The sequence below is a fragment of the Capsicum annuum genome, chromosome 5 (genome assembly GCF_002878395.1).
Source record: "Capsicum annuum cultivar UCD-10X-F1 chromosome 5, UCD10Xv1.1, whole genome shotgun sequence".
Taxonomy (NCBI): domain Eukaryota; kingdom Viridiplantae; phylum Streptophyta; class Magnoliopsida; order Solanales; family Solanaceae; genus Capsicum; species Capsicum annuum.
In genome coordinates, this window is record NC_061115.1 from 45,548,442 (window position 1) to 45,620,530 (window position 72,089).

The 72,089-nt window shown below is 35.4% G+C and overlaps 1 protein-coding gene across 1 annotated transcript; it reads right to left on the reverse strand.

The window, feature by feature from the left end:
• Positions 1–5,598: 5,598 nt before the first annotated feature.
• Positions 5,599–39,032, reverse strand: LOC107870693 (derlin-1). Its single transcript, XM_016717298.2, has 7 exons — positions 38,431–39,032; positions 20,717–20,852; positions 7,340–7,413; positions 7,072–7,165; positions 6,745–6,873; positions 6,489–6,649; positions 5,599–6,150 (listed from the first exon to the last, which is right to left on the reverse strand). The coding sequence occupies exons 1-7, from the start codon at positions 38,445–38,447 to the stop codon at positions 5,925–5,927; spliced, it is 837 nt and encodes a 278-aa protein (XP_016572784.1). The 5' UTR covers positions 38,448–39,032; the 3' UTR covers positions 5,599–5,924.
• Between the last annotated feature and the right edge of the window lie 33,057 nt (positions 39,033–72,089).

A 72,089-nucleotide genomic window follows, 5' to 3' on the forward strand; every position in this document is an offset into this window, starting at 1 on the left:
TAGAGAATTCCCTTTGAGGCAATATTGACGAACCATGGTAATTAACTATGGTTATATTGATATTAGAAGTAATGAATATGAACCAATTGATTAGATTGTGGTTATCCTATATCATGATTTAGCTCAGTCGACGGATGATGCCTATGAGTACCCATTATTTTTATACTCATACTACACTTCTGTACCTTTTTGGTGCAGATCAGAGTACTAGTTGTTGCCCTTGATCCTTGATCGTGCTGTATCGAGATTTTTGGAGATAGAGTAAGCTCTTGGAGTTCTAGTCTCCCATTTCCTTATACCTTTCTATATTCAGTCTTTTGTATTTTAGACAGATGTATTGGCTACTTTAGATACTTGGGTTATATTTTTATTATTAGATTCTCTTGTACTGCATCTACTAGGTCGTGGGATGGTATCTTTTATTGGTTGTTTTTATCTATCTAGAACACTTTGCTTATTTATAAGTGTTGTTTATTATTTGCCTATGTTGGCCGATTCCTACCGAATTTACCTATTGTATTAGCTCCAGATTTTAGTTTGGCTTACCTACTAGCGGAATTTAGTAGGTGCCACCATGACTCATATATCAAATCATGACAGGTAGATCCCATGATCATAGGGTAGTCCATATAACTCAATTCTATAAATTTTCAATTACGTTTTATGAGGGACTTTGCAGTCTTTTCGCACTCTTTTAACATCAAAACAACACTGTTTAAGCCACCCCAAGGCTGATTATGAAGATTAAAGCTACCATAAGTCCCTCATTACTCAGAAATCATTTGACACTTAGTCAAAAGTAATAAAAAGAGGTGATTTTCCTCCTCTCTAGAGCAACTAGGGTTCTCCAATCTCAGGTTCATATTTCAAAGATTTCTTCAAGATTCTCATCTCTATGTATGTAGGATTTAATCAATGGATTTTCTTCCACCCACTAAATCCCAAAGTTAACTCAAATCATCAATTTAATTCCTTCTTCGGAGCCTAGGGTTCATGAATATTGTAGATTCCTTGATAATTTAGTTCCTTGCTATCAATGAGATATAAACTCATGTTTACCATGAATTTTAGTCTCATTGCATGCCTATAATTGCAATTCCTCATTATATTATGAAATCCATGATTCTTGGACTTGAGTTATAAAATTCCTTACTTTATTCAGTTTATGAAAATTGTCATAATAGTTACATTCTTCTAATATGGTGGATTATGAACACCCGATGACCTAGGATTTCATTCATGTATTTATGAATATTCGATACTTTGATTTTCATAATTTGAATACTTTTCGATAAAGTACCTATTTTCAGTCTTCAAAATATTTGTATTATTGACATTCTAGTTATCAGTTATTGTTCAGCTGGAAATAGTACTTAGCACCGAGCGGACGCAAGGATGAAGGCTCACCTGTTAGTTAGACTGAGACCTTTTGTAGAAGTCGCTAAATCCCAGAACTACGATGCCACCATAGGTTCTAAAGGGACATCCGTCAGATAAGGATTGACACCTTAGTCCTTTTGGACATCATTTTAGTGGATCCACGTCAGCCAGTATTCATATCCTTGGTAAGGTACTGAACACCCATCCAGCTAGAGTTACAGGTTGAACTATGATTAGCTCAAATTGAGGTATGTCGGTTATTGGTAGCTCACACAGATATATGTATAACCTTGTATCCAGATGTATGTATGACCTTGTATACCATTTGTTCAGCTTGTTGTACCACTACATGTTTATTACTTGGTCATTGTATCAATTTGCATATCTCAGATTCATGTTCAGTTTACCATGTTACCTCCATCATTTTTTAGTTTATATACATATCTCACATGCTCAGTGCATCCAAAGTACTGACAGCATACTTCTTGCACTATGTTGTCTTGTAATATAGGTTCTGACATTCAGCATCCCACTCGAGGCAAGTACAACTCCGCATCATATCAGCAACAATGTTTGGTGAGTCCTCATCATTCGAGGGCTAGTTATCGGCATTTTTTTTCAATATTATTTAGTTTCAGATAGTTAGAGTTAGTTAGGAGCTTTTCCCAACAACTCATTATATTTAGAGGATTTCAGAAAATCAGATAGATTATGTTTTCAATTTTATGGATTTTACTCAGATATTGTCACTTGATCTTATTGCCAAACTTATTAGTCAGATTCTTAACTTCCACATCCGTGATTTTCAATTTATTTTTGTATTTATAATGTCATTCCAGGCCATGGATTAGCTTGGGGTGACTTGTGACTCTAGGCACCGCGGGGTAGTCTCGGATCATGACAAGAATGTGCGCTAAGGAAGAAGAATCCGCTTATGGACAGATTAGACATTAGAATGGAAACATTCCTAGATAATCCTTCTTGGCTCAAATATAAAAAGATACATAAATGTATTTGAATTATTTCAACTATCCCCATTCAAAGTATGTAGTTAGAAGGATATCATCGTAGACGGATAGAGGTTTGAAAGATCATGACCGTAATATCAACCTTGTAAGTTAGCAAAATGGTAGATCTCTTAATTACGCTTATCAAATGTATAAAGATACGATGGAATCACGGAAGCTCCATAATCCTACGTCTTAATATCTCTGTGAACAACTCTTGTAAATTACTCTTTTTACTTTCTTGCTTAAGTAGAATTACTAATAAAAACAAAGACCTTGAAATTAGACAACACTTGTTTTAATAATTTTAGTAAAATTAATTGCAAGTCTGTCAGCAACAAGTTCTTGTGGGGTCGATAAACCTAATTGATTGTAATCACTTATTAGTTTAACGACTTGCATGCATATTCAAAAACAGATAGACATCTTGAACTTTTTCAGTGATTCACTCTGCTTTTCAGTAATTATCCTTGGAATATGTTGCAATAAGTCAGTTTTCAGGAAAGCAGTCTTCAGTAAACTATTTTTGAAAGTAGTTGATTGCCTCTGTGGCCATTCTATTTTTATCTTCTATCAATTCTGAATTTCATTCTTTGGAATATGTTACCATAAGTCTTTTTGCTCCACTTAGCCAACCGCATCTTCAACTTTTAACTTTCTGATGAAACATAAACATTGGATTTCCAGCAAAATCGTTACCCAGTGTGCCCTCACCAGCTCCATAAACCCCTCGTGTTTGGTCCAAACATTGAAGAATCTGATTGGACTTATGATTTCTTGTATGATCTGTGCTGCTCAGTACTTCCAGGGGAGAATGATTTGGTCCCTTTTTTATAAGATGCTTAACACTTACATTAGGGAACTCTTCTGGTAGTTTCTAATTGCTCAAAACCATAGTATTTTAAAGGAAAAAGTCATCATTTCCATCCTAAACTATATCTAAAAAATCAAACACACCTAAACTACTTAAAAGTGAATTTTTTTACCCCTAAATCTGATGTGGATAAAAATAATTATTTAAGTAAAAAAATGCGTCGAAATAAAAAATTTAACGCAAAAAAAATAAAAATAAAAACATTCCCCTCCAGAGCCCCCAGTGAGTATGTGCTTCCTCTTAACGAAAATTTAAGAATACCTCTCATTTGTCCTCCCATTCCACCGTGAGTATGTGCTTCCTCTGTAAGAAAACCAAAAAAACTCACTCTGTGATACAATTGGCAAATTCTTCTGTTTCTTGATTAAAAAAATTGGGAGTCCTCCAAGTTTCTCTTCCTAAGATAATATAGCATCAAAATCTCATCCACTCAACCAAGTATTGGAGTGTTTATCAACTTTGTGACGCATCCATTCATTGTTCTTTTCTAGTGCTAGCAGTGCAAGTAGCATAGACTACTGTGAAAATAATTTCTTCATTCCGATCTTGGTGCTGACTCAAGACTCTGAGATGATGTGTATTGTCTACTTCAATACTAACTGAAAGTTCTTGCCTTGAAAAATGCTAAATCTTCCTAAAGCAATTTGCCATAGAAGTATGACAACCCAGAATTCTTCTATAATTGTCAATGTTCGATGAATCTTGAACAGGCTCCATCAAACCAATTAGCCAATATGGTATCACTTATTAAGATAAGTCAACCTCTCAAAATCTTGCTGAGAGTCGACTGATTAGATATTCTGAATTATGATTTGTTTTGGCGGAAGAAAGCTTTTTTGATGAAGTTCCAAGAGGAATCACGATCTTCTTATTTTATTTACCCCCGTCTTTGAATTACTGCCTTTGATCATTCTAATTTTCCTAATGATAGACCTGCATCCTTTTCTACCAGTTCCGTTGATTATGGACTCCTCTTCTACCAGTTCTGTTGATTATGGACTCCTCTCTTCAAAAAACGAAACATCACCTTACTATAATTAAAAATAATATCTCCTTAATATTCCTTTTTACCAGTAATAAAATTATTTTAAGTTCCTTTTTACCAGTAATAAAATTATTTTAAGTTACACAACTATCTAAGATTTGTTTTAAATCTTCATTTCTCTTAAAAATTGTGCCAAAAGATACCACATAAAATGAAATGGAGGGAGTATTTCTTTCATGTTTATTTCTTCTTCAAATCATTTCCCAAAATCTAATATTAAACATGAATTAGTGGTAGTGTGATAACATAGTCTTGTCAATCACTGTCTTCTTAATCACGTCATGACATTCAAACAAGTAAAAATAAACCGAGGAACAAGGGAGTATTCACAATTTCTTAAAGGATTAATTCCACAGATCCAATATAAAGTTTTTCTCTTAAATCTCCGAGTTACTGGAACACCTTCCCTGTAACTTAACTATACCTATGACGCAATTTATGAGCTTTTGCTTGAAACAGGCCCCATAAAGTATCTCACAGTAATCATTTGAATATCCAACAGAAATAATTATGTAACTATGCAACCAGTGCACTCCCACTAGGTGGAATCTGGGGAGGGTTAATTATGTAACTATGCAACCAGTGCACTCCCACTAGGTGGAATCTGGGGAGGGTAGGGCGAACGTTAGACCTTATCCCTAGCTCGAAAAAGTAAACAGGTTATTTCTAAGAGATCCTTGGCTCAAGTAACTCAAAATAAAGCAATGTTAAAAAAAACATCGACGAAAAGTAGACATAACACATAATAATGAAATCATAACATAGCATTCAGGAAAAGGTTCAGTAATAACATCAAAATAATGTGATAATCGAAGCAAAGGGCAATAGGTACTAACAGAAATAGAAAGGCAAGAAACTACGAGATTAGTGCTAATGCTACTGAAATGCGCGGAAACAACACTCGACTACCTACAAACCTTCTAACCTAATCCTCGAACTCTAAAACCGACAAATTATGTAGCTATGCAAAATGAAATATTTGTCACAACCTGATGGACCCAGACACAAACCAGATGATGGTAGATGACCTGGCTGGAAATTAGTTAGAGATGGCATTCAACTCCTTAAGTTTGAACTGTAAATTCTCAAAATGAATCAAATGACAAAAACAGTTTTCTTTTAAGCAAGCAGTCGAGAAATACTACTGACGTTCATACCATAGCAACAGCATCAATCCATTTTGGGTGGTAGAAGTAAGGAATATATATGACAAAGCAACATATGACGACTCCAACAGATGCTAAAGTACCAGACCTGCATCTACTGTCAGTTTTCCAGGGAAGATTAGCAAATATTCAAAAGAAAAAAATTTCACCTATCGACGCTTCCCCACTGGTTGACATAATCTGTTTTCAGTTAACCTTCTGTAAAATCTTCTACCAGGAAAATTTATAAAGAAATGAATCTACATAATCAGTTTTACTTAAGGAAGGGGGTGTGATTGCTGATGGTTATGCATCCATATGCATTTCAACATATGCCCTCGGCAGAATTACACCTCAACATTATATTTAAAAATAGATCTAAAAAACTCCCTTGCCTTGCGTTATCAAGATAATGTGAATAAAAATTCACTGTCGACTTCAAGCTACTGGTTGGCAGTAAAAAATGTAGCAATTCACCCACCAAGGCGATATGATCTCCCTCTAAATGCTACACCAGAACCGTTATCAGGTTGCACATGGTTAGTTGTTGCTACACCAGAACCCCTATCAGGTTGTGCAGGATAAGCTGTTGCTCCACCAACCCGATAAGACCTCCCTCTGAAAGCTGCACCAAGATTATCAGGTTGTGCAGGAGGAGCAGTTGGTGCACCAATCCTCCAACGCATAACCAGTTTATGTCTAGCAATAACCAGTTAACGAAATTTGAAGAGAAGAAAAAATTCATTTCTTAAATGCAGAAAATATGAGCAGTTTCTTCGTCTCCTCTTTTTGTTTAGGTTTTGTCAGGTGGAAATCAGAAAGAAAATCTAAATTAGCCAGACAAAACCCAGCAGCAAAAGAAAAAATTGATTGTCTAAGAAGCCTTTTTTTTTTTAATATGATGGTCTAAGCAGAACTCAACTGCAATGACATCTCTGGTGTCGCTCCATGAAAAGATATAAACATGGGTTATATTTCAAATAGCAGTTAAAAGAAGATCTAGATGACCACTGGTCAAATTGCAATAAAAAGGATACACCCAAATAGGTGTCTTCAGAAAATTCTTCCCGGTAGCAAGTGGATGCAACACGGTTAAAAAGTAATAGAGATGTCCAGCAACGATCCCCAAAAGATCTGGCATAATTGGTGAACCAAAAATAACATCTAAACCCAGCATGGCCCATGGTAAGTAAAATGCCTGCAAGTTGGATAAAAAGAAGCTTTTCACCAATGGACAATAAGATCAAGAACATGAGAACCGGAGAGACTTGAAATATCCAAGTGTAATCATACCTTTAGGGTCACAAGACCATAAATGTTGATATTAGCACTTGGGAATTCTCTACTCCAGACATACAGAAGCATGAAAACCAGTGATATACCCAAGAATGGGGAACGGAAGAAGGAGATTGCAGATAAAGCCTACAGTGAAACAACATATTGAAAAATGAAAGATTTGTTTGTGTATCAAAGGAATCAAAAATCATTTTCATTGTAAGATAAACAGTAGAACTGTTAAGAGGATAGCAAGGGAGAAATGTATGTGGTCACAGCTAAAATGGACACTAATAGGAGCTCATGTCTTCGGTAATTTACTCTCTAATTGTTCTTCATACATACCAACAATGTCAAAGCTCCAAATATCATCATCCACAGAAAATCTGCTGTTCGTCTTTGAAAAGGTCCACTCTCCAGTTGCACTCCATATCTCGCTCTACAACATCAAGCAGCAACAACCATAATTATTTCTTTAAAAAGGTTTAAAAAAAAAAAAATCCTCTTACATTTCATACCTAATTGCACGCTTTAACGCCACTATCGAAAATGATTTGTATTAGAGAAACAAGACTTTAAAAGACTCTACCACTCAAAAGTTGTGGAGACTTACATCATTAAGAGGCGAATCCCAAAATTAATTGAGAACTTTCCAAGAAAGAAGAAATTTGTAATCAATCTCCATACCTGAAGAATGTAGCATCTTGTAATTATTTAAGAGAATAAAACTTAAAAACAGAATTACGTGTATCACTGGTACTCGAACAAAAAACTTTTCAGGCACCACGATCTAGGCACGTAGCAGAGTCTCCATACCAGAAGCAAATGCAGCATCCTGTTATTATTTAAGAAAATAAAATCTAAAAAGGGTATTACATTTGCATGTGCTGCAAAATGCTCATTTTCTGGGCTCAACATCATTTAATTTGATGCAAATTAACAAAAAACATTACTTACTATCATCTTTTGTGGAAGAACAGGCATGTAGCACAATCCGAGAATTGTTAAGAGTAAAAATTAATTATCAAGCAATACTGGAAATTTCAATTATTCAATGATATGACTCATTTTTGAAGGTTGGTTGATCTGGTTGTAGGTTGATGCTTCCTGTATATGGTCTGAAATTTACTTGGAAACTTACGTTGGCCTCTTGGAGGTGTTTCATATCTCATATCAGATATGCTCTAGTTCGAGTTCAGAGGTTAGTAATTGCTTTCTGATTGTTGGTAAAAAATAAACATTTGAAGTCTGATGAGTATTTTAGATAATATCTTCCATTTGACATCCATCTTAGCACCTTTACTTTTAGTTTTTAAAACTTATTGTTCACTAATGTCTTCAGCATTATATCCCGTGTACGTAAAACCTTGCGTGGGTCTTCTGATGACATTGGGTGGTTGCAACAAGCTCCTGAAATGGCTCCTGTTGTTGATGGTTCAGCTAGATTTAGAGAACTACTACAAGATATTAGGTAAAATGTTGGATGTTACTTGTCATTTCGGAAATAGAAACAAAGTCAGATACTACCTTTGGAAAATGCAGTCTCCCAAAATAAAGAGCACATATCTTGTCAGTGGTGGGTACTTGGTCCTTTTTCCATTTTTTATCAATTGAGATAGGTGCTGAATAATTTGAATATTAAACCATACCAACTGCACACAATTAAACCATCAACAAAGGGTTCTGTGTTCAGCTGATGAGATTATTTCCTAGGTGTTTCCGTGTTCTATGGTGCTGAGCTGGTTGGTTGTTAATCTGGAGCTTAATTTTGAGCTTAGAACCCCGGGACTGATGACTTATATTGCTCGGAGTGTCTGGATTCTTCTACCATTTTTTGCTACTCTGTGTAGTAATGAAAGAAGTTATCTGTAACTTCTTAAAGTGATAATCATGACATTAACTTTGTTCCAATTATACTCCTGCCAATTTGAATGAGATCAACCAAACAATGTTATGTGCTTGTCATTTTGCTGATTCTCTATGTTATAGATTGACTGTCATTTTGATATACGGTATGTTTTAGCAATACAAATTATTACCTTTTTACTTTACGTTTAGGAACAAAACTTATGTGATTACGATTTCTTGCAAATATGACTAGTCATGAAATACCTTTCTTGTTTGCTGTCTCAACTTAAAAAAAAAACAAAACAAAAGGCCTTAACACTGAGTGGTATTATTCTATATTTTTTTATCTTTTGCCTTCACTTTGGATTTTTTAGTAACTAGATATAAAGTATGGTCTTGAGCCGGGGGTCTATCGGAAACAGCCTCTCTACTCCTTCGGGGGTAGTGGTATGGACTGCGTACATTTTACCCTCCCCAGACCCCACTATGTGGGAATATACTGGGTTTGTTGTTGTTGTTGTTGTTGTTGTCAATGATATGACACTATAATCAAAAATATAATCAGGCTTTTTCCTGAAAACAAAAATATTTAGTACCTCTTTTCCTTATTTTTTCCTTCAAAAACTACATTCTCGTGGTTCTCTTTTTCAACATCAGCTCTTCATCAAACTGAATGTTAAAATGATAGTTTGGTAGCCATTATCTTTACATTTATTTTTAACAAATGAAAGATCCAAAAGAAGTGGATCTTTTGATATATATATATATATATATATATATATATTGATAAGTTGAGATAAAATATTTAATAATAAACCAGTACCAAAGAGGTACTGAAAAGGTTATATAAGTCTGGACTCCATCAAAACCTACACATAAACAAAATCAAGAGGCCCCGTAAAGCGAGATATAATAATAACAGTATTGTCCCTATGCCGAACAAAATAAGTTCTGCAAGCATCTTATTTTACAAAGCAATTTTACTCCTTTCTTCCTTCAAAGCATCTTTTGTTTCCCTTATGCCATATTGTCCATATGATGATGCTTAGAGGGATTAATCTCCAAATGTTCTTAAGCTTTCTTTCCACACTATGTCCTTGCCAACAGTTGAGTAATTTTTAAAGCTCTGTGGCATCACCCAATAAACACCAGAGATGTGTAGAATTAACACCCAAATAAGCATGATTGATTACAGTGCAACAAGTGACTAACAGTTTCTTCAGAGCATTCACATAAAGTGGACATGTTGCATAAGCTAAAAACCCTCCTCTGTAAATTATCCTGAGTCAGACAACTACCATAGGCAGCAATCCACCCAAAACATGCCACCTTAGCTTGGAACCTTAGTTTTCCAAAGCATTTTTCTAGGGCCAACGGATCACAAACTATGAGTCTGCCGTTGTAGCCATTCATCTGCGTTATTGCAATTCATATATGTGCATCCTACTTTACTTCTTCAATCTTTACAATCTGCATTTTCTGTAGAAAGGAAGCTGCTTTATCCAACTCCCACTCATTAAAATCCTTCTGAACTGGAAGTTCCATCCTCCATTAAAAAAAAAACGATCACAAAGCTCACACTCTTGATCCAGAACCACGCTGTAAATGGTAGGAAATTGGTTCTTCAACAACCCATCATCAAACCATCTGTCAAACCACAATCCAATCTTTTTTTCCATTCCCCACCTTTAATTTAGAAAATTCTTAAACCCACAGGTGTACTATTTGCTTCCACATAGCCATCACATTGGGAGAGACAGGCTTAGGATCCCAAAAACCACTTATAGAGGAGATACTATTGCGCATTTTCGGGTCCCTTACTCCAAGCCCTTCTTCTGTTTTTACTTCTTCTCACTTTTTGTCATTCACCGAGGGGAGTTTCCTGCTGTCACCATTACCATCCCAAATGAAGTTCCTCCTCAGCTTGTTGATATGCTAGTCCACCTTTGCTAGGATTGGTAATAATGACATTGAGTAAGTGCGTGTTTGGATGGGCTTATAGCTTTTGGCTTGTAAGTCAAAAGTCATAATTTAGGATTCTAACTTATGTCTTTTGGCTTATTTCGCCTTTTTAGCTTAAATTTAAGTGCTTAAAAGCACTTTTTTAGTTTACCCAAACACTTAAAAAGTGATTAAAAGCTATTTTGGCTTAAAAGCACTTAAAATAAGTCAATCCAAACAGGCCTTAAGTCGTATCTCATCCACAACATTAGCCAATATTAATCTTCCACCAAAAGAGAGGTGCAACTTCCACAGATATTTTTAACTCACTCTCATCTATAACACCTTCTTTGTAGAACACCAATGTCATGTCCTTTGGCACATAAAGCCAATCCCAAGTAGAAAAAAACTCTCAAGGTACAACCAAACTTTCAGCAAACTCCTCTATGAGATTGTCACATTAACAAAGAAGATGCAACTCTCATTCCCCTTTAAAGTCCAGAGACTGCTTCAAAGGCTAGCACGATAATTCTCATGTGTAAATAGTTGCCTTGTATCAGGTTCACATAACACCAAAGTGTAATCTGCATAGAGTATGTGCTTGATTTGCAGAACATTTCCATCTTCTTCTTCAATCCTAAAACCTCGTCCAACCATTCCAAAAGGCTTTTGGCAAAATCTCGCTAAACACTTCCATAATTAGAACAAACCGATAAAGAAACAACGGGTATCCTTGCCTAAGAGCCCTTTGAGATTAGAAAAATCCCTCAAGATTCCGATTGACCAAAAGTGAAAAACTAACAATTGAACCGATATAGAGGATTCACCTACCCACCCAACTTTTTCCAGATTGAGGTCCAGGTCTTGTAACTGTACTTTAACGTACAAAGTTACATTTGCTACAACTCTCCATGACCATCTACACTAGAAAATTGTGAATGTCGATCACACCAGATACTATAAATTTTATGGTTATTTAGTATTCAAAATCTCTTTAAACAATCCAAATTGAAGTTCCAAGTTTAAGACACTTCAAATTTCAAGCGTCTGACATGTGTCATCAAAGTTAATGCAAGAACATGCCCTCCTCCTTCAATGGACTGATTTTTGCTGGCTCATACGGTGAAACAATTTGTCCTTGGACAAGGAAATAGTGAAGTAGAGGTAGTTAGAGTCAATTTTGTTTGCTAATAGGATAAAGTGGCAGAAACAGAAAGACATCATGTTACAGCAACAGCAAATTGAAGTTAGCTGCAATTAGCAACAGAATTATCTTTCAAGAAACATTAACTGAACCATTTAATATTGCCATGAACTAATTTAACTGAGGGGAAGCCGAAGGAGTCGTGGTTAATTCCAAACATGAGCAAAAGCATGCATGATGGCATGAGTGATAATGGGAAAACAGTGATAGGTCCCATGTAATAAAACAACAACAACAAACCCAGTATAATCCCACTGGTGGGGTCTTGGGGGGTAAGTACGTCTGCATACTTACCCCTACCTTGTGATGGTAGGGAGGTTGTTTCTAATAGACCGTCGGCTCAAGAAGAGATGAAAAAGAAGCAATAATAACAATCAGTAACAGCAGCAAGATAATTAGATAAACAAAGCGAAAGAAATAATCAGCTAATACTAAATATGATACGGGCACGATCATGAAGATGGGCGTATGTAAGCATGCATGGAATCAAGCCGAGGGAGTGTACAAGTTGAAGTGTGAAGAGGGATTTGGACACAACAAAGCTGCCCCTACATACACTCCAAGGGCACCTCTTTTGCTCCCTTCATTAAGGGCTTTTTGGACCTTTCACTCTATTTTGTAATAAGTCTATAAATAGACTAGTATTAGGTCTTTATTTCTTTAGTTGTTGAATGATATTGTATGACTAAACTTGGAACACCTTTCTTCTCTCTATGGAGAGTGTAACACCTTAGTTGTAGGGCTTGGAAAAGCCACAAAACCAAAATGAGGGTGATACTAGTGTGGAATCACTAGTGTTGCAAACTTTGCTAGAAACGTGGGTGCTTGAGCGGTGGAATCCATCTTGTGTCTTCGTAAGAGAGCAGTGATTGTGTGTGTAGGTGTTAAGGGTCCTTAGATTTGATATATCTTAGGGTTTATACATCCATTTGTTATTCTATCTATCCATTTTATCAATTGAAATCGTTTGCTTTTGTGTTTGTGTCCATGTAGTCGTGTTGTGTTCTTTTTGTTCTTGTGGCGTGTTGTGGGCTGTTTTGAGTCATTGTGGGATGTTTTGTATCATTTGGTATCAGAGATTGTGGTTGATTTTGTTCCAACAAAATCAATCTTGAGCTAGCTCACTTGAAAAAAAAATCAAAAAAAAAAGAGAGTAAAAGTTGTTCTTGTGTTCTTGGCCGAAAGTTGTGTTCTTGTTGTTGTCTTGGATAAGACTTGTGTTTTGAGTCTAGATCTAGGAGAATTTCGTGAGTCTTGAGTGTCTTTAGTGTTGGTTTCTTCTTCCCTAACACTAATACAGTAAAGATCCAAGTTAAACTCCTTTTTGTGTTGTGTTTGTACGGATTCAAAGGGTTGGTCGTGTGTTGGTTTGTTGTTGTTATGAATCCGAGATTTGGAGGTGTGTTGTTGGTTAGTTGTTGTTGTGAATCCGAGATTTGGAGGTGTTGATTGTCTTTGTTGTTATGGATTTGTGTTTGAATGAGGTGTTATTGTTATCGGGAGGTTCAACTTGAACCTTGGTCTTAAAATCTTGTTGAAGGTTCTTGATGTTCTTGGCCAATCTTCAGAACCTTCCATAAGTAGTGTTTGATCTTAAGACCAAGTGGAAAAGTGTAGTCTTTCTTTTTTGTCTTGAAACAAGTTCCAAAACTATACCAAAGTAGTAAGGGACAAAAGACCTTTCAAAAAAACTAGCTACCAAAAAGGAGTAAGGGAGCTTTTCAAGACTAGCCAAAAGAGGAAAGAGCCAACCACCCTTCAAAAAGGTGTTTTGCCCAAAAGGTGCAAAGAAAGTCTACCTATTTTGAATGTGAAAAAGGCTCCAAACTTGTGACTTCCCCTCCAAAACCGAAATTACTCTTCCACAAATTGAAAGTTGGACAAAATTCCAAGTTGGAAAAACAATAATTTTCAAGATCCGCAACTAACCCAAGGCTGCCACGTCACTATCAAGGACTGCCACGTCACCCCTTTTGTACAACTAACTTGTTTGTGTTTTGTAGGTAACTTCTTGGCTACAATGGATAACAATGCTCTTAGTGCTATCTTGGCCGGATTGAAACTCTTTCCCGTGGAATAACTAGAATAAATGCGGGTTTTGATAAATTAAACTCGAATATGGCATCAATGATGGGTGATATGTCAACTATGAGTGAGAGGTTGGATCGTATGGAGAGTCGAAGGAACTCTCGTGCTTCTACTCCCGAAACTTTACATCCAACACAATCAATCCTCCAAGACCATCACAAAATCCATAAGCCAAGTTTCCAATTACCCTTAAAACCGCAACCTAAGTAGGCCACCTCCCCCGGAAATTGATCAAGTCCAACAAGAAGGACTTGGAAGCCAAATGCCTCCACTAAAACCGAACTCTTCCATCCAAGCTCCAAAATCGAACTCTCCCGTCCAAGCTCCACAACCGAAGCTCCACTTCACTAAATCAATCCTCTCAACCGAAGCTCCACTTCCCCAAAGCCGAGACATCCATGTAGAGGTATATGGTAAAGAGGGACATGAAGAATATGGAGTCTTTGATGATACATATATGATGGAAGACGAATTGAGAGGAAAATGTAGGGATCAACAAAGAACCTGCCACCAAGTAAGGATATGGGAATCATGGCAGATGAGATTGAGGGAAAATCTCAAGAAGGAGAGGAAGTCGAGGTGCAAAATGAAGATGGTGGTGGTATGGTGATGCATGTGACGTGCCTAAATGAAAGAGAAGATGCCGTGAATTTGAGGTTAAATTCCTCTCAAGATGGAGAGGATGATACGGGCACGATCATGAAGATGGGCGTACGTGAGCATACATGGAATCAAGCCGAGGGAGCGTACAAGTTAAAGTGTGAAGAGGGCTTTGGACACAACAAAGCCGCCCCTACATACACTCCAAGGGCTCCTCTTTTGCTCCCTTCATTAAGGGTTTTGTGGACCTTTCACTCTATGTTGTAATAAATCTATAATTAGACTAGTATTACGTCTTTATTTCTTTAGTTGTTGAATGATATTGTAAGACTAAACTTGGAACACCTTTCTCTATGGAGAGTAAAACCTAAGTTGTAGGGCTTGGAAAAGACACAAAACCAAAATGAGGGTGATACTAGTGTGGAATCACTAGTGTTGCAAACTTTGCTAGAAACGTGGGTGCTTGAGCGGTGGAATCCATCTTGTGTCTTCGTAAGAGAGCGGTGATTATGTGTGTAGGTGTTAAGGGTCCTTAGATTTGATATATCTTAGGGTTCTTAGGGTTTATACATCCATTTGTCATTCTATCTATCCATTTTATCAATTGAAATCATTTGCTTTTGTGTTTGTGTTCATGTAGTCGTGTTGTGTTCTTCTTGTTCTTGTGTCGTGTTGTGGGCTGTTTTGAGTCATTGTGGGATGTTTTGTATCATTTGGTATCAAAGCTTGTGGTTGATTTTGTTCCAACAAAATCAATCTTAGGCTAGCTCACTTGAAAAAAAATCAAAAAAAAAAAAAAAAGTAAAAGTTGTTCTTATGTTCTTAGCCGAAAGTTGCGTTCTTGTTGTTGTCTTGGCTAAGACTTGTGTTTTGAGCCTAGATCTAGGAGAATTTCGTGAGTCTTGAGTGTCTTTAGCGTTGGTTTCTTCTTCCCTAACACTGATAGAGTCAAGATCCAAGTTGAACTCCTTCTTGTGTTGTGTTTGTGCGGATTCAAACGGCTGGTCGTGTGTTGGTTTGTTGTTGTTGTAAATCCGAGATTTGGAGGTTAGTTGTTGTTGTGAATCCGAGATTTGGAGGTGCTGACTAGCTTTGTTGTTGTGGATTTGTGTTTGAATGAGGTGTTATTGTTGTTGGGAGGTTCAACTTGAACCTTGGTCTTCAAATCTTGTTGAAGGTTCTTGATGTTCTTGGCCAATATTCATGTTTTGTGACAAGAAGAACCTTCAATAAGTAGTGTTTGATCTTAAGACCAAGTGGAAAAGTGTAGTCTTTCTTGTTTGTCTTGAAACAAGTTCCAAAACTATACCAAAGTAGTAAAGGACAAAAGACCTTTCAAAAAAACTAGCTACCAAAAAGGAGCAAGGGGGCTTTTCAAGACTAGCCAAAAGAGGAAAGAGCCAACCGCCCTTCAAAAAGGTGTTTTGCCCAAAAGGTGCAAAGAAAGTCTACCTATTTTGAATGTGAAAAAGGCTCCAAACTTGTTTCTTCCCCTCCACAACCGAAATTACTCTTCCACAAATTGAAAGTTGGACAAAATTCCAAGTTGGAAAAACTATAATTTTCAAGATCTGCAACCAACCCAAGGCTGCCACGTCACTATCAAGGACTACCACGTCACCCCTTTTTGTACAACTAACTTGTTTGTGTTTTGCAGGTAACTTCTTGGCTACAATGGATAACAATGCTCTTAGTGTTATCTTGGTCGAATTGAAACTCTTTCCCGTGGACTAGCTAGAATAAATGCGGGTTTTGATAGATTAAACTCGAATATGGCATCAATGAAGGGTGATATGTCAACTATGAGTGAGAGGTTGGATCATATGGAGAGTCGAAGGAACTCTCGTGCTTCTACTCCCGAAACTTTACATCCAACAATCAATCCTCCAAGATCATCACAAAATGCCATAAGCCAAGTTTCCAATTACCCTCAAAACCGCGACCTAAGTAGGCCACCTCCCCCGCAAATTGATCAAGTCCAACAAAAAGACTTGGAAGCCAAATGCCTCTACTAAAACCGAACTCTTCCATCCAAGCTCCAAAACCGAACTCTCCCGTCCAAGCTCCACAACCGAAGCTCCACTTCACTAAATCAATCCTCTCAAACGAAGCTCCACTTCCCCCAAGCCGAGACATTCATGTAGAGGTATATGGTAAAGAGGAACATGAAGAATATGGAGTCTTTGATGATGCTTATATGATGGAAGACGAATTGAGAGGAAGATGTAGGGATCAACAAGGAACCCGCCACCAAGTAAGGATATGGGAATTATGGCGAATGAGATTGAGGGCAAATCTCAAGAAGGAGAGGAAGTCGAGGTGCAAAATGAAGATGGTGGTGGTATTGTGATGCATGTGACGTGCCTAATTGAAAGAGAAGATGCCGTGAATTTGAGGTTAAATTCCTCTCAAGATGGAGAGAATGATACGGACACGATCATGAAGATGGGCGTACATGAGCTTGCATAGAATCAAGCCGAGGGAGTGTACAAGTTGAAGTGTGAAGAGGGCTTTGGACACAACAAAGCCGCCCCTACATACACTCTAAGGGCGCCTTTTTTGCTGGGCGTACATGAGCTTGCATAGAATCAAGCCGAGGGAGTGTACAAGTTGAAGTGTGAAGAGGGCTTTGGACACAACAAAGCCGCCCCTACATACACTCTAAGGGCGTCTCTTTTCCTCCCTTCATTGAGGGTTTTTTGAACCTTTCACTCTATGTTGTAATAAGTCTATAAATAGACTAGTATTAGGTCTTTATTTCTTTAGTTGTTGAATGATATTGTAAGACTAAACTTGGAACACCTTTCTTCTCTCTATGGAGAGTGTAACACCTTAGTTGTAGGGCTTGGAAAAGCCACAAAACCAAAATGAGGATGATACTAGTGTGGAATCACTAGTGTTGTAAACTATGCTAGAAACGTGGGTGCTTAAGCGGTGGAATCCCTTTTGTGTCTTCGTAAGAGAGTGGTGATTGTGTGTAGGTGTTAAGGGTCCTTAGATTTGATATATCTTAGGGTTCTTAGGGTTTATACATCCATTTGCATTCCATACATCCATTTGTCATTCTATCTATCTATTTTATCTATGGAAATCGTTTGCTTTTGTGTTTGTGTTCTTGTAGCCGTGTTGTGTTGTTCTTCTTGTTCTTGTGTTCTTTGTGGACTGTTTTGAGTCATTGTGGGTTGTCTTGGCTTGGAAAAGACACAAAACCAAAATGAGGGTGATACTAGTATGGTATCACTAGTGTAGCAAACTTCGCTAGAAACGTGGGTGCTTGAGAAGTGGAATCCCTCTTGTGTCTTCGTAAGAGAGTGGTGATTGTGTGTGTAGGTGCTAAGGGTCCTTAGATTTGATATATCTTAGGGTTCTTAGGGTTTATACATCCATTTGTCATTCTATCTATCCATTTTATCTATTGAAATTGTTTGCTTTTGTGTTTGTGTTCTTGTAGCCGTGTTGTGTTCTTCTTGTTCTTGTGTTGTTTGTAGACTGTTTTGAGTCATTGTGGGCTACCTTGTATCAAAATATTTATGAATAAGCAAAAGAAATACATCCAGCAACCTACTTACCCACTACCCTAATACTTGATCTCCATACCCTCCCATCAAGAGTTCATATCCACAGTAAGTTAAAGTTGCAACATGTCTTGCCTAATCACCTCACTCAAATACTTCTTTGGTCTACCTCTGTCTCTCCTTAAGCCCACCATGGCCAACATCTCACACCTCCTCTGTAAGAATTTCATGCATATCTTTGCACATGCCCAAACCACCTCACCTTTCCTCCCGCATCTTATCCACCACGAAGACCACTCCCTCTTTATCTCGAATATCCTCATTTCTAATCTTGTCTCTCCTGGTATCCATCTCGGCATCCCTATTTCTACTACTTTCATCTACAAGACATGACTATTCTTGATCGGCCAACACTCCACCCCGTACAACACAATTGGTCTAACTATCATTTGCAGAATTTACCTTCACTTGATGGCACATTTCTATCACATAAAACACCAGAAACGAGTCTCCATTTCATCCATCCCGCTCCAATATGATCTGTGACGTCATCATCAATCTCTCCATTACCTTGGATTACTGGCCCAGATACTTGAAACCTCCTCTCTTGAGGATGACTTGTAATCAAGCCTCACGCCCACGTTTGTTTCATAAGTCATGTAATTGAACTTGCACTTGCTAGATCTCTTTTATGAGTTCCCACGGTGGTTTCCTGTTTCTCAAAAATGATATACTACATCACCTGTGAGTCTGTCCCAATTGTAACTTCAGTAATGCCATGAATTCTGCAGCTTTTCAGAGTTTGCATAATAGCCACTGCATTATCTTCCATATTGGTTGCCTTCCTAATTTCTTGAGCTTGAGCATATATAAGATCACCATTGTTGTCCCTCAATAGTGATTCCACATCATATTGGTGCGGCACGGATGAAGTGGATGCTTGCCTCCAGAGTCTTGTGTGACAAGAAGACACCACCAAAACTCAAAGGTAAGTTTTAAAGAGTGGTGGTTAGACCGGCGTTATATGGGACAAAGTGTTGGCCAGTCAAAAACTCTCATGTTCATAAGATACATATTGACATAATGATGTTGAGGTAGATGTGTAGGCATACTAGGTGCGATATGAGGTTATTCATGATAAGGTGGGAGTTGCCTCCATGGTGGACAAGATGAGGGAAGCAAGATTGATATGGTTTGGCCATGTGAAGAGGCGAGGTGCATGCGCCCCAGTGAGGAGAAGCGAGGAGATGCGAGAGGTTGGATATAGTAGGTACGAGGAGGGACGGGGGTAGACCAAAGAAGTATTGGGAAGAGGTGATTAGAAGGACATTGGCGCATCTTCATGTTACCAAGGGCATGACCTTAGATAAGAGGATGTGGAGGACGCATTATTAGGGTAGAAGGTTAGTCGGGTAAGAGTGTTGTCTTGCTTTAGAGTGTTTAGGCTTTCTATCTTGTGTTGTTGTTTATTAAGTTTCGATTATCGCGCTATTTGTGGTTGATTATTGTTTCTTTCTAATAGACTTTGCACAGATCTCATGTTAGTTGATTTATGTTTCACTATTTCTCTAGCCGAGAGTCTTTCGGAAACGGCCTCTCTACCACCCGAGGTAGTGGTAAGGTCTGCGTACACTTTACCCATAGCATTCAACATTCATATCATAACAAGGGAACTATCAAAATTTCATTGAATATAGTTAGCATCAATAACATTAGGTGTTTTATTTCTCCAAAAATATAGCCAAACAACTTTCTAGACTTAACTAAAAGCGATGAACAACTTGACCAAGTAAAATATATACCATCTGAGTTTCACCACACTGATTTGTGAAAGAGAATTATTATCCACTGCACTCATGTCTTCCAAAGTTTGGACAAACAAAGATCTAAGACCAACAAGTGTTCTGAGAAGAATTACTTCACAATTACATGTCTGAGGAGCAACACCATCACCAAAAGAAAATTCTGGAAACATAATAGTGATCGGAGATCTGGCTGGAACTGTGATTAGACATCAAAACCATGTTGTTCGTGGTCGGAAAGTGAGAGAATATATGGGTGTGCTCAAAATTCCCAGGCGAGCCCCGAGAAACGAAGTTCAAAAAACTTGTCGGAAGTGGCCTTATGGGTCAACACATGACAGTAACACATTGAACCTTCTGGTGGGACATGAGGGTGTGTGGCTGCTGGGGTTTAATCGCCTTTGTCAACCAAAGCCTGTGGTGGTATTAAGTTTCCCAAAAAGTAATAGAAAAATTGTTCAAGCGGGAACAACTTCAAGGAAGGACAAAACTCGACGACCTCTCAAAAAAACAAGCCAAATGTTGCGAGGGAGGAAACCTCACATCAAAAGATAACAATGGCTCTGATAAAATGAAGATTTTGAGAAGAAGTATATTTATGTATGTCTTTACATCCCATGAAAAGAGATATTTATATAATGAATCTTATAACTAATCAAGGAAAGACACTAAAAACAAAAAGGGAGTCCGGTGCACTAAAGCTCCCACTATGCGCATTTCTACGAGAGGTTGTTTCTACGGCTTGAACTCGTGACCTTCAGTCACATGGCAGCAATTTTACCAGTTACTCCAAGGATCCCCTTCCAAGGAAAGACACTCAATTACAATAAAAAAATATAATATGATATAATGTAATTACGCTAGGAAAATAAAGTCTCCTAAAATCATGCTAACTAATTAACACAATCACCAGTATGATATATTTTGATGGCTGGTTAGCGTCGCAACAATGTTGGTATACAATGTTCAGGAAACAGTGTAAGCACATCTACCTGAAAATTAGAGAACACTAGCTCGTATAATAAAGCAATATCATCAGGATGGTACAATCCCAACTGACATGCAACGGTAAACAACAGACAAGCAGTTCCATAAGCCTTGCTTATAGGTGGAAGCGATTTATAGAACCTGCAATGAGAAAACCAATTAGATTTTGTAGTGAAAATATGACATGGAAAAACATGAAGTATAAAGCAGAAAACATTTACAGCAATGACCAGTAGATGGAACGAAAAATGACCAAATGGATAAAAAATATGGAAAGCAAGAGATAACAACGCTAAACACCAAAGGTTATAGGTAGGAGAGGAGAACATCCCATAGCTATCAAATATAGTCTACCTCTCCAATCAGTAGACACTAGACACATATATTCCAAACTTTTCCTTCACTTGGAAATGACATAAGCATCAGATTCTAAAGGATGCCTCACTTGAGCACACGCCACAGAAAGATAAATTTTGGAATTTGTTCAACTTCATAAACATGCAGTGGCCATAGTTAAATGCTTAACAATAACCAACAGCAGAATCAATTGGGACCTCACATTTAGGAGGAAGCATCAATATTGAAAGGGAATCACCCCCATTACACAAGAGTTAAGCTGACAGCGGAACTACAAGAAGAGGTACTCTTTCAGATACAATAGATGACAGGCCATAGTGAAGTCATATTACAATCTCTGCCCTAGTAAAACAGAAATGGTCAACAGTTTCCGGGCAGTTAATATGGAAAGCCAAAATACCAATAAAATTGACCTGTCTTTACGGAAAGAAATGCACACAGCTTGTCTCATGCAACTTGTCAAATAAGTTGTCTCATGCAAGATTATCTACAAAGAGGTCAGAATAGGAGAGTAGATGCTCCACACATGAAAAGATGCTGTCATCTTTAGCTTCTCTATTACAAGGTGACAGGCATCTGGGAAAGTATATCTTTGACCATTTGGCTTAAGCATCACAATGCCCTACACTGTCAAAGGTGCATTAGCAAGCTGGATCAGATGGAGGACAAGAGAACTAACTAAAAACATGCGGATCTCAACCCTAAAATGCATTTCGTGGACAGTGTGGAAGGAAGATGCCAGATGTTTTGGCGGAAGATCAGTTTCATGTCACACTCTGAAATACAGATGACCAAGCACAACTCATTGAGGAAGATGAAGATACTTACACTTCAATAAAGACGAACACGACCTTATTAAGAGCTTACATTCTTTTTCCTTTTTTTTTTTGTTGATACAGTATTAATAATCTACATATTGTCATCTAGAAGTTTGCCAAGTCCTGCTCTACCCCATGATAATGTCAAATGATTTTAATATTGACAAATTTACTTCAACAGGAATGAATATTTTCAAATCCCAGCATATCACCAATACACTTAAAGGACGTTGGCCCATGATTAATTTTCTTCCCAAGTATTGAGTCATAGGTTTAAATATGGAGAGTGTCCAACAATATCTACGGCTTGATTCCAGCACGTTGAGTAGAAGATTCAAGTTTGAAACTTTAAATTCTCAGATAGGATGTACGCTAACCATATGCCTGTGTCTTCTGAATCTCTAAATTGGGCCTGTGCTAACCATATGCCGATAAACTAAGCACCCTATTTCATCAGTTGGATATGGAAGAAAATGTAATGAGTAGACGAAAGAAACCTCCCCAAGTAAGAGGAATAGTAGGAGTTGTTAAATTGTTAGTGAGAGTCGTAAATTTTTTTTCTTTTTTGAGAAGTGAGACAGTATTATAGGATGAGGTGTTAGGATACACTAGTGTAAAATCCATCTTAATGTGAAATTGTAAGGCATTACTTTGAGGTACTTTATGAATGAATTAATGTGTAATCACAAATTTTCTATTTCCTTTTGCATACTCTATTGTATTGTAATCCATCCTCCTTATCCGTTGGTGTAGAGATAATTGGTTGAGCACGCAATTCATTGTCAACTTGATTTTTACACAGTAATATCATTCTCTTCTATATCAAATGTACCGGTTGATTCTCACGGTATAACACAATGGTATCAAAGCCCAAGGCATTATATTCATGTAAAGACAACTTTTCACAATTATTGATATAATCAATTGTGTTGTTTTCCATTGATTCAGGATGTTGATAACAAAAATAATGTCAAAATGGGAGTTATTATGTATGGATCCCTATATGGTTTGAGATTGGATGAAAAGTGATGAGGCCCATGTACACTTAGGCCTCATTTGTTTGCATTTTATAGAGGTCTGAATCTGAATGGTTCAAACTTCAGTCCATTAAGCGCATTTGTTTTTTTTTAAAACTGCCTCTTAATATATCTGAAATCCTCTGAATCAATCAGAAATGAAAAAGAGTCTGAATAGTATTCAGACTCTTTTTAAAACGTATTCCCTCAAAACTCTCTCACTGTTATGTTCCTCTCTATATACACGTTGTTTTCACCCTCTCTCTTCACCCTCCCTCTTCACGTTGCTCTCTCTCCCTCTCCTCAGGTTTCTCTCTCTCTCTTCCTCTTCACGTTGCTTTCCTTCTCTTTCAGGAATGATTCATCAAAACTTTTTATAAATACTTCAGTTTTCTAGCTTACTGGTTCTTGGAAGATATGTATTGCATTCTGTCTGAAAGTACCTAGTAACGTTATCATGCTTTGAAGATGTATATAGCTAGTAGTCTTTGGATATTAGCGTGTCAAGAAACAGAATTTCTAGGTTGTAGAGGGATGTGAACATGAAAAATGCAGTTTGCTGCCTGCAAATTTTGTAGAAGGGTCCATGTGCTCTTCTGGTTATGGGAAGTTTCCATAGATTGTGTATGAGCGATACTGACTTATGCATGAATATAAACTTTTATGTAAGCTATTTATATTGGTAGGGATCTGTGTTTCACATTATTATTGTTAAAGAGTGATAAATAGAATCATATAGAATCACATTATTGTTAAGCTGCCAGTCTTATTTATTTATTAAGAAAAGAAAAAAGACTACATCTCTCATAATACGACTGACTTTTTAATTTCAACATTCTATGTAGGCCTAAGACCAATATCAGCGTTTTGAAACATTAGACATTTCTTGGTGTATCTATATGGTATAATTGGATATGTTGATTTTTATTGTATCTTGTACTCTAATTATTTCTTGTAAAAGCAGGAGCATATATTCAATACAACAACAACAACAACAACAACAAACCCAGTGTATTCCCACCTAGTGGGGTCTGGGGGGTAAGATATACGCAGTCCATACCTCTACCTCTGATGAAGTAGAAAGGCAGTTTCCGATAGACCCCCGGCTCAAGGCACGAGATACCACACAAACACATAGTAAAGCACAGGAGCATATATTCAATAACTAATTAAATTTATTTACATTAGTAAACCAAGTACAGTAATATTTTATGAACTTTGTGTTCATATAGGTTCATGTTCAAAGCTGAGTTGAAACCATATTTTTTTCTTTTAATAAACATTTTTATTTTTATTCTTTTCTGGGTGTGTTTTATTTTTGTCTCTTAATAAATTCTTGATTACTTACTATTTTGCTTTCTTTTTTAGCTTTTGGGGCTTTTTTGATATGTTAAAAAATTGTAATTTGAAATTTCAGTTATGGAATAAATATTTTATTTTATTAATTTTACATTTGATAATAAATTAGAATTTTATATTTCAGTTATGGAACAAACTAGTGACAGATTGATTTGGAGAATGGATGTTCTAAAAACATTTTTAGAATCTTGTATTAAAGAAATATCATTGAATGAGAGATGTGGAAGTAGTTTGAAAGCTAAATCATGGGATAGAATTAAAGAAGTCTTGGTGACTACGCATAACTTTGTAGCTATACAAAAGAAGATGAAGAACCAATACGATTATATAAAAGAAAAATATCAAGCTTGGTTGCCACTAACTAAAAAGACGGGCAATATTTATAATCCAACAACCAATACCATTCACATGTCTAATAGTGAGTGGGAAAAATATATAAAGGTTAGTTCGTTATATAGTAATTTTTCTCCTTTTATTTTACTATAAAGAGAGCAATTTAAGGTGTATATAAAAATTATATTTGAATATAGGTTCATCCAAAAGCAAAGGTATTGAAGAGATCACTACTAGCATTTCCAGAACTTTGTACAACACTCTTTGAGTGTTCCACTGCAACAGGCATTCATGGTTGAAGTTCAAGTTGTACAACTCCGCGACCTAGTGCTCCTTCTGCATCTACTAATATAGATCTTAATGATTTACAAGATCTAGTTGATGAAAAAAATGAAGAAGCTTTTAACGATTTTCCATCTCAATCTTCAATTTCAATTGAAAAAAAAGAATTTGGGAAAGAAAAGAAAAAAAAACATCATCCCGATTGGAAATTGATGAAAAAATAAGTACCGCATTAGAATTATTAATTAATAAAAATAGTGCTCCTGAAGTTGAGGAATCTATGGAAAAGTTAGATGGACTTGGATTGGGAGATCCGTTGTACTCTGCAACTGTTAGTATACTCTGTGAAGATGATAGCTATCGAAAAGCATGGATGAAACTAACAGAGACTGATAAATTAGAGAATTGGATTAAAGTCATGGGGAAAAAAATGGGTATTCTTTAATTTTGTGAATTACTAGTATATTTATTAGACAGAGATTTCTAGAAATCTAGTTTTTATGTTTTCTAGTTAATTTTTATAATAATTTTTGAAACTTTGTAATGCTATATGTGATGCTTATGAAACATGTTTGTTGGTGAACTGCATTGTTTTTATGTTTTGCTATGTTTGAGGAGTATAAATTTTTATAATCACTTTATTATTATATGAAATTCCTGATCTTGCAAAATATGTAGCTAGTTGTACTTATTATTGTGCATTAATTTTTTTTTATTAGTAGAACAAATTCGACATAGATATTGATGATCAAATATTATTGTTGATGAGCTTATATTGGCAAAGAAAATGTTATAGACTCATATATGATCAAAGAAATAAAGATTTAACATCATCTTTATCTGGTCAAAAATATACATTAGAATTATTGTCTGGTTCTAATCTACAATGCATAGAATTGATGCGCATGTCACGTGATGCATATGTTCAGCTATGTCAACATTTTAAACAAAATGGATGGCTCACTGATAGCAAACATATATCTGTCGAAGAAAAGATAGCAATGTTTTTAACTATTATAGGACATAATGAGCGCTACGTCGTTATTAAGAGAAGATTTCAGCATTCTTCACAAACGGTGCACAAGTATTTTCATGAGGTTCTTGAGGCAATGATGAAATTTGCAAAAGAGATGATTGCACCTACAACATTTGATTCGAATATGAATATACCTGGTGCTCATAATAAGAGGTTTCAAAGAATTTTTAAGGTACTATTTTAAATTATTATTATAGAATTTTAGAAAAAAAATCATTATGTTGACACAAATGTATAAATTGACAGGGAGCAATAGGTGCACTAGACGGGACATTAGTACACACTGTTGTTCCTGCTAATCAACAAATTATTACAGAGGAAAAGGAAAAGGTAAATGCTATCAGAATGTTCTGGCAATATGTGACTTTAATATGGTCTTCACTTATGTTTATGCTGGATGGGAAGGGGTAGCACATGATGCACGAGTTCTAACAGAAATTGTATCTAATCCAGCTAATGGCTTTCCATTTCCTCCATCTAGTAAGTAATAAAGTTTAAATAATTAAAATAATTATTTAGCCTTTCAATTTGATAAATTAATTTTTTTTGTTTTAACGTCAGATAAATATTATCTATGTGATGCGGCATATTCAAATACTCGAGGATTTCTGGCACTGTATCGTAATGTTAGATATTGGTTAGGAGATTATCGTCGTAGGCATGCCACAACTAAGGAGGAAAAGTTTAATCATGCTCATGCACAACTTAGAAATGTTATCGAACGTTCGTATGGAGTACTGAAAGCAAGATTTCCTATATTGGACAAGATGTTGTTATTGCATGTTTTGCAGTTAATAATTTTATTAGAAAGGAACGCATCAATGATGAATTGTTTAATCAATTTGATATATCTCAAGCAATATTTGATGAAGAAGGACAAACAAGAAGAAACATTTGAGGAAACATTCGGACCTAGCTGGACAGTTGAAGATTCTCAGATAATGCACAATATACATGAAGAACTTGCATTCAAGTTAATGCATTGAAGTTGAACCATTTAAGAGTTTAGTAATTTAGTTATTTGATTCTTTCGTTAGTGGAATGTTAAAATTAGATTATTATTAATTAGTTATTCATTTAATATTTATGTATCTAAGTCAAAATTATATATGACTAATTATTTTAGTTTGTTGGATCAATTTAATTGATAGATTACTTTATGTTAAATTTAATTTTTTGTAATTACATCTTATCACAATAATTTTTAATTGATATATTTTTTTAATAATTTAAATAGTTCAATAATTATATTTCACATAATATATTTATCTTAATTATTTTAATTATCACTCAAATAATAATTTTGGATGTTTAAGTTGATACTTTATCAAATTTTTTTTTCATACAATATAATATTTTATTACTTTTTCAATTTGAATTGCATACTTATTACGAATAAATATATTACTTACATTCAAATGTTAAAAACCAAACAAACTTAATTGCTCAGTCTTTAGATCTAGAAACAACATCATAATCATTCAGATATCCATTCAGATTCAGACGTCTTAATGAAAAAAAAAAACAAATGCACACCCTTATGGTAAGTTCAGATATTCTCTCAATGATTAAGCAAGACACAACGGACAAGCAAGTTTAAGCATCCATGAGTGTGACAAAGGCAAGCTTCCGCGCAACAAAAGATGAAGTCAAACACCATACAACAAAATGCTAGTGCCTAAAAGAGTCATTGTGTTGAATGATTAATAGCTCCATGGGCAATGATGACGCTATAGAAGCCCTAAAAAGACCTTCATCAAAGCCTCACGCCCAAATTGTTGCGATGTTTATGATGGAAGAAGAGCCCAAGAACGAGTCCAAGAATTATGGAGAATAATGGGCCAAGTGCTACACCTATTTCATGATTCAAATCCAAGCCCAAAAGCAAGAAGATTAAGCCCATATGGGTTTTGATTAAATTTAAAAAAATTTCCTTATTTTCTTAAGGGAAAATTTTTTATATTATTTTTCCATGCTTTTAAGTTTCGTAGTTTAAATGTTTCCTAGAATTCAAATCCCATGCTAATTGAAATCGATTTTGTTATTTTCAATTAAACAACATTATTATTAATTAGAGTTTCTCTTCTTTGCACATTTGTGTGTGGCTACTTTAGATTTATCTTGCAACCTTATAAGAATGAATCTTTAGGAGGTAAGATTAATTCTTAATTTGATATCTTTTATTTCTCTTAAAGTTAAGTAAAGAAGGTGATTAGTCTTATACTAATTGTTGTCTTTAGTTTCTTCGAAATAGGGGTCTAGATAACTTTTGATCTAAGTTCTTGAATTGACTCTATTAGTATCACAATTAATCTTAATCTGCTAATTTTGAACACTAAGATCAATTTGGGTTCTTAGCACTTAATCTCGAAATTGGAGATTTTATCTCAAATTTCGCCTATCTTTAATTTCTTATCTTTAATCATAGTATTTTCGCTTCCACATTCTTTTCTTGTTTATTCAAGTAACCCAATTCCTATCAAGTGGTATCAAAGCGGGTCTATTAAGGTTCCATTCTTGATAATTCTTGGGAGTTTCATAGCCAAAAAACAATTCTTTCCATTTTTTCCCCCTTTTAGTAGATTGAAAAGATACATAGTAGCCCCAAAAACGAAAATATATAAAAAAGAGGATTGCTTGCAAATTAAGAAACTTCAAATTTATTGTGTTTCTTGTTTTTCCAAAATCAAGAAGAAAAACCAAGAAGAGGGGAAATCAGTGTTATCAATGGCGATCATCGTGTCGCCAATGGCGAATGGTAATGTGAGGCGAGGCAGTGTCGCCGTATCCCTTCATGGCGATGCGACCTACGAAAGGCGACGCCAAAGAAATAATGGTGAAATGGCGACGAGGCAAGGCGAGGCGCTAAAGGCAACGCCTTTTTATTTTTTAAAAAAAATAGGATTTTAAGGATAAAAAGTAATTTTAGGGCTTTTATTCACATTTTGCTTTGACTTCTACCACTGAGAGGCAACTGCGACTCGACCGCGACTAGTAAGTCGTTTCTCTGTTTTATTATCGTTTTCTACTTTCTTCATATTTTCTCCAATGGTCAGTGTTACTCAAAGTCAATTGTTACTTATAGTCTACTAATTTCCTCTTGATTTTTTTCTTCTTCTACTTCTTCCTCTGATTTTCTCCTTAGTTTTTCTTCTTCCACCTCTTTCACTATTTTTTTCACACAGAGTAAAAGATAGCATTTACTTATCTATTTTTAGTTTTTGGCTTGAAATTTTTTCTAATATATTATTGTTATTGAGATTTTGATTATTTATATATTATATATACAATTAAATATTTAAAAGTTTTTTGAAGTAATATTGTCATTGCACTTCCAAAAGGCGACCGCATTGCTGCTCACCTCGCCGCATGGCGAGGCAGAGCCTTGTCGCCTCTTATCGCCTTTCGCTATCCAAAACACTAGGGGGAATTTAGGAAAAAAATTTTGGTATAAATTGGTCTTTTTCTTGTCTCACCAAACTCAATCCGTCTAAGAGTTAGTCAATTTCTCTCTCTACATCTTACTTCTATAGGGTACAATACACCCTTTGTAGTAGGGCCCTTCCCCGGACCCTGCATATAACGGGAGCTTTAGTACACTGGGTTTCCCTTTTTTATCTTACTTCTAAAGGGATTGCTACTAGTAGGGTTAATATATGAATCCTAAAGGAATCAGCCAAAGGTTGTAAGTTCAGTGGAAAAAGGCAAGAGAGGTGAGATCAATAGAAAAAAAAGCCAAATTGAGAGTATTTTTTTCTTTTAACTTTTGAAGATATCTCAAACCGAAAAGGATACTGATGCTGGGACTCAAAAAAACAATATAGCAGAGCCACTTAGAAGGATTTCTGCTCGACTCAATGCGTTAGAGGTCGCTACAAATCCTCCTAACTCGGTGAACATGGTCGATATAAGGAGAATGCATCAAAACCCGATGCCTCAGGTTATGAGACACGCGGTTCGAGATCCTCAATTCCAACAACATGAGAATCTATTTAGCGACTATAAGGATGAATTGGAGGAAGCTTACCAAAGGAGAAACGAAAGGAGAGCACCACGAGCTAGGGTTGAGGATGACAATACTAAGATGAAGATGCCTACTTACTTTCAAGGGAACGAGAGATCCAGACTTATATCATCTTGATTGGGAGAGAAAAGTGGAGGCCATCTTTGACTATCATAACTACTCCGAAGGTAAGAAAGGTTAAACTTGTTGTGGTTGAGTTTTCAGACTATGCTGTTAGTTGGTGGAAGAAATTTAGCAGAGACGGACTAGAAAACGGAGAGTTGTCTATTGCAACATGGGATGAGATGAGGAGGGTTATGAGGAAGCGCTTTGTGCCATCACACTTCCAAAGAGATTTGCAAAAACGACTTCAAATCTAAGGCAAGGCTATATGTATGTCTATGGATGATTATTTTAAGGCTATGAATATGGCTATAATTAAAGAAAATTGTAATGAGGACGAGGCGGCAACTATGGCTAGGTTTCTTACAGGGTTAGATGGAGAAATTGTCGATGTAGTAGAATTGCAACAATATGTGGATTTAAACCAGCTAGCTAAGTTAGCTGTAAAGGCAGAAAACAAAATAAAATGAAGCAACAAACTATCTCATCGAAAAATCGATCTACTACAACTCAATGGATAACCTATGAGGATAAAACTGTCTAAATCACAAGATAATAAGGGCAAAGGTAAAGTAGAGGCCAAATATGGAGGTAAAGCTTTTTAACTCAAACTTTTACTTCTTCTAGTGCTATACAATGTCACAAGTGTCAAGGGAGGGGGGATAAGCTGTTTGAATGTCCAAATAGAAAGTTATCATCCTTAAAGATAACGAGGAATATAAGAGTCAAAACAGTGAGGAGGAGAAGAAGAAGGTGTTAGGAGTGAGGACGAAATAGATGTGGTTGCTCATAATGAGGGAAAATTTTTGAAAGTAGTTGGGCATCTTATGAACATTAATATGGAAGAGCTTGATGAGGCACAAAAAGAAAATATTTTTCATACACGTGTGGGATAATTTACTCTATGATTACTGACAATGGTAGTTGTGCTAATGAAACGTAAGGGTCATTACAAGATTTAGTGGTTGAATGAATTGGAGAGCTCAAGGGAAGAAGTATATCCTTGCACCCTTTAACTCCTTCCCAAGTGTATGAAGACCAACAAAGATTGAAAGAAATAATGGGAAAACATGGGGAGGGATAAAAAAAGAGTGATATAGAAGAAAGAATTGGCGAGATGAAGGAGAAAAAGGTAGAGGGTGACAAAATAGTGTCACAAACGCCAAAAAGTGTACAATATCCTACTTACTTATAAAGAAGTTATGATCAACACTAATGATTTAACTCCTTCTTTGCCTAGTGTTATTTCAAAACTTCTGCATGATTTTGGTGATGTCTTTCCTGAGGATGTCCCCTAAAGGTTTACCTCCTTTGAGAGGAATAGAACATCAAATTGACTTTGTGCTTGGATGTCAACTTCAAAATAGGCCCGTTTGTAGAAGCAATCCCGATGAAAGAAGGGAACTACAAAGACAAGTAAAAAAGTTGCTTGAAAGGGATTTGTCAGAGAGAGTATAAGCGCATGCTTTGTTCTTGTGCTCTTAGTACCAAAGAGGGATGGCACTTGGAGGATGTATGTGGATTGTCGCGCCATCAATAAAATAATGGTAATGTGTTGTCATCCTATCCCTCATCTAGATGATATGCTTGACCAATTGCATGGCTCTAAGATATTTTCTAAAATTGATTTTAAAAGTGGATACTACCAAATTCGAATGAGTTCGGGAGATGAGTGGAAAGCAGCTTTCAAAACTAAGTATGGTTTGTATGAGTGGTTAGTGATGTCATTTGGCTTAAATGCACCTAGTACTTTCATGAGGCTAATTAACCATATCTTAAAAGATATTCATGGCAAATTTGTTGATGATATTTTGATCTTTTCTACCTCTCTTGAAGAACATATGGAGCACTTGAGGTTAGTTTTTGATGTGCTAAGAGAACAACAATCGTATGCTTATCTCTCAACGTGCATGTTTTGTGTTGGTAAAGTCATCTTTCTTGGTTTCGTTGTTAGTTCGAGTAGTGTTGAAGTTGATGAAGATAAAATTAAAGCAATAAAAGAATGGCCCACACCTAAGAGCATGACGGAAGTTAGGAGTTTTCATGGACTTGCAAGCTTCTGTAGGAGTTTTGTGAGGGACTTTAGTACAATTGCTTCACCCTTAACTGAAGTTATTAAAAGGGATAGGAATTTGAATTTGGGACAAGAACAAAAGCATGCATTTAATGTCTTGAATGATAAGTTGTGTTCTGCTCATTTATTACAAATACCTGATTTTTCCAGATCTTTTGAAATTAAATGTGATACTAGTGGAAAGGAATAGGGGTTGTTCTAACGCAAGATTCGAAGCCTATTGCATATTTTAGTGAGAAATTGAGTAGGGCTACATTGAATTATTCTACTTATGATCGTGAGTTGTAAGGCTTGGTAAGGGTTTTGGCTACTTGGCAACATTACTTATGGCCACGTTAGTTTGTGATTAAGACTGACCACGAGTCATTAAGATACTTGAAAAGCCACGCTAAGTTGAGTAAATGACATGCCAAGTGGGTGGAGTTCATTGAGACGTTTCTTTATGTGATTTCATACAAACAAGGTAAGGACAACGTAGTGGCTGGTGCATTATGTGCATTATCCCGAAGGTACATTCTTGTTTCGACTCCTTTTTTTTTTTACAATTATTCTTGTTTCTACTCTTGCTTCCAAGCTAATGGGCTTTGATCACATTAAAAGTTTGTATGTTGATGATTCAGACTTTAGAGTTGCTTATGTTGTTTGTTTGAAGGAACCCTTTGAGAAGTTCAATAGTTTCTTTTCAAAGAACATAAATTATGAGTGCCAATATGTTCATTGAATGAAGCTTTTGTAAGAGAGGCACATTGTAGGGCCATATGGGACACTTTGGAGTGCCAAAGACCTTAGAGATACTTGCTGAAAATTTCTTTTGGACTGGTATACGGAAGGATGTAGAAAAATTTTGTGCACGATGTTTAGAATGTAAACATGCTAAGTCTAGGGTCTAACCACATGGCTTGTATTACACCTTTACATGTCCCAATTTCACCCTGGATAGATATCTCTAAGGATTTTGTACTAGGTTTACCAAAAAACAAAGATGGTAAGGACAATATTTTTGTTGCGGTAGATAGATTCTCTAAGATGGCTCATTTCATTCCATGCTTGAAAACTAATGATGTTTCTCATGTGGCTAATCTGTTTGTTAAAGAAGTTGTGAAATTACATGACATATCTAGAACTATTGTTAGTGATAGGGATGTTAAGTTCTTGAGCCACTTTTGGCGTGTTCTTTGGGGAAGGTTAGGAACCAAATTATTGTTTTCTATGTTTTGTCACCCACAAACTGATGAGCAAACTGAGGTGGTGAATAGAACACTAGGTAACATGTTAAGGGTTGTTTTTAAAGGTAAATTAATTTCTTGGGAGAATCACTTGCCGGTGGAACTTGCTTATAATAGAACTATTCCTTTTTTTGTCGAGTCATCTCCTTTAGAAGTTGTTTATGGTTTCAATCTCCTTGCTCCCCTTGATTTAGTTTCATTGCCTACTCGTGGAATTGCTAGTCTTGATGGAAGGAGAAATCTGACATGATCTGAAAGAACTAGACCGGCCATTGAAAGGAGGAATGAGCAAGTTGCTTTAAGAAGAAACAAAGGGCCAAAAAAAGTCATATTTGAGCCTGGGGACATAGTCTGGATTCACATGCGCAAAGAAACATTTCCTTCCAAAAAAAATCTACATTGCATCTTAAAGGCGGTGGACCCTTTAAAGTTCTCGAGTAAATTGGAGACCATGCTTATAAATTAGATCCTGTCCTTGTTTGATGGAGGATCAAATTCGAGGACGAATTCTTTTCAAGAAAAGGGGATGATAGCTCCATGGCAATGATGATGCTATAGAAGCCCTAAAAAGGCCTTCATCAAGCCCCAAGCCTAGATTGTTGGGCTTCAATGTGAATCAAGCAGATGCTTATGATGGAAGAAGAGCCAAAGAAAAAGTCAAAGAATTATGGAGAAAAATGGGCTAAGTCATACACATATTTCATTATTCAAGTCCAAGCCAAAAAGCAAGAAGATTGGGTCTGTATGGGTTTTGATTAAATTTAGAAACTTCTCCTTATTTCCTTAGGGGAGAATTTTTTATATTATTTTTACATGCTTTTAAGTTTCCTAGTTTAACTTTCCAAATTTTAAAGTTCCCTAGAATTCGAATCTCATGCTAATTGGGATCGATCCCTATATTCATGGTCATTAATTTTCCAACTCCAATTCTGAAAATACGCTGCGTTTGGCCATGAATTTTCCAACTCCAATCCTGAAAAAACCATTTGAAAAAGTGAAAACAAATTTTACTTGTTTTCACTTTTTTTACTCATACTTCTCTCACAAAATTTCAAAAACAACTTTAAATTATATCCATGGTCAAACACAACTCCAACTCCAATTCATCTTCAACTCCAACTAGAACTCCGGAAAAAAGTAATTTTTATGGCCAAACAGGGCCTTAATTGAGAGTTTCTATTCTTTACACCTTTGTGTGTGGCTACTTGATATTTATTTTACAATATTATAAGCACGATTCTTTAGGAGGTAAAATTAATTCTTAATTGGCAAAATGCTCTTCTGGACCCTTGTACTATGTCCGTTTTGTAAGTTGGACACTTCTACTTACATGTTTGTCATCTGGACCCCTGAACCCACTAAAAAGCAACATTTTACATCCTTTGACTGTTGACTTTGCCTATGTGGCATTGAAATGGCTGACTAGGACTAAGAGAGTGTAGTCACTCGCCTGGAGTGCGAGTGGGGGTCAATTTTTGGCCAATTTTATATTAAAATAATTTTAAAAAAAATTAAAAAAGGACCTGCCTTTTTTTCCTCCATCTTTTTAATTTAAAAATATTTTTAAAAATAATAAATTAAAAAAAAATAAAAAAACCATACCCCAACCCCCAACCCCCATTCAGCCACCCCCACCCCACCCCAGCCACCGTTCAGCCACCCATACCCCACCCCAACCCCCATTCAGCGACCCACACCCCACCTCAGCCCCCATTCAACCACCCCCACCCCACCGTCCCTCCACACCGGCCATTATCATTAACGCCGACAAGCACCACTGCACTGCCCCCCCTCCTTCCACAACAAAACCTCACCGGAAAATTCTTTTTCTTCTCCACAAAAATCATCACACACTACACCACTGACCATTGAATTTCTTTTTCTTCAACCAATTCACAAAAATTTCTTAAGTTCTTTTTCTTCAACCAATTCATAAAAATTTCAAGAATTCTCAATATTGAATTTTAACCAATTCACAAAAATATTCACACTAAATTTCAAGAATTTCCAACATTCTTGAATTACCCAAATCACAAGAAATCCTAAGAAGAATAAAAATTGAATCTTTACTTTGAATTTCAAGAATTTTCAACTTTCTTGAATTACCCAAATCACAAAAAATCAACAAAAATTGAGTTTTTACATTGAATTTAAAACTTTCTTGAATTACCCAAATCATAAAGAGTCTAAAGAAAGCATAAAAATTGAGACTTTACGTTGAATTTCAAGTTTCTTGAATCACCCAAATCACAAAAATTTCCAAAAATCTCTTCTTTCCATACTTCTTAAATTTTTCGCCCCTCACTTTTTAATTTTTCCGTAAAGCAAGAAGAATAAGAATATGAAGATGATAAAGGAAAAGAAGAATGAGAAGAGGAGGAAGAAGAATAAGAAAAAGAAGAAGAAGAAGAAGAAACAGAGAAAGAAAGAACGGGAAAGGGGAAGAGAGAGAAAGAAATGGAAAAGAAAGAAAAAGGCGAAGAGAGAGAAAGGGGGAGTTGGTTTGTTTGTTTATTTATTTATTTATTTATTTTAATATTTAACATTTTTTATATATAAAGATGACGTGGTAGCTATCGTGGAAGATGTGGGAAGTGATGTGGCAGCTGATGTGGGGAGAGTGTGTTACACTCACCAAAAAAGGGGTTTAAAATATTGCTTTTTAGTGGGTTTAGGGGTCCAGATGACAAACATATAAGTAGAAGTGTCCAACTTACAAAACCGACATAGTACAAGGGTCCAGAAGAGCACTTTGCCTTCTTAATTTGATATCTTTGATTTATATTAAAGTTAATTAAAGAAGGTGATTAGTCCTATACTAATTGTTGTCTTTAGCTTCTTTGAAATAAGGGTCTAGATATCTTTTGATCTAAGTTCTTGAATTGACTCTATTAGTATCATAATTAGTCCTAATCCGATTCTTATCAATGATGTGGATAGTAATGAAAGGGAATTCCAAGATCAAATGGAATATGCGGCACAATTCACACGGGCTCAGACTAAGTCATCAAGGCAAAACTCCAGAGAGCTCAAAAGATTACACAGTGTCACAAAGATGCCATGAAGCCAGAGAAATGCAAGTACGAGATAGCCATGGTGAAACCATGATTAATTGGTACTGAGAAATCCTTAGTTAATTTTGTTCAAAAGTCTCCTATGTTAGGAACTTAAAGCTAAGGCAGAAATCTATTAAGAGGTCTCGACTTTTCACGAAATTAGCAATTGTTGATTTTCTAATGCCTTGGAGATACGAAAGAAGTTGATGGATATAGAGACTTGGAGAAGTAGTAGGAATGTGACCAGTATGTGGGATAAGACCGTCGGTTGCATCAAGGAGACGGCTAGAGAGGTATTGGGTGTCTCGAGAGGCTGATTTAGAAAGCACTCAGGAACTGGTGGTGGAATTGAAAAGTAAAAAGGAGGGTGGAGGCAAAGAAGAGGGTTTATACGGAGTTAGTGGAGAGTAAGGATAGGAGAAGAAGTGGATGAATAGGAAAAAGTACAAGTTGGCTGGGAAGGAGGCCAAGTTAGCAGTTATGGCAGCAAAACAGTAGCCTTTGAAAGCTTATACGCAAAACTAGAGAAGAAAAGCGGTGATAAGAAGCTATATAGGCTAGCCAAGGCTAGAGAAGGAGGACTCGAGACCTTGACCAAGAAATGTGCATCAAGGACGAAGATGGCAAAGATTTGGTGGAGGAGATACTCGTAAGGAGACAACAATCACACTTTCATAAACTCTTGAACGGCAAGGGGGCAAAGGCTTTGTGCTAGGGATTTGGAGCACTCAAAGAGGCATCACAATTATGGTTATTGTAGGCATATAAAGGCCGAGGAGGTTAAAGGTGTTATTCGTAGGATCATAGGAGTAAAGCAAATAAGCCCAATGAGATTGTGTTGGATTTTTGGAAGAGCTTCGGCCGGGCAGGTATGGACTGGCTGACTGAGTTGTTTAATGTCGTTTTCAAGACAGCGAGGATGCCGAATATTGGAGATTGAGTACAATGTTCTATTGTACAAGAACAAGGGTGCCGTTCATAATTATAACTATATGGGTATCAAATTGCTAGATATCCAAATATTGATAGTTAAATTCAAACATGGAGGGTTTGAACCATTCTATATTGCTTGATTCAAGCATGTTGAATAGAAGATTCAAATTTGATAAGCTTGAGTGGTGTTAACGTTCGAGTCTCCAAATGGCATAGTGTACTAACAATATGCCTATAAATTGATGCACCCTTTCCGATTTTTAAGGCATAGAAGGAGAAAAAGAGAATAATAAGTGAGAGGTAGATAGAGTAATATCCTTACACTAAGTTGTGAAGTCGATTGAACAAATTGTGAGACAACATTAAGGAATGAAATATTTTGACATTTTTTGAGTAATTAGAGTGTTATCTGAAATTTGTATACTCGCTGGATTTATTATTTGACCAGAATTCCTCATCATCCATGGCATATTTGGTCGAACACATAATTCCTGGTTTCACATTTATTATTTTTGCATGTTGTTGTCCTGCTCACATCAAATGTAATCCTCTCCACAACGTAACAAAATCCTGGTTTCACCTGAATGCTAATATCATTTATCGGCATCAATGGTACGTGTGTTCCTCTTATGCATTTTTGTTATGCCATGACCTCTATAAGACATACTTATCGCTTCTTCTCTCAAATGCAACGGTTTCTGGTTCTTAATTCGGGTATTATTAACCAAAGATCAAGCAACTGTCGACCCAAAATGTAATTCCATCTTTAAACGAAAATATAAATTGAGAATTTTATAATTTCAGGCAACTAACCTAAAATCTACAAATAGTTCAAACATCCCACAACCATAAATTGCATAATATATCCTAGAAAATAAGGGAAAATCATCAATCCCATCACCCAACCCACTGAAAAGCCCTAAAAGGTTCAGAATTGAGTATTTCATAAAGAAAATAATAGAAATAGCATCAGAATAATTACACAGACACATAGAGGGAATTGAGGGGAAACCCTAAAGTCGCTTTAATGATTCAACATATGGAGTAAGAAAACTTCAGAGCATTTAAGAATGAAAAAGAACTAACTGTGAAGAGGCACTTACTCTGCAGGAGATGACATTGCGAATTCAGAATGGGAAGTACACGCTTATGAGATCTAAAAAAAAAAAAGCAATTGAGAAGTTGGATTTGTTGAGGAAAAGATTGCCAACTTATGAGGTTGAGGACAAGAAGGAAATTGCTAATAAAGGGGTCTGACGATTTCTACCAATGGATTTTATTTTTTTTTTCAAATTCCAGAATGTATTCGAGTGGGCCACAGATCTCATTACAATATCTCTTTTCTTTTTTATTTTCTATTATAGTGGAAGTACGAGTGAAGAGGTGGTATAGACATGATCGCTTAGTTGTCATTCAAGGCAGTTTTGGCTTTTCATCATGTCGGCAACGCATCTTTAAACCCAAGTTTAATAGTCAGCAAATCAATTATGTCATGACCTATGGCTTTTCATAAGCAAATTCTTGGGTTCGCATTAGATTTGGGGTTCACACAACTCATGTATTATGCATTATAGAAACGATTGGTGTTAATTTATGCATGCATTGATGAAAACTAGAGTTTTCCGGTTTGTGTGGTGTTTGGTGGAGCTAAAAAGATGGCATTTTATTTTTGAGGTTCTTGTTCTAATGGGGAATTTGTCTGGTCAACCAGACCAAGGTGGATGCCATATTTATATAACTAGAGGTCGTGCCGGTGTCAGCACGGACTTTTAGTACTAATATTTGATATTGATAAAATACAAACATAAATATACATTAATTTAAAATGATAACTTTTTAAATAATAACTATTTGACGGTACTTGCTAAGAATTGAAGTTTTATAAGATAGTTTTTTTCCACATGATAAGAAAGTGTGATGTGTCGTGTAGTCAAGTTATTTTAATTGTTTGACAATAAGATTGAGACCTGTTACAAAATATAGAAAACATGTAGAACTAATATTCATAGGATTATTTCATACAAAAATTGGAACAAAAGATACTTCAATTAACAATAAAGTCTTGGATTATCTTTTCAAAGATGATTATGGTTGAAGCAGCTCCAACAAATATGTCATAAACGCATATTTTTCTTGTTTTAATTAAATACTATTAATTTTCTAATACATAAATAACTTATAGTAATTAATTAGGGGTGATATAGTGAAATCACGATGCAGCTCTTGAAGTAGCCATGTCGAAATCAATATTTTAATTAAATATTATGAATTTTTTAATACATAAATGACTAATAAAAAAATATTATTAATTATAATATATAAATAACTTATAATAATTAATTAGGGGCAATATAGTAAATCATGGAGCAATTAGAGGTAATATAGTAAAATGACTTATAATAATTAATTAAGGGTAATATAATAAAAAATATTATTAATTCTAATATATAAATGACTTATAATAATTAATTAGGGGTAATATAGTAATTCACGGAGCAATTAAGGGTAATATAGTAATTGATGAAGCGTTGGTCGAAACCATAGGCAGACATGTCATCTATTTTTTAATTAAATATTATTAATTTTTTAATACATAAATGACTTATAATAATTAATTAGGGATGATATAGTAAAATCACGGTTAAAGCAGCTGAAACAAACGTTATAAATATCTATTTTTTAATTAAATATTATTAATTCTAATATATAAATGACTTATAATAATTAATTAGGGGTAATATAGTAAAAAAAAATAGTATTAATTCTAATATATAAATGACTTAAAATAATTAATTAGGGGTAATATAGTAAATCATGGAGCAATCAGAGATAATATAGTAAATGACAAAGCAGTTGATTTTTTAATTAAATATTATTAATTTTTAATACATAAATCACTTATAATAATTAATTAAGAATGATATAGTAAAATCACGGTTAAAGCAGGTGAAACAAACATCATAAATATCTATTTTTTAATTAAATATTATTAATTTTAATATATAAATGACTTCTAATAATTAATTAATTTTAATATATAAATGACTTATATTAGTTAATTAGGGGTGATATAATAAATCACTGAATAATTAGGATTAATATAGGCAGACATGTCATCTATTTTTTAATTAAATATTATTGATTTTTTAATACATAAATGACTTATAATAATTAATTAGGGATGATTTAGTAAAATCACGGTTAAAGCAACTGGAACAAACGTCATAAATATCTATTTTTTAATTAAATATTATTAATTCTAATATATAAATGACTTATAATAATTAATTAGAGGTAATATAGTAAATTACAGAGTAATTAAGAATAAAATGGTAAATTTAATTAAATATTATTAATTCTAATATATAAATGACTTATAATAATTAATTAAGTGTAGTATAATAAAAAATATTATTAATTCTAATATATAAATGACTTATAAAAATTAATTAGAATAATATAGTAAATTACGAAGTAATTAAGAATAAAATGGTAAATAATAAAGAGCTAGTCGAAACCAGCTCTTCTATCATATAGAAATTTTGTTTTTGAAAGATATTTTAGAAGGATAATACTTTTTTGTGCTATGTTGCATATGGATTGGATAGGTAATAGCAACCGCCATCAATTTTAACTTTATCTTTTCATTTATCTCTTTTTGTAATTACTATGTCATCGTGGGATGATGATCGGAGATACGAAGTTGCATACCAGCGATGTTTGGTGCAAATACAAACAAAACATAGCTATTTTGTAACGACCAACCTTTTGATGAAATATGTGTCATTTGTGATTTTATGTGATTTGACTATTTTATCCCTTTTCATAGTTGCATTGTGGTATTTCTAGGGTATGGAGGTGATTGACATGGTTCCTGATGCATTTTGGTATCATTTGTGTGATATTGTGGTTTTGGTACCTTCGAGAGCTTATTATAAACCTGTATGGTTATATTTTGATTCGTGCGATTGATGGTTGAACGAACTGCATCAGCAGCTTCGAAATATCAATTTTAGGCTAGGTAGAGCTTTGGTTCGGGTTCCAATGCACCCGAGCTCATTTCGACCTGTTAGTTGGAAAATTAAAAAAAATTAGAAATATAGATGTGGGACCTAGATTTTATTTAAACGACCTCGGATGGAAAATCCAACTTCGCCAAAGCGTCCGAAATGTCGATTTTAGGTTGGTAACATGTTTGGTTAGGTTTATGGTTTTTAAATCTCATTTCGACCCACGGATTAGAAAATTATAATTTCGGATTTCGGGGGTCAACTTTATGAAAACAATATTTTTTTGAAAATCTGATATAACCACTGAGTTCAAAGCATCAAATTTAGTATGGTTGCATAGTTCATTGTCTGCAGAAACTAATCGAGCTCCGTTTGATCTCCCAGAAGCGGAAGCTGAATCAATTGCAGGCTATAATGTAGAATATGCGCGGGATGCGATCCTTAATAGTTCACTGTTGGCGGAAGCCAATGTCCCGGGGTCTCGGGGACAAAGGGGGTGAAAAATTCCCCATCTCATTGGGATATCAAACTCCAAATAAATTTCAGGCGTCTGAGTTGGACTTGAAAAGAAAAAAAAATCCAATTTATTTTTAAAGAAAAAACTAGTGCAGCTGATGCAATGTATAAAAACAACTTTTTTTGGCTCATTTTGCCCAGTCTTTCACCTTTCCTCTTGAGAGTTAAATTCCTAAAATAGTGTGAGGACTTAAAAGTGAAGCTTGTGGAAGCTTGACAATCTAGATTATCATCTATTTCTTGATTCTACTACAGATTTAAAGTGAGATTTCATGCCTTCTTACTCTAGTTCCTTGATTAATTTTTCAAAATCCCCAAAATCTTAGGGCTTGATTTTAAACCCTAATTTTACTTGAATTATAATTACTAGTTTTTCATCAATTTAACCTTCAAAACAACTTCGATTCTTGATTTTAACACGGATTTCAAAGATTTTACACGGTAAAGCTCAAAAATAATTTTTCTTTAATTTGAACATCATTTTTGACTCACTTTGACTTGGATTTTCATATGTATATTCCTAAAAATATGGAAAACACATTTTTGAAGTAAAGTTACGATTTTGCCTTTCTTTTTTGAATATCTATTTTGGGGGTCCGTTTTGAACCCGAACCAAAAATAGTTAATACGGGTATCGTTGGCTTTGTTTTTTACACGAACCTAATTGGGGATTTATCGTAATGGGCATCCCAAGTCCAATCAGGACTAGGGACCACCCCGATACCCAACTCAACCATCCAAATGCACACTCTGAGTCGGATAAATTCCAACTATATAATACGATGACGTATTTGTACCAATCCAGACTCTGGGATAAGTTCATAACCGTGACCAACCCAAGCAAGTCCAACCATCCAACACCCAACCATTAACCATACAAAACAGTAACCAAGTATGAATCCATAACATAAAAGGATAGAACAATCATAAATACAATCAAGCGGTATCAACCCCAATATCAATGCTAATACTAAGGCTGACACTAATACCGACACCAACCATTCCAACCCATAGTAGCTCTACAATGTCTCAAACCAAAAGTAAAACAATATCCGATTGGGACATACTCCCAACCATAGCGAAAACCAATGTCTATAAAATGGTCAAAGTATGAAAAGACATCCATGATATGAAATGAAGCCTTCTGGAGTATGGAAGCTCACCACTTCACTCCAACCGAGCAGATCCCGAATCTGAGCACTAAGCAGGAGGAGTAGGATAATCAGTTCCTACATTGTGTGGGGATACAGCCGCTCGAAGACGGGTTAGCGGATGAACGCTAGTAAGCACTCAGGATAAAGATAAAATAATATCAACCTTTAAAACCAAGTAAACCAACCATATACATACACAACCATACATATATATATATATATATATATATAATCCATGTCGGGAAAGGGAATCGGGTTTAGCATGCCTTTAAAATCACTAACCTGGGTATGTGTAGCTTAACTATCCTAAAACCACCCACGGCCTATATAGGTCCAGTGTAATCCTCTGAATGGGCCAGGATGGATGTAGCCGCACGAACCAAAGATACCATAGGAGTAGGAGATTCTCAAGTACCCTGCGCTCTTCACTATATATATGTACAAGTGTACTTAAAGGATTCCTATATACCCCGTAAGTATCATATATGGTCATCATGATTAATCCTTATATCGGCAAACATGAGTTTTCAGTATCCGTCTCAAACCTTCACGGTTAACTATCACACCCCACATTATTATCCAATCAAAACCATTACCACACAACCAAACCACCATTCCATTTATTATTAACTAAAGCTATAAGTAGTGGTATCGTTATACCGACTATAGCTTGCAAGCAATGTCCTTAGCCATCCTTTTTAAGAAGAAGAGATTCTCATGTACCCATAGATTACGTTATTTAGTTGACTTGGGGGAATCCCATGTACCCCATAAGATGATCATTATTATGTTTGCTTGGGGGATTCTCTTGTCTCCCACAAGGCTTTTAATTAGACCAACCATAACCACCAAGTCTTTACCATTTAATAATTCCAATTCATTTAAACCATTTAGGGTTCCATTACCAAGTTATACCATGCAATAGTTTCATTAAAAGTCCAACAATATAGTAAAAACATTCTTATAGGTATTTTATCAAACACATTGGGGGCATAGTGTTTTCAAAATCAAAGTACCAATTAACTATTCCCATACAACAAATGTCTAAACTACCATTAAAATATCTAAATCTATAATTAAAACATGGGAAAACCATAACCAAGCATTTATAACCAAAACCCCCAACATATATTTGAAAACCCAAAATCATACAATAATTATTCCATAAAAAAATCATAAAACTTGCCTTTAGTTAGAACTAACAATGTGGGAGGAGTAACTTGTCTTAGATTACGAAGAAGATACGAAGAAATCACCCTATGAGCCTCAATTGACCACCTTGAAGGAAACCCTAGCTTTTGTTTCACCCAAGAGACTTGAGAGATTTTGAGAGAGTTTAAAGTGTTTGATTGATTACAAAAAGGTTAATAAATCCCCAAAAAGGTGTCTTAAGTCGTGGAGTCCCAAGGAGTTATAAGAAATAATATCCAGAATACCCCTAACTTAAACTGCATTAATTTTCCGTAGGAGGGTATGACTCCACCATACCAACCGTACCCGATCATACGAGTGGTACCCACCACTCTTACCTTAGGCATCCCTTACACACCTAACATTGTCCAACATACGACCACCAAGCCCTGTCGTATCCAAGGGTATGACAAGTACCCTTAATCCGTACCCATAACAGAACCAAGAAAGGTTGACACTGTCCAACATACGAGTTGGATAATATGACGCATACCCCATCCACGACTCGTGGTGGCCACTCATACTCAAATCCAAGTTAAGTTACTAAATTTCAGATTAAGTGAAGGAAAACCCAACCCTATGACCCATCACCCACCATACGACTCGTACCCACCCAAGTTATACCCATTTTAGAAACTTAACTGCCTAACACTGGAAAATATATGACTGGGTCACCTGACCCATACCCTCATCATATGACTAGTATGATGAGTCATATGATGTCCAGAAAGTCCAAAACCCAGGAAATTTCTAAGGACCAAAACCTAGAGTATTTCAGTTTTGATGCGTAGATTCTAAATTTCTTAGTTTTAGTTAATTTTGAGATTGTTCATGGAAAGTAAGGTCGTGGGTTCAAAGTATAGCAGATCGATTTCATCATTCGAGGTAGGTTATGGCTTAACTCTTTCAGGTTATGACTAGTATGATGAGTCATATGATGTCTAGAAAGTCCAAAACCCAGGAAATTTCTAAGGACCAAAACCTAGAGTATTTCAGTTTTGATGCGTAGATTCTAAATTTCTTAGTTTTAGTTAATTTTGAGATTGTTCATGGAAAGTAAGGTCGTGGGTTCAAAGTATAGCAGATCGATTTCGTCATTCGAGGTAGGTTATGGCTTAACTCTTTCAGACTGGACTGGGTAGTAAATGTTAGTACAAATGCATGTTAAGGGTAGGAACTAATCATGAAATATGGCTATCTATATGTTGTGCCCGTGTGGGGGCCTTAATGTGATATAATTATTGAGTCTGAGGTATCCTGTGATATGTGTGACCATGAGGGATCTTATATGATATTGATAACCTGTAATATATGTGAATAATGGTATTGTGTTGTTAAAAATGCCTATTGTGGTGCCTTCGGCGTATTGTGATATATATATATATATATATATATATATATTCATACTTTATGGTTATATGAATCACGCGAAAAATTCATATATAGTGGAAATAGTGAGTGGATGTTGGCTCACGTGGTTGTGGAATAGTAACATTATGGTTGGTGGTGGAAATACATTATATGAATTGGTTGCAAAAAATACACCATATAAATTGGTTGTGGAAATACTTATTTTGTATGGTTGTGAAAACTGCATCATCATTCTCATGTCATCATACACATCATTTCACTTGTTTATTTTACTATCTTATATTTACTTGTTATTATGTATGTGTACTTGATTTGTGTCTTATGTTATGTATATGCTTTGGAAATACTTGAAATATTGAAATACTGGAAATATTGGAAATCCTAGAAATACTAGAAATACTGAAATACGGAGGTTGTGTGCCAAATCCAAGGCTATGTACCAAACTCAAGGTTATGTTCCAACCTCATACATCCTTACCATCCTCATCCTCCTATTCATCATCGTTATCATCATCATATACATTGCACTTGTTTTATTATGTTTATGTTGTACTTGTATTATCATATTGACTCGTCATCTATCTATTTGTTCTATGTCTTGACTTATTAATGTCTAATTGTTCTATCTTCCTTTATTTGTACTCGATAATCTTAATTATACATGCTCCCCTTTTATTCTTCTTGTATGTGATATTGTGTGTATTTATATCCATATCTGGTGTATTGTTGTATTATTATATGTGGATATTATAGAACTGTTAGTTCATACACTGTGGGCTACCACTATGGGATATTTTTTTATTGCAGGTGATGTGATCTTAATGTATATTTTGTATGCTTTATTTACTACTTTGCTTTGTCGGACTATGATACCTAATGAGTACAAGTGGACCATACTCACTTCTACTGCACCCTTTCAGTGTATGTCCTAGCTCGAGTGTACCTCAGATTGGTTGATTTCGAGTTCCTTCAGATTTACTCAAGGTAGAAGTTGGACATTCATGCATTCAAAGTTTACCTCTATCTTTCTAGAGTAGTTATGTCTTCATTTGTATTCGGAGATAGATATTGGCCCTTTATGGGTATTTCTAATGTATTTGACTCGTAGTTGTATTAGTAGTTCTTATACTGTTGACATAAGGTTTTGGGAGTTATGGCTGCATTGTTGATTATATGTGTTTCACATTTATCATACTTATGTGGCTCGACTTCGTTCTAGAAGCCTTACCTTAGGGGTATTTCTATTTTTTCCCCTTTGTGTATCATTTTGGATGATAGACTTACTTGTCAAGGTATGTCGCGATAAGTGCTATCATGACTATTATCTTTTAGGTCATGACAAATTAGTGACAGAGCAACTAGGTTTCATTAGTCTTAATGGTGTAAGAATGGAATGTCTAATAGAGTCTCGCAGATCAGTATATAGACGTCCGTATCTATCTTTGAGAGGATATAAGATGTCTTTAGGAAACTCTCCTCATTTTATTCTTTATCGTGCTAAGTTCTTTCATATATTGTTTCCGGAGTTGTGTTTCACTCATTCTGAATAAATAATGTTGACTAGGTCCCGCGAGAGTAGAGATGTAAAATCTTCTCCCAGAGGGCGACCTTCAAGTTATGGATGAATTCGAGGGAGAGGATGGGCTCGTGGTTCAGCCCCACCTAGGAGGAGTACTAAGGGACTTTCTCCTGAGCCTCGTATTGAGCAGGTTAGAGGTGTGGGTTCTACTCCAGTTCTTCAGAGTTTGTCTATCTAATATTAGAGGGATTATTGGTGTTTGCTGACCCGTTTAAAGGGTTCTACTTTGCTTATGCCAGGTGTTCCTCCAATTCAGAGTATGGATCCTCCTGTTGCCCCTACTACTATTTTAGGTACTTCTTAAATCTTGAGTACTATTCCTACATCAAAGCCGATATCTGAGTATATTGTATCGGGATCAGAAAATTAGCCTTCACCTATGTTACCTCCCAGACATGATCTTAGTCACTAGATTCACCATGCCTTCTCTTGTTGCTAGCATAATGATGTCTTTTAGGTATCAAAAGAGGTTCAAGAGATTTACTTATTTGGGTCCTCCTAGATTCAGTGGTGCTGTGGATAAGGATACCTATGATTTTTTATTAATTTCCAAAAGAATTTGCATAATTTGGGTTCGTTGGAGTCGCATGGGGTTGCTTATACTACCTATCAGTTGAGATATATGGCTAGAGATTGGTGGAGATCGATTGTCGTTTGTAGACCTATTGATGCTCCTTAGATATTATGGGATTAGTTTATTGATGCCTTTCTAGAGAGATTTATGCCTTACCATCTACAGGATCGGATGCATGATGTATTTGATCGCCTGGATTAAGGATCTATGATTGTAGCGTAGTATGAGGCATGCTTTCATGCCTTGTCCAGATATTTCTATGCTAGTATTTCCACTGAGTCCGAGAAAATTTAAAAATTTGTGAAGGGTTTGGATGTCTTCCTTCAGTTGGCTACTTTACATATAATGTATTTGGGTCATCTTTCCAGAGTATTGTAGATCAGGCTAAAATAACTGAGGTTATTCTTCAGGCATCTCAGGAAGGCGCCCAGAAGGTAGCCATTTTAGTGAATTTAGAGGCCAGTCTTCTCGTGGTAGAGATTTTGGAGGTTCTCATGGATATAGAGTAGTCCAGTACAAGGGGCTTTGCAGAGTTTAGGTGGTGGATCTTCAGGTTCAGCAGTACAGGGTAGCCATTCGGGCCCAGTGGTACCTTCTCCTATTGATGCGGGTCGTAGAATCTATTATATGTGTCGTGAGGTTGGCCATTTGGCCAAGGACTTCCCCGATTATATGATTAGGATTAATCCTACTTCAGCAGTGAGAGATAGGGGTACTACTAAAGGTAGTGGAGCTGCAGTGGTGATTATGGGGCCACTCAGTTAGTTGGTAGTCATGGGCAGTGCTATGCTATACCAGCCAGAACTGAAGCAGAGGCTTCTGATGTTGTGATTACAGGTATTGTCCCAATTTGTTTCAGACCTGTATATGTATTATTTGATCTTGGATTGACTTTCTCTTATGTATCTGTATATTTTGCTTTGAGTTTTAATTCTATCTGTGAGCCTCTTTTGGAACACCCTGGATTTTGGCCCTAAAAAATTCTTGAGCTTTAGGCTCACTGACTTGGTCATGACTCATGGTGATGAGGCATGATATATGGTTATGGGTCGTAAGACCCTTGTCGTAACCAAATGAGAAACTTAGTGCCAAGGTTTATCTTTAAGTACGAGTGGCTCATTATGAGCTATGAGGATATGTTACGAGTCATAGGCTCAAATCGTAGGATGTCCAGTGTTCAATTCATTTGGGGTTCTATGTTTCTCATGACTAGATCTTACGAGTCATAAGATCTTATTAAAAGTGGGTTGGTGAAGTCGTAAGGTGGGGAGTGTGGGGGGTCCTAGTCACTGTCTTGGTTACGACTCGTGATCATGAGTCGTAATGTGTAGGTCTGAGTCAAGGGGTTGACTCGTAACTAAAGACAGTTTTTTCCAGTTTTTAAGTTGAGGGCATTCTGGACATTTCCCTTGTTGCTCAACTTAAAACTGACGTCTTATAACTTTATTACGACATCATTAACTATTATAAACTCATCAAATAACATCTCAAAACACTCCCAAATCTTTAAGGTCAAGAACACTTAGGGTTTTTATCAATCTAATCAATTGGGGCTTCCAAGGGTGATTTGTCTCCATACTTCTTGGTGTTTAAGGCATGTTACTTATCCCTCATTATTAATTTTGAAAAAACATGTGATATAAAGTATTGTTCATAAGAATATTGTTTTGATTTTGAAACAAAGGGTGGGGGTTTTGAATGTTATGAATTGAACAATATTTATCATGTTTTATATATGATTTTCATGCTTTTGATATGGTTTTGAACTCGTTGTTTTGATATGCTTTTGATATAGTTTTGAACTTGTGGGTGCATGGGTATGGTAAATGAACTAAGGAATTGTGATTTTCCCAAACTTGTGGCTTTTAAAGTTGTTATAACCCCAATCCCTTAATGTGAAATTGGTTTAATTATGAGAACTATGGGAATTTGTAAAATTAAACTTGTCTTAAACTATTCCATGACATAAAGAAGTATTTGAAATATAATTGAAACATCCTAGGTTTTGAACCTTATAAAAATTCCTGGAAATCCATTCTCTGGACCCAATACGACTTATGGTATAAGCCGTATATTGGGGTCTGAGTGGTATGGTCTTATCGTATACTGACCAGTATTAGTTGGTGGGATAGTTTTGGTTACTAAAATTGGTACGACATCGGGGTATGAGTCGTAAGGGTTTGGTACGAGTCATAACAGGGACTCGTATGGTTGGCAGTGTTTGATTCTCCTGGTAGTTCATTCTGCTAGGGATACGGGTTATGGATACGGATCATATGCTGTGGTTACGGCTTGGTTGGATAAGTTATATACTAGACAGTATTTGATCTAACGGTTGAGGCTTGGATATGAGTGGTGTATACCGATCATATTGGAGGGTACGACTCGTATGGGTCAGTCGTATCCCTATGACAGGTTTTTAAGAGATTTAAGTGGGGGTATTCTAAATATTTCCCTACTTTCCCTAACTAGGACCGATGACTTCTAATATACTTAGGAGGTTATTTAACCTATTATTCTATTCATTAACACTTAGAAACTATTCCAATACATCTCATAATTCTCTCAAGAGCTTTTGGGTTAAAGAGGCTAGGGTTTCATCTTATGGATTACTTTAGGGCTTGTCTTAGTGATTTCTTTCCATCAATTCATTAGTATAAGGCATGATTCTTTTCCCTCATTGTAATTTCAACTAAAGGCATGGTTTATATTATTGATTTCATGGTTTGACTATTTCATGATTATGGTTTTCAACTATTATTTGGAAGTTTTGATATTGAATGCTTGGTTATGGTTTCCTATGTTTTTAATCATGCTTTTATATGAGTTAATGGTGGTTTTGGACAATTGGAGTACATGGTAATGGTTTAATGATTTTTGGAATTGGTTTGGGTTATATTATGCCCCCAAGGTGTTTGATAAAATGCTTATAAAGATATGTTCACTGCATTGACTTCTTTTAATGGAACTCTTGCATGTTTTAAACTTGGTAAAGGAATTATGCATGGTTTAAATGGTTTTGAAAGGCTAAATGGTTATTCTTGTAGAGAACATAAAAGTCTCCCAAGTAGATTTAATATGGCAATTAAAAGGGCACCTTAGGTCCCCTTAACCTAAATAGTTTGGCTATGGATAATACTTACAAGTAAAGGGTGGTACAACGATGCCACCAATATTGACCTTGATTAATAAATGGTAAATGGATTGTTTGGACATAGTCTTAATTAGACATTAATGGCGGGGTATATAGCTAAGCTGTGGAAGGTGGCGGTCCCGGGGGATCCAAAACCAGAAACTCATATTTATGGATATGAGGGTTCTTGATGACCATGTGCATGTGTCACATTTTATATTGGAGATGTACTAGGCATCCCATGGGATATTTCCTGGTCGTGCGGCTATGCACACTTGGGCCTTTCAGCAGGGGGAGCTGGGCCCATACGACCCGTAGGTGGTTAGGACAACAAAGCTACACAACCCATATGTAAAGGTTTTAAATACATGCTAAACCCAGTTCCTTTTCCCGATACTTATATATGTATGGTTGTATGCATTATGGATAGTTTCACCTGGTTTTATAACTTGCATTATTTTATCCTTATCCTGAGATTCATGCTAGCAGTTATTCACTAACCCTATCTACCGGTGGTCATATACACATGCTATGCAGGAACCAACCATTCTACTCCTTCTATTTGGCACGCAGATTGGTATCAGCATTTGGACTGAAGTAGTGAGCTTTCATCCTTTTCAGAAAGCACCATTTCATGTTATGGATTTCTTTAGACACTTTTTTTTATTTTGGATATTGGTTTTGGCCATAGTTAGGTGCATATCCCAACCGAATTTATTTACTCTTTTGGATAGAGACTTTATGGCACTTTTAGGGGTTGGTATGGGTGGGATCGGTAGAAGTGTCAGCCTTAGCATTTGTATTGATATTGAGGCTGGCATCATCGGACATAATTTTTTATTGTTTCATCATATTACATTTTGGGATTAATTTTCATATTATATTTTGGTATTTTCTTTGGTTCATGGTCTATGGTTTGGTTTGGTATGGTTGGGCGGTTGGTGTGGTACAGTTGGATTTGATTGGGTTGGTCACGATTGCGACCCTATCCCAAAGTCTTAATGAGAACAATGACACTATCTTGTTATATATTTAAAATTCAGCCCATCTAAAGATGACTATAGGTGGTTAGGTTGGGTAACAGGGGGTGATCCCCAGTCTTTGTTGGACTTAGGATGCCCCTTACGACAAGGCCCGAGGTCAGGTAGTGTCAACAATGGCATAATTTAATGAACAAAGAGAGTCGGTGTTCCCCAATGTGTATTAATAAACAACGGGAATTGTTCTCCCCCAAGTTAATGGAAATTGTTTTGGTATGATGTGTTACTTTGCAAGTGTAGTTGGTATGACGATACCAAAATTATATGCCTTAATGTGGAATATGGTAAATGAATGGGAATATGTGATAATTATTTTAACTGGGCTCTAATAAGGGTTGTGTAGCTGAGTCATGAAAGTCGAGATCCGAGTGACCGATACTGAAAATTGCGTTTGCCAATGCAAGGGTCAAAGTGACCAGGGAGGTTCGGGTCACCCGTAAATAATTATGTAATCAGGTGCTTAAGTCACCTTGGGATATGTTGAAGGGTTCGAGTCCCCCATGTGCATATATATGAGATTATTCTTTGGTTCGTGTGGCTATACGCATTCAGTCCCGACCAGGGGGTGAGAGTTGGGGCCCATATAGTCCGTCGGTACTATTATCCAGTCTAAAGTTTTAAAAATTATCCTAAGCCTTATTCCCTATCTGGGCATGTGGTTGGTGTATATATATATATATGCATATGCATTTGATTATGTGCGTTGGCTTTTGAATGATTTTAAATTGTTGATCATATCATTATGTTATCTTTATCCCCAAGTTACATGCTAGCGTTCACCTCGATAACCGTCTTTAGACGCTGTATCCCCACGTGATGTAGGATCTAGTTATACTTCTACTTCTCCTACCCAGTGACTTGGATTTAGGATCATCTAGAGAGTCAGATTGAAGTGGTGAGTTTGCATACTTTAAAAGACCCCATTTTATGTTTATGGTTTCCTTTATATTTTGACTATTCCTTTGGTCTTACTTTTGACTATGGTCGAGAGCATGTCTTGATTAGATATTCTTTAGTTTAGATTAGAGGCTTTGTTTGGACTACTGTTGGCATAGGCGATGTCGGTATCAGTATTGGTAGTGGTATTGGTATTGGTAATTGTATTGGTATTTGCATTGATACCAGTTGGTTTTGGCTGTAGATTTCTTTTAATGCCTTTACAATAATATTTCCTTATCTTGTATACATTCAAAATTCAGCCTACTTTAGGGTATGATGTGTTTGGTTTGGTTAGTTACATGGGGTGATCTCCAGTTCACGTGGGACTCGAGATACCTATCTCGGTCAGGCCCTGGTTCGGATCGTTACAAAGGTGGTACCAGAGCCTAGGTTTAGTGTCATTGGGTGTCCAACAAAGCCACATTGAGTAGGGTCTCTTTTATGGATGTGTAGCGCGCCACACTTATAAGGGAGAGACTACGAGATATTTAGGAATATTTCCCTTTCTTGTTGTTCTATTTCAAGCTATAAAGTCTAAGGTCCTGAATCTCTCTATTTTTGGTTTGTTCGCTTTTCAGATTATGCCTTCCAGACGATCTAAAACTCATAAAAACTCCTCTATCTTACTTGGGGACAATTCTGATGGGACACGCCCTATTTATAGGGTACAAACCCGATCTAGAGGTCCAGTTCCTAATTGCCCTCCTAGAGATCTACCGGTCTCCTCTAGTCCTCCTCGAGCTCCTCAGGTTGATGTATCAAATATGCAATTTTGTTAGTTTATTTATATGCTATAGAAATATAGCACGTTAGATGCTTAAAATAGGAAAAATATGCAAGTTTCTGAGGTTGTTTTGTTGGATATGATGTGTTTTGGGTAGGCTTAATATTTCGACACATAGCGTATTTTTGAATTTGTAGAGGCTAGATCTTCTTTGATAAAGCAATTTGAGCTTATCTGTTTGATGATGTTCGATTGAGGTTGATTTGAGATAAGGTGTTGAGTTGGGAGGCTAAGGAAGCCTCAGTTGATTTAACTGAAGTTTTGCAGATTGGAGGCCGATTCTGTGTGCCAAGAGTGGCTGACTGGAGTAGGTTGATTTTTGAGGAGGCCCATTGTTCTAGATATTCTATCCATCTAAGTATGACTAAGATGTATCGTAATTTGAGACAACACCACTGATAAGGTGGTATGAGACGAGATACAATAGATTTTTTGGCTCATTGCCTATGTTGTCCGTAGGTAAAGGCCGAGCATATGAGACCTAGTGATTTGCTTTAGAGGTTACCCATTCCCGAGTTAAAGTGGGAATGGATCACCATAGACTTTATGACTGGTTTGCCTTGTACATCTCGTGGTTCTGATAATGTGTGGGTCATCATGGTTTGATTGACCAAGTCAACTTATTTTTCCCGGTTCAGGTCTCATTCAGTGCTGAGAAATTGGCCAGTATCGACATTTGTGAGATTATGCGTCTGCATGGCGTGCCGCTGTCTATTATTTCAGATCGAGGTTTTGTGTTCATATCTCACTTTTGGAGACTTTTCAGGATGAGTTGGGTACTTGGGTTGATCTTAGCACGACATTTCATCCCCAGACTGAAGGTCAGTTAGAGCTAACTATTAAAGTTTTGGAAGATATGCTTTGCACTTATATAATGGATTTTGGTGGCTAGTAAGAGCAATATTTTGCTTTAGCAGAGTTTGCATATAATAATAGCTACTATTCTAGTATTAATATGACTCATTTTGAGGTGTTGTCGGTCGCCAGTGGGTTTGTTTGATATTTTAAAGGTGAGACCTTGAGGTACGAACTTTCTTTGTGAGTCTTTGAACAGAGTTCAGATTATTCAGGATTGACTTAGAGCAACCTAAGTAGGCAGAAGTGCTATGCTGACCATAGACTTCATGCCTTGAGATTTAGTGTTGGTGATCATGTTTTTCTTTGAGTTTGACCCTTAAATGATGTGATGAGGTTTGGGAAGACGAGCCAGCTTAGCCCTAGGTATATTAGTCCATTTGAGATTCTTTGGACTGTTGGTGACATAGCCTATGAGTTACCTTTGCCTCTAGATCTATCAAGTATTCATCTAGTTTTTTATGTTTCTATGCTTCGCCACTATATTCATGATAAGTATCATGTCATTCATTGGGAGTCGGCTTCAGTTAGATGAGCGGTTGTCCTTTGTTGAAGGGTCGATCTCCATTTTGGCTAGGGATGTTAGACGGTTGCTCTCTAGATTTATCCCTTTGGTTAAGGTTCAGTGGAGACATCGACTTGTTGATGAGGCTACCTAGGAGGTCGAGTCAGATATGTGTAGTTCTTATCCCTAGCAATTTGTTGATTCAAGTATTTTCTTGTCTTATTTAGAGAATGAACTAGATTTTTAGTAATGGATGATGTAACGACCAGCCTTTTGATAAAATATGTGTAATTTGTGATTTTATATGATTCGACTACTTTACCCCTCCCATAGTTGCATTATGGTATTTTTGGGATGTGGGGCTGATTGGTATAGTTCCTGATGCATTTTGGTACTATTTATGGGATATTGTGGTTTTTGGTGGCTTCGAGAGCCTTATTATGGACCTGTGTGGTTATCTTTTGATCCGTGCGATGGATGGCTAAATGGACTACACCCGCAACTCTGAAATATCGATTTTAGGCTAGGTAAACCTTTGGTTCGGGTCTTAATACACCCAAGCTCATTTCGACCTATTGGTCGAAAAGTTGGAAAAATTAAAAATATGAGTGTGGGACCCATATTCGGTTGAAATAACCCCGGATGAAAAAATTAACTTTGTCAACACATCCAAAATGTCGATTATAGGGTGGTAACATATTTGTTGGGCTTTATGGCGTTTAAATCTCATTTTGACCCTCGGTTAGGAAAATTGTGATTTTGGGTTTGGGGGTCAACTCTGTGAAAATAATGTTTTTTCGATAATCTAATATCTCTATTGAGTTCGAAGCATTTCATTTGAGTATATTAGACTCCGAATAATCTCGGGCACCCTGTTGAAGTCCAGGTTGGACTTAAAAAGAAAAAAATCTATTTTTTTAAAGAAAAAGCTGGTGCAGCTGGTGTAATGTATAAAAATAGCCCTTCTTGGCTCATTTTACCTATTCTTTCATCTTTCCTCTTGAGATTTAAAACCCTAAAATTGTATGAGAGCTTAAAAGTGAAACTTGTGGGAGCTTGAGAAGCTAGATTAACGCCTATTTCTTGATTCTATTATAGATTTAGGGTTAGATTTCATCCTTTCTTACTCTAATTCCTTGATAAATTTTTCAAAACCCCAAAAAATTTTTAGGGCTTGATCTTAAACCCCAATTTCACTCCTTTGCAATTGAATAATGTTTTATCTTATAATTACTACCTTTTCACCAATTTAACCTTCAAAACAACTTTGATTCTAAATTTTAACATGTATTTCAAAGATTTTACCCATTAAAGCTCAAAATGGGTTTTCTTCGATTTGAACCTCATTTTTGACTCGATTTAATTTGAATTTTCACTTGAAGATTTCTAAAAATATGAGGAACATAATTTTGAAGTAAAGTTATGATTTTGCCCTTCCTTTTAAAAAATTTATTCGAAGGGTCCATTTTGACACCGAACCAAAAATAGTCAATATGGGTATCGTTGGCTTTGTTTTGATGCATAGATTTTATATTTGTTGGTTTTAGTTGATTTTAGGATCTTTCATGTAAAGTAAGGTCATGGATTCAAAGTATAAGCGGATCGATTTTGGCATTCTAGGTAGGTTATGACTTAACTTTTTCATACTGGGTTAAATAGTAAATATTGGTACAAATGCATGTTAAGGGTGAGAACTAATCATGAAATATGGCTATCTACATGTTGTGCCCATGTGGGGGCCTTACTATGATGTAATTGATGAGTCTGAGATATCCTATGGTATGTGTAACCGTGTGGGGTCTTATGTGATGTTGGTAGCCTGGAATACATGTGAATAATTGTAATGTGTTGTTAGAAATGCCTATTATAGTGTCTTTGATGTATTGTGATATATATATATATATATATATATATATATATACTTTATAGACATATGAATCACGTGAAAAATTCATGGATAGTGAAAATAGTGAGTGGATGTTGGCGCGCGTGGTTGTGGAATATAAACATTGTGGTTGATGGTGGAAATACATCATATGAATTGATTGTGAAAAATACACCATGTAGATTTGTTGTGGATATACTCATTTTGTATAGTTGTAAAAATTGCATCATCATTCTCATGTCATCATACGCATCATTTCACTTATTTGTTTTATTACTTTATTTTTACTTGTTGTTATGTATGTGTACTTGATTTGTGTCTTATGTTATGTATATACTTAGTAAATACTGAAATTTTGAAACATCGAAAACATTGGAAATATTGAAAAGACTGGAAATATATAAATATGGAGGCTATTGTACCAACTCCAAGGCTGAGTGCCAAACTCAAGGCTGTGTGTCAACCTCATGCATACTTATCATCATCCTTATTATTCTCATCCTCATACACTTGCTTTATTGGGTTTATGTTGTGCTTGAATTGTCATATTGACTCACCATCTATCTATTTGTTCTATATCTTGACTTGTTAATGTCTAATAGTTCTATCTTTCTTTATTTATACTCGATGATCTTGATTATAAATGATCATATTTCTTTATACTTGTATGTGATATTGTGTGTATTTGTATCCCTATCTGGTGTGTTGTTGTATTTTTATGTATGGATATTGTAGAACTGTTAGTGCAGGTGGTGTGGGCTACCGTTGTAGGATATTTTTGCTTGCAAGTGACATGCCCTTAGTGTATATTTTGTATTCTTTATTTATTACTTTTCTTGGTCGACCTATGATACCTCCTGAGTACAAGTGGACTATACCCACGCCTACTGCGCCTTTTCAGTAAAGGTCCTAGTCCGAGTAAGCCTCGAATTGCTTGATTTCAATTGCCTTCATATTTACTCAAGATAATGGTTAGACATTTATGCATCTGGAGTTCACCTCTATTTTTTTTATTGTAGTTATGTCTTTATTTTTATTGGGAGATAGATATTGACTCCGTGTGGGCATTTCTGATGTATTTAACTTATTGTTGTATTAGTAGTTCTTATAGTATCGACACCAGCTTTTGAAATTTATGGTTGTATTGTTGATCATATTTCTTCGGCATTTATCATACTTATGTGACGACTTCGTTCTAGAAGCCTTACTATGGGGGTATTTCTGTCTTTTTCCTTTTATGTATCAGTTTGGGTGATAGGCTTACTTGTCAAGGTACACCGCGACATGTGCCATCATGACCCTTGGTTTTTCAGTCGTGATATATTTTATGTCTGATTTCAATTCTCAATTCTAGTAAGCATTTGTCTCCAATCAATCTTTGCTTATTGTACTTATATATTGGTAATTTCTTGCTTATTGAAGTAACTTATACAGCCAAAGTATTTGATAATAAGTTTGCCTTATTTTATTTTAAGTGATCAAGTTTAAAAATTTTATTTTGATTGGGATCAATTAGAATAGTCGATGCAGCTAGTGATGAATTAGGTGCACTATATATGCTGCACGTTTCATCCTTCATGGGATTTGTTGGCACCGTGAAAGTTTAGTTAACTTCACTTTATAAATGATAGTCTTTATTAAATCCATCACACAATTCTTTTCAGGGTCAATATGGGATGATTATGCAACGGGCTTCTAAATAATCTCAATTTTATGCAACCGAAATGTCTTTGCAAAGTCTTTGATTTTGAAGTACAATACACATATTAGCTTGAAAATCAAAATTAAGAGCACTTATAAATATGTAATTGTAAGGACATGGTGTTTTGAGAGTTCATATATCTATTTATGGTAATTTGAAGTAGATATCATAATTATAAAAGCTTTTTTGATTACTTAATAAAGGAATGTGTAAAAGGAGTGACATTTTATGAAACCTTCACGCTGATGGAAGTTTTGGTCATGTACACACTTTAAGCCTGTGAAAGATTGTAAACTTAGAACAGTTCTTAATGTCACAAGGTGTATAATTATTGTTTTTCATCTTTGATATCACTTGTGTTTGAATACTGTGATTGGGGTATTTTAACTTCTCTTTTTCTTTTGGGTAAACTTCAGAAGTCTCAGCTATAAGCTAGCTAGAAGAGGCATGATATGTATAATATTTGCCTACAGTTTTTTTTCATGATTAGATTATGTGCTAGCTTTTTACATTTTCTATAACATTCTGCAATAGAGTTTGCTTATCCTTTGTGAGTAACTAAGAGAGGGATGAGTATATATGATACACACAAAGCTAGCAAAGTTTTTAAAATAAGTTATGCTAATTCACAAGGTATCAACATATCTGCGTATGAGAAATGTATTCATAGTCGATCGCATATTGGTGATGAGTGGTGAATTTACCACTCATTTGCACTAAATGTTCATGCATATTACCATGATTTAAATATACAAAGGAGACATATGTGTGATTAAATGCACTCATATCCACATTTTGTAGGCATACAAGTTATGAGATGGAAAAATGTGGATTTGAGCCAAAAAGAATCAAAAGGAGGAAAAAGTACAGCTAAAAGATCTGGAGCAGAAACAAGCCTCGGTTATCATGATTGCTGTCTAAGGGTCAGTAATCGCAGCCATTCAAGACAGACATACCACGATCGTGAGTTCTGACTGTAGTCGCAGTAGCCGGGATTGCGAACAAATGTCAACAATCACGTCAAAGTGGGATAATGCCCAGGGGCATATTTATAAATCCACACAGTTGATTCCCAAATTCCCCGAAGAGACTCAAACCCTATCCCATTGAGTAGATCAGACTTTTGTGGAATTTTTCCACCATCTAGTTTCTAACTTGGAAAAGACAACTATTGTATTAATTTATCGGTGAAGAATCCATTATGGTAGCTTTCAAGTGGAGGATTGGCATTTTCCATTAAAGATTTGTTGGATCCTAAAGCTTGAAATTTGCATTCTCTTTATCTTTCAATAAATCAAATTGATGGAGATTTTTGGGTATATCTTGCTTATTAATCTTATGTTATCTAGTTTTCCCTCTTGAGATTATGTTAGAATAGGGTGCAACTATGTATGGGTTGTGATTCGTTTGTGCATATGTTAGTTTGTTGATAATGGGTTCTACTATTGTTTGGTTAAATTGGTTGGGATTTTTGGGTGAAAGCCCCAAATACTCAAAATGGGTTTGTAGGCGAAAACTCCAAACTCTTAAAAGCTCAAACCATATTTGATAGAAGGGTTTGGGTGAACTTTTGAAACCCACGTCATTCTTAAAAGATGAATGTGGAACCAAGGAAATGGTAGACAATTAAGGGGCATAGTTTGCTAATTTTCACTATCTTAGACATAAGGGTGATTTTGAGGTTGACTTTACCTTGGGTATCATCCTCGAAATAGGGATACCCAATTGAGGTATTGGGTGGCTTCTATTGACGCACTCGTTAGGTTCTCGAAAGTGTCAATGAGTGACATCTTTGAGACTTTGTTGACAAACTAGCCTCAAGGACTTTCAACCTAGCCTACCACATCATTAACGATTAGAATTTGCATTGAATCATCATGTTCCCATGCATAATTTTCCCCTAGGAAAGTATAATCCCTAGATCCATTTCTAATTGATTATACTCTAATTATTTATAGCCCCGAGTTAGTCCTTTAGAAGTATAAAAATGACTATGCCCTTAAAAAACGTTCAAACCCCCCAAATCTTTGTATCCTAGGTTTCAATTTAGCAAGCAACTTTCATTTCAGAGTTACTTGATCGCTATTCACATAGTTCCTCGTGGATTCGGCCTTGAGTCATAGTTGGGTCATTGTATTAAAGACTACTGCCTTGTACTTAAATTGACGTGTAAGTTAAGCGTTATCAAAAAAGGTGTCGTTGCCAGGGAACAATTTGGCATATTTGAAATTTTAGCGCATTTGCTTGGATTCAAACTTGTAAATATTTGTTTGTGATTTTCCTTTGTTTCTTATGTTAGGTCGATTTTTATTTTTGTTTACTTTACATTATGGCTTCTTGGGACAAATATGATTTTGGTAGTTGGAAATCCTATCTTGATAATCCATGTCCATATTATGATGGACCCTACTTTTGACATAATTGTAGTTATGCTCCCTGGAGAGAGATAGAAGCACTATCTCGATCCTATTGGGAGTATGATTGTTCTTTATGTGGTGGCCAAGATGGACATTGGAGTGATTCTCCAAATTCTCCCTCCTCTTGTTATGCTAACCCAAATGCTAGATCTTCTTATGAGGTTGATAGATACCATGATGAAATAAAGGAAGAACAACATAGCAGGTATAATAATTTTAAAGCAACGTTTCAAACTCTTTTGGATTGGGCAACTACATTGGAGGAGGACATGCGTGACTTGTATAAATCTAATGAGGCATTTAGAAGGGAGATTATCAAAATAGAGTAAATGGGAAAGGAAACAAACCCTTCAAATACCATTACCTTGCCCACTTTTCAACATGAGGATGATAAAGAATAAAGACCAAGTTATATGGCAAATGATAATCTTTGTAGCAAAGAGTCCTCGCTTAAGTATTGAGAACAAATAAATAAGAAAAAGGGAAGGATCCAACAAAGGAAAGAGAAACACAAAGAGTGCAAGAAAAAGAAATGAAAAGAAAATAGGTGAACCAAGGAAATACATGTAGGCACATGTGTACGAAGTGAAAACTAAAAGAAATGGCCCATGATCAAAAGTTAGATAGAATAGTGTATATCCTTGTTGTTCCTAGATAATATCCTACCCTACCCCAAACCTACGTTACAAGCTTAAAAAGCTCTTTGTGATTTCCAACCAAGTGTATTCATTGTAGTGATGATTGAAAATAGGGGCAAGCCTATGACATGGTACTTCTTAGCATCGAGAGTTCTTGAGAAAGAGTGTGTTTTTATACTTAAATTCCTTGTTGCACATTTGATAACTTGGTCTGTGGAATTTTCTTTCTTGTGAGGAGGCACGTAAACTAATTGAGGTAGGTGATTTTGTCATCTCTTGAAAAAATGAGGCAAAAGAAGTATTTTGTTATTGAGGTCAAAATCGAGTCACTTTTAGATTATTCGTGATTGTTGCATGGTTGCTCTTTGAAGTCTTTTGCATCCTTAGATATTGCATTTTATGTTGCGGGGGTATCGGGAGAATAACTTTGCCCATGTTTGAAGAGCTACTTATGGTAATAACTAAGTTTGAAGTCATTGCGATCATTGGGTCATTAAATTTGGGCATAAATATACATTGTCTCATGTCAAGAAATAGTGTTGCTTGAGGACAAGAAAAACTTTAAGTTGGGGTGTTGATGAGTGGTGAATTTACCACTCATTTGCACTAAACATTCATGTACATTACCATGATTTATATGTATAAATGAGACATATGTATGCTTAAATGAACTAATATCCATATTTTACAGGCATACAAGTTATGAGATGGAAAGATGTGGGTTTGAGCCAAAAAGAATCAAAAGGAGAAAAGAAGTGTAGCTGGAAGATTGGAGTAGAAAGAAAACTCAGTTACCGCAAGCGATCATGGATAATTAAGACAGGCATGCCGTGATCACGATTTCTGATCGTAGTCGCAGTAGCCACAATCACAAATAAGTGTCAGCAATCATAGAAAAGCGGGATAATTCCCAGGGAAAGATTTGTAAATGCACACAACTGATTCCCAGATTCTCTGAAGAGGCTCAAACCTTATTCCATAGAGGAGATACGACTTGTATGGAATTTTTCCACCATCTAGTTTCCAACTTGGAAGAGACAACTATTGTATTAATTTGTCGGTGAAGAATATATTAGGGTAGCTTTCAAGTGGAGGATTTGAAATTTCCATTGAAGATTTGTTGGTTCTTAAAGCTTGAAATTTGCATTCTCTTTATCTTTCAATAAATCAAATTGATGGAGATTTTTGGGTATAATTTGCTTATTAATCTTATGTGTAGCTAGTTCTCCCTTTTGGGATTTTTTCAGAATAGGGTGCAATTGTGTGTGTTTTGTGATTCATTTGTGCATATGTTAGTTTGTTGATGATAAGTTCTACTATTGTTTGGTTAAATTAGTTAGGATTTGTGGGTGAAAGCCCCAAATACTCAAAATGAATTTGTGGGTGAAAACTCCAAACTCTTGAAAGTTCAAACCATCCTTGAAAGAGGGGTTTGGGTGAACTTTTGAAACCCATATCATCCTTGAACGATGAATGTGGGAACCAAGGCAATAGTAGACAATTAATGGGTATTGTTTGATAATTTTTACTATCTTAGACATAAGGGTGATTATGAGTTTGACTATACCTTGGGTATCATCCCAGAAATAGGGAATCCACATCATTCTTGAAGTGGGATGTGGGAATCAAGGCAATAGTAGACAATTAATGGGCATAGATTGTTATTTTTCACCATCTTAGACATAAGAATGATTATGAGGTTGACTATACCTTGGGTATCATCCTAGAAATAGGGATACCTAATTAAGGTGTTGGGTGACTTCAATTGACACACTTGTTAGGTACTCAAAAGGGTAAATGAGTGACATCTTTGAGACTTTGTTGACAAATTAGCCTTAAGGACTTTCAACCTAGCTTACCACATCATCAACGATTAGAATTTGCACCAAATCATCATGTTCCCATGCATAATTTTCCCCTAGAAAAGCATAATCTCAAGATTCGTTTCTAATTGATTATACTCTAATTAGTTCTTTAGAAGTCTAAAAATAATCATACCCTTGAAAAATGTTCAAGCCCCTCAAATCTTTGTATCCTAGGTTTGAATTTAGCAATCAACTTTCTTTTTGGACTTACTTGATCGCTATTCACATTGTTCCTCGTGGATTCGACCCCAACTTATAGTTGGGTAATTATATTAACAACAACCGCCTTGCAGCTAAATTGACGTGTAAGTTGAGTGTTATCAATTGGTATTTTTAGCTAATTCATAACTCCTCTCAATTCACGTGGCTTTAACTCACTGAACACCTCTATCGCACGCATTTTTACCTTACATTTTTTCCAGGCAATTTTCAAGGTTTGAATTTGATATGGTATATATTGTATATACATATCTATCCATCCAAGTGTTGTAGCAGTAATTATAATGTAACTTTTCTTTTTTTCTTTAGACATGTGAAGTTATTGAACACTTTATTATTATTATTTAAAAATTATTAGAAAATATCTTTTCATTAGAATTATATACTATGATATTGTTAAATACTATAATAGTTATATGACAAGATAAAAAAAATATAAATAACATGCATGTTCACATAAACAAAGTGAACATACAGAGCTCTTTTATGATCTTACCAATGACAATAAGAAATTGATGGTTTGATTTATATCTCATGTCCTGTTTTTATTCTTCTTTTCATGTGTGTCTGCTGCTTCATGTTTTGAGTTATTATTGCATCATTTGATTGCCTCCAGTAATGTATTTGATATTTTTTATTTTATTTCTTTTTTCATTTTAGTTCTTTGTGTTTCTTATGATTTAGCCATGAAAATAGATTATAGTAACTTATTCAACTGAGGTTGTCATTTAGTAATTCATGCACATAAAATTTATAAAAGAAGAAAGTGCTTTTGCGTAAGATTTTTTTTTTCATTTTCAATGCTAAAACTTGAAACCTTTGATAAAAGTAAGGATGTATCAGTCATCATCTCAATACAAAAGTGTTTTGTGTTGTCCAACAAATAATAGGAAAAATAATATTTATCTCTTATTTGTGATATGCTTATTGATCTTGTATAGTTCTTTGAAGACAAAGAAGAAGAATTTATCAATAAATCACCTGACCTCTTTTTAGCATTTATCTTATCCCATTAGCTACACAAATTGTAGGATTATTATATTTTTCTTGGACATATTAGCTTTCATGGCTTTTTCCATCCAAGTATTTTTCCTCTGTTTGCTGCATCTCTAACAATTTCTGAATTCACATAGCCATTTTTAGGCACTTTATTTGTATAGTTTTGTGCTTTTTTTTATCCTCGAATATCGGCGTCGTTCTATTTTCATGTGTAGAGAATGATATTTAGATTCTAATATAATTTTTGATAGTGAATATAATACAACGTCTAACATATATCTCATCTTTTGAGTTGTTGCAAATCATGTAGAAGATGGAACTCCTCTAAAAATGACATTATAATAAAAGTGTGCTGATAATTTCTTGTGGTATGAATTTATTCATATATGTAATTTGAATTGTATAATAGTTTGAATTTTTGTAGGTCTATGTAATGTAATGGTTGGATGGATGATTTATATGGATTCTTCATGTGAGAAAAATGATTTTGTCAAAAATTAATAAGATAAAATTTTCATTTATTCATCTCTAGACCTTCAACTTTTGTTCAAAATTTTTTCTTTTTTTATCCATTAACAGTCTATAAGTGGTCTTTATTTTCTAATTTGCTCGACTATTAGATGTTGAAAAGTTGGGTGAGAGGGAGAAATGAGTTAGGGCAGAACTTGGACATTATATGTTTTTACTCGATAATGCTCAATTAATTGAACACTTCATCTTAACTTTTTTTTTACAGAATTTTATTCTCAGCTTGATATCTTATAATACTACAAGGGATAAAAAGAGTTCATGATAAAGTTGTCATTTGTCATTAAATAAGGCATACTGAAGAAGTATTTCAGCATGACAATCTTTTGTTTCAGGATATTTTGAGCATTCTCAAGCAAGGTGGCCAAACCTCATTTCATGTCTTTGAGCTCTGCTCAACTTAAAAATACAACACAGGAATAGAAATAGAGAAATTTTGTATCGACACTTGAAAATGAAAGCAAAATCTGAATTGAAATTGAAGATGTTGGGATCGTCGAAGATATATTTCTATTTCATCCTTTGTAGATTTATAAATTCATTTACAGTTTTACATGAGTGATGTGCATATTGCATTAATGTTTTCTTCTGTAAATATTAGATAACCGAGATTTGATTCTGATAAATATAATTTTTCCATAATAAATGTCGTCAAAGCCTATTAATGAAATTTCTTTTTTGGATTAGAACCAATTTTTTTTTGAAATTCTTATATTGGGTTCGTGTTTGCATGAGCATATCACATCTAATTTCTATTAGAAGCAAGAGTATAGGACCCCAATTGGCATATTAACTTCTTGAAAATAAATTCGCATCTGATGGTATATTGATCTTATTAATTGATTCAAATCATGCTCAATTCATATGGATTTTAATTCTAAAAACACTGTATAAACTTCTCTTATTTTGAAACTCTCCTCATCTCTCTTAAATTTTCAAACCTCTTGATAGTTTCTTTAGCTCTAATCTTTATACCTTTATGAGTTATTATGTTTTGATTGTTTTTTTTAATAGTATTTTTTAAGAAGACGAACTGAAATCTTATAACAATGAATTCTTCGCGGCTACACCTATGAACTAGTTAGTTCAACCTCCTCTTTTTTTCTTTCATTTATTCAAAATCTTTGATAATTAATTTATATTGTGGATCTAAATTTATATTTTAAATTGCTATATGCTTTCTTGGGTAACTAATTCATATTATGAATGGCAATGGTAAACTCCAAACATTTTTACACATAATTTCGTTCTATTTTTTTAAGTTTGTTTAAAAAAAGATGATGTTTTCTTCATCTTTTTATTTCGCATATATAGAAATTTATGTTTGACAGTTTGTTCTTGATTTATGTTTAATGCTTTTGAATTGGTTTAATATTTTTTCTTTTGCATTTGTGATGTATATATTATGAGTTTTGTTATTAAGATTTGTGTGATTTGGATGATAAACTATCCGGTTATCGAGACCTTATATAAGAAATAATTCAACAGATATAGAGAGGAGATACTTATGAAGACGGGATGAAACAAAGAGAGTTTTGAAAGATGAATTTCTATGGTGTGTCATCTCCTTCTCAATGTTATACATGATGAATTACTTGCGCATTGGTCTTTGAAAAAGTATAAGACGCTATTGCCCGCAATTGCATCTTAATAGATACTTAAGAAAGATATAGTGTTTGAGGGACATTTCTTTGACTGTACGCCAAATTAAATATGAATTTTGTCCCTGTTAATAAAACTATAAAATTTGATAACTGCTTTTTATTGGAAAGCAAATGTTTTGTTGTTTTTCTTTATTCAACCAAATGAATTTCTAATTGATCATTTTTGCAATAATAGAAACAGTAAATAATAGAAATAGTTTTACCATATTACGCTTTGGATATAATAAATTTAATACTTTGACAAATGTATTTGATAATGAATCGTATTTAATGTTAAGGGTATAATGGGTAGAAATAGATAAATTAGTCATTGATTTTATAAACAAAATAAATATCGTTGACTATCTCAAAATTGAAAAGTGGAAAAATAAAGGTGAATTGAGGGAGTACATTTTTTAAAATTATTTACTAGTATTTTTGCACCATACTTCTTTTTCTACAGTTACACGACATAATCTGAAATAAACTTTGTAAGCTCTTACAACAAAGGTATGATATATTTTACTGCTTTCATGGATCTATCATAAATAAATAAAAGTTGATTCTTTTAATAGAAATGATTTATTTTACGATGTACCCTCTTGTATTACATCTTTTCCCTTTTAATAATGAAAATAAGGGTGTACTCATAAGGTATTTTTCTAATCAGTAATAGTTCATTCCTATATTAATCCTAGCCAGGGCAATGACATACAATTCAAAGATGAATATTTTTCTTTAATGTATCATAAAAAATTACTAAAAAGTGAATTTATATAGATTATTGACCATATAAGACCACTTTTATTGAGTGAGAAGTGGCGAGCAAGAAATTTCTCCTCTATTCATTTGAAGAGAGTCTCCTATTTTCTTTTAGTTTCCTGCTCGATCTATCTAAACTTACCAAGACTCATAACAAATGCTTCGAGGGCTCATGCTTTGTTACAAAGAGAATGCTAGCATCAAGTGATTATAATCTGAATCTGCAGGTAATATCATGTAGTTATTGTTTTTTATTATGAATTTCAAGATAACTTTCTTTTAATTTTCTGATGGCTTTTTTATCGATATGAAGGGTCAACTTTAGCATTTTTCCCTAGGCTAGAATTGGAAGGAGGGATAAGGAGAAACACACCCATTTGAGGTAAATTTCAAGTTTCATGGTGTGTAAGTTCATGTTATAAATTTTTATCTCCTCTTCTTCTCTTTTGTACCAATAGAAGTGCTTCTATAGTATAAACATGATTTTTCTTTTATTTTTCTCAAAATCAAATATGATGTGATATACTGCACCTTTCAAACAATGAAAGCTTTCTTTACTTCTATTTATAAACTTGAATGTCACGACCCGAGCCAAGGCCCTGCTACAATGAGCATCCCGAACCATGGTGGCCCGAGAACTCTTCTCTAACTGGAAATCATATACTGTAAGGAAATGCGGAAAAAAAACATAGAAAAATGGAAATATGGTTATTCTATTACTTCAGCTGAACAATACGAATATAAGAAAACAAATGACACCAGTTTACGAAATCTCTAACATTACAAAAACAACATCTGTCTGAAACCTGAGACAAGGCCCCCAGTTAGACCATAAACTAAGACCAAATTAAAATATAACATGTACCATAACCCTCCAAAAACAAGAGAGGCTCACCAACTTCAAATGTCTGATATACTGGTCTACTGCTTAGCGGGAACCCGAGACTGTGCCTCAGATCCTAAAATATAGGGGGTCAATACAAATGCACTGGTACATAGAGCAATCCAAAATAGTATACTTTTATGCAACATATGTGAGAGCAATTCGTAAAATAGTTTACTTACCTTTTATGAAAACACATGGGCATACTTTAAAGAATTTGAAACATTTCTTTGAAATTATGAACCACTTTTTATTTTACTTATGAGCTAGATGGTACACCCTATAAGTCTAATACCCATGGGCCATATGGGTCTGTCATTAACTCATCAGCCAAGCCCCCTGTAATACCCTAAACTTTCTTTAAAGTCTAATTTAGTCTCCAGGAGATTTAGGGAATAATTACTAAGTGATTAATATTTAAATCAGATATAATTTCCCTAATTTTGACTTTTTATCATGTGGTAAATTTAATTAGCTTTCCAATGATATCAATTTCACGAAAATCCAATATCGGGGTAAAAAATAATGGCCAAATTACAAAAGACAGTTAGAACTGCCCAGGTGTGACGGAAAGGGGTCGACGGACTGTCGATCTAGCGATGGACCTTCGCCCAAACCTTCATAGAGGAGGCAGTGAGACCTCATTCTGGTTAAGTGCGATGGTAAGGTCTATGGACCGTCGGGCTTGCGACAGACCGTCGCCCATGCCATCGCAGATGAGATAGTGAACCCAATTTTAGCCCGAGAGGACCGATGGATTGTCGGGCTCTCGAAGAACCGTCGCATATCCGTTCATTGATTTTTAGTCATTTTAGGAAGGGCTTTTTATTTTTTTTCCACCCTTTTTAACACCTATTTATATCAGATCAAGGCTCATAAATTTTTTATTCATCTATAACATCAAATTAGGGTTTCTCTCAAAGATCAATTCCTAAGAACAAGATCAAAACTTTTCTTCAAGAAAACTCAAGAAACCAAGAATCTCTCCAAGAATCTTCAAGAAAGAGTCTCCTAAGGTATGTTAGATGTTGATTCTTGGGTTTCTTCCACCCAAGAAGGCCAAGAATCCTTTTCAAAATTACAAAGTTTATGTATTTATGAGACTTCATGATTTATGTGTATTGAAGTTCATGATTATGTGTTGTTGAGTTGTAATTCATGATTTAAACTACATGTATTAATAATTGATTCTAGCATGTGATTAATTGTGTGATGTTCATGATAAACCCTCTTTAAGTTGCATGTTGGTTGATGAAATCATGATACTTAGGTATAGTATTTGTTGTATCACCAAAGCATGCTCCCCATATGTTTGATAAAATGTTTGTGTGAAGGAAATAGGGTCATTATAGCATGCTGACAAAAAATCCCCAAATTATGTATAAATTCATGTATGCCAAGTGTTTGTTGAAATGCCTTAGTGAGTGAATTATGATATGTTGCATGCATTCTTGTGCTTGTTCATTCCTTATTGAATGAATTATGAGAAATTAGTATGCATACCTATACCTTTACATGTTTTAAGATTCCCAAGTGCTTGAAGAAATGTTTCGTGATTGTAATGGTGAATGAAAGTCCATTGTCAAGGTTATTCAAGAATGGTTATGTTTAACTTTTATGTTATCGAGTATTGTAGGTATTTATACTCGACAAATTAGCTGCAAGTCTAGAGCTAGTGGTAGTTTCAAGATACTCTCAATCAAGCCATGATTAGTAGAATTTAGATAGTTACAGAACGTAAGGAAATTTAGTAATCTCAGTATTATTGCAATTCAGTCTCAGTATCAGTCTAATCCAACTCAGTATTTAGTTTCAGTTCAATAGTATTCAATAGTATTTAGTTCAGGCTTCAGTGTAACTCAGTACGCTAACAAGAATTCAGTAGCATTTAGTCAGATAGTAGAATCCAAGCAGCATTTTGTTAGATAATGGAACCAAGCAAACTCAGTCAGATCAGTGAAGTAATATAGTCAATAACAGATTCACCTCCGTCTAAGTTCAGTTAAGAATCAGTTCAGAGACTTTTTATTGGGAGTAGGAACTAGCACCGAGCGAGTGCAAGGATGAAGACTTTCCCATTAGAGAGGTAGAGTCATTAGTAGCAATCTTTGTACTCCAGAACTACATATCCAGCGCAGGATCAGGAGTCAGCCGCTAGATTAAGGCTTGACTACCTTCAAGGAGTCACCCGTTGCCTTAGGCATGACTTCCTATTTAGGGTCACCCATTAGAGAGGCTTGACCATAGTAGTGTCTATACCCGTGGCACGGTATTGATACCCTTACAGCTGGGTTACAGGTTGGACCCCACTAGTTCAGATTTTGGGTATGTCGGTTAATTAAGAACTCCTACAGTTATAGTTTAGTCTCAGTCACCACAGTAGCACTCAGAAATCAGGACTGTCAGAAACGATCATTTAGCTCAGTAAGGAACTTAGATAGTTCCATAGATTCATAGATCACCCACTAGAAAGGCCTGGTCTCACATGAAGTTAACTAGTATCAATATTAATCAATTCAGAGATCACCCGCTAGATAGGCCTGATCTCAAACTCAGATTCAATCATTCCTTATCATTATTACTAGATTTAAAGATCATCCGCTAGATAAATTTGATCTCAATTTCAATCAGTAGATATTAGTAAGCTCAGAGTTCAGTTATCAGTAGACTCAGTTATTCAAACTCTCAGTGTTAGTAAACGCAGATATCAGTATTAGTAAACTCAGTTTTCAGAAGTTCAAATATTCAGAAGGTAGTATTCAGTCCATACATGTATCCTCATTCAGTACTCTTATGTAATTCAGTTAAGTTATGTTTATGCATAAGCCCTTGCATTTAGCCTTACCTCATCTAGCATACCAGTATATTCAAAGTACTTACGCATACTTTTCTCTTATGCTATGGTGTCTTATACCATAGGTTAAGAAGAGCGAGAGCCAGGGCACCCTTAGTATTCCAGATTCAGCCAGCAGCAGGTGAATTAGTAGTGAGTCCTCATCATTCGAGGATGATCCTTATAATATTATAATATTAGACTCAATTTATTTTCAGTAGATGGAGTTAGTTAGGGACATGTCCCACCAACTCCATAGTTCAGATAGTTTAGAGGCTTTTCAGACAGATGTATTAGTATTCAGTATTTTAAATGTTTTGAACCATATGGAAAGATTTCGCCAGTTTTCCATATTTATTTTAGTATGTTTTTGCCCTTTAAATAACACAAAAACGGAGCTCCTATATCGTAAAAAATTAGGTAGGTGATGCCCAACCCATGGCCTAACACCAAGTGGGCGGCGCCTAGCCCATGGCATAGCTGTAACGTGGGTGGAACCTTTTCCTATCGCCTAATTTATACAGTGTCTCATTCAAACACTCATAACTTTTGACACAGGACTCGGATTTACGAACGGCCAGAGGAGTTGGAAAGAAGACTCAAAGGGATGTTGAGGGCATGTGTTCTTGATTTCAAAGGTAGTTGGGATGACCACTTGCCGTTGATCGAGTTTTCCTATAATAACAGTTACCATTCTAGTATTTAGATAGCTCTGTTTAAGGCTCTTTATGGGCGGA

Coding starts and splice junctions, on each gene's coding strand:
- LOC107870693 (XM_016717298.2), bottom strand. Junction 7,166..7,339: donor GGGATTCGCCTCTTAATGAT/GTAAGTCTCCAC, acceptor TTGATGTTGTAG/AGCGAGATATGGAGTGCAAC. Junction 6,650..6,744: donor ATGGTCTTGTGACCCTAAAG/GTATGATTACAC, acceptor TCCAACTTGCAG/GCATTTTACTTACCATGGGC.